Here is a 72,089-nt window from a genome sequence, read left to right as displayed (position 1 = left end):
CCTGCTGTAACCTCTGACAGCCCTCCACACTATCCACAACACCTCCAACCTTTGTGTCATGAGGAAACTTACTAACCCATCGCACCACTTCCTCATCCAGGTCATTTATAAAAATCACGAAGAGTAAGGGTCCCAGAACAGATCCCTGAGGCACAACATTGGTCACCGACCTCCAAGCAGAATATGACCCGTCTATAACCACACTTTGCCTTCTATGGGCAATCCAGTTCTGGATCCACAAAGCAATGTCCCCTTGGACCCCATGCCTCCTTACTTTCTCAACAAGTCCTGCATGCTTTCTCAGTAAACCTTGTAAAATGCCTTGCTACATCTACTGCTCTGCCTTCATCATTGTGTTTAGTCACATCCTCAAAAAATTCTATCAGGCTTGTAAGGCACGACCTGCCCTTGACAAAGCCATGCTGACTATTCCTAATCATATTATACCTCTCCAAATGTTCATAAATCCTGCCTCTCAGGATCTTCTCCATCAGCTTACCAACCACTGAAGTAAGACTCGCTGGTCTATAATCTCCTGGGCTATCTCTACTCCCTTTCTTGAATAATGGAACAACATCCGCAACCTTCCAATTCTTTGGAACGTCTCCTGTCCCCATTGATGATGCAAAGATCATCACCAGAGGCTCAGCAATCTCCTCCCTCACCTCCCACAGTAGCCTGGGGTACATTTCATCTGGTCCTGGCGACTTATCCAAGTTGATGCTTTCCAAAAGCTCCAGCACATCCTCTTTCTTAATATCTACATGCTCAAGCTTTTCAGTCTGCTGCAAGTCGTCATTACAATCACCAAGATCCTTTTCCATAGTGAATACAGAAGTAAAGTATTCATTAGGTACCTCCACTATTTCCTCCGGTTCCATACACACTTTTCCACTGTCACACTTGATAGGTCCTATTCTTCCATGTCTTATGCTCTTGCTCTTCACATACTTCTTTCATATATTCTTTCTTATATATATATAATGAGATCTGCACGCAGTTCTTCAAGCACAACCTAACCAGTGTTATTTTTAAAAGTTTCAACAAAACTCTTTATTCAGTTTACAGGGGAATGGGAACTAAAGTGCCAGAACAGTTAGTGGCAAAGTTGTGGAGACATGTTGTTAGGCCTCCGGCAAAGTCAGGAATCAAATGGTTGAGCATGGTGCAACTATTGTGTGCTATCTACGAGATGCACTGCAACAACACACCAAAGTTCCCAAGGCAGCCCCTTCCAGACCCACGACCACCACCATCTAGAATGATGAGAACAGCAGGTACCTGGGAGCACCACCACTTGGAAATCCCCCTCTCAGTCACTCACCATCCTGACTTGGAAACATATCACCGGTCCTTCATTGCTGCTGGGTCAAGGTCATGGAATTCCCTCCCTAACAGCACCGTGGGTGTGCCTACACCTCAGGGACTGCAGTAGCTCAGGAAGGCAGCTCAGCACCACCTTCTGAAGGGCAACTAGGGATGGTTTAGTTAGCGGTGTCTACATCTGGTAAATGAATTTAAAAGAAGTATCGTAGGAAAGGCAGATGAGCTCGGGGCATGGATCAACTCCAGGAATTATGACATTGTAGCCATTAGTGAGACTTGCTTACAGGAGGAGCAGGACTGGCAGCTCAATATTCTGGGGTTCCATTTTTTTTAGATGTGACAGAGTGGGAGGGATTAAAGGAGGACAGGTGGCATTACCAGTCTGGGAAAATTTCACAGCAGTGTTCAGACAGGGCAGACTGAAGCACTCTTCTAGTGAGGTGTTATGGGCGAACTTGAGAAATAAGAAAGGTATGACCACATTAATGGGGCTATATGAGACCACCCAAAAGTCCTAGGGATTTAGAGGAACAAGTTACAAACTGATGCAAGAAACATAAGTCTTTTTTTATTGAAGGTGATATTAACATTCCACATATTGACTGAAACTTTCATACTGTAAAAGAACTAGCTGGGATAGAGTTTGTCAGATGTGTTCAAGAAAGATTTCTTAATCAGTATGTAGAAGTTCCTATGAGAGAGCATGCAGTGCAGGATCTGTTATTAGCAGTGAGTCAGGGCAAGTGACAGAAGCTTGTGTAGGGCAACACGTTGCATTTAGTGATCATAATGCCATTAGTTTCCAAGTAAATATTCAAAAAGCTAGGTCTGGTCTGTAGGTTGAGATCATAAATTGGAGAAAGGCCAATAGTTTCAGAAAAGATATGGCATGTGGATTGGGACAGGCTGTTTTCTGGCAAAGGTGTACTTGGTAAGCAGGAGGCCTTCAGAAGTGAAATTTTGAGAGTACAAAGCTTTTATGTAACTGTTAGAATAAAAGGTAAAGGTAACAGGGAACCTTGAACTCAAGAGATATCCAGACCCTGGTTAAGAAAAAAGGGAAGCGCATTGCATGTATGGGCAGGTTAGAAAAACTGAGGTGCCCTTGGAGTATAAGAGATGGAAGAGAATGCTTAAAATAGGAATGAGGAGAGGCTTAAGAAAGTCATGAAGTTGCTCTAGCAGACAAGGTAGGGAAAATCATAAGGAATTCTACAATATGTTAAGAGCAAAAGGATTGCAAGGGACAAAATTGGTCCTCTGGAAGATCGGAATGGTAATCCATGAGTGGAGCCAAAACATATGAGGGAGATCTTAGAAGCACTTTTAGCATCTTTATTTACTCAGGAGATGGACAGAGAGTTTATAGAAGTGAGGCAAAGTTTCATCAACTTCATGGACCCTGCACAGATTACAGAGGAGGAGGTGTTTGCTGTCCTGAGGCAAATCAGTGTGGATAAATCCCCAGGGCCTTACAAAGTCCCTCCGACTCTACTGGAGGCAAATGCAGAAGTTGTTAGGGCCCTAGCAGAGATATTTCAAACAACTTTAGCAAAAGGAGAGGTCCCAAAGGGTTGGTGGTTAGCCAAAATTGTTCCACTACTTAAGAAAAGCTTCAAAAGTAAACCAGGATGGTATAGACTGGTGCGTCTGACATCAGTTGTGCGAATGTTATAGGAAGGTTATCTAAGAGACCAGTTATCTAAGTATTTGGATAACATAGAGAGATAATCAGCATGGCTTCGTGCGTGGTCGGTCATGTCTAACCAATCTTACAGAGCTTTTCAAGGAAGATCCCAGGAAAGTTGATGAAGACAAGGCAGTGGATGTTGTCAACCTGTATGAGAGGTTCAAAGCACAAAAGCACATTTATTATCAAACAATGTATTAATTATATAGTTTGAAATTTGATTATAGGCAGTCATAAAGCAAGGAACTCAAATAAGTGAATTCAAAAGTTAAAAAAAAACAGAAAAACAAACAAAATCCACTGTGCAGTGAAAGAGTAGGTAACAGAAATACATTAAGCAAACAGTAGAAACAAGTCAACAGTGTTCCGAGCCAGACTGAGTCCCAGAACCCCTCCTGGAGCATCTGAAATAGGCTCAGGGCCAAGCCTTGGTCCCCAGCTTTCATACGAGTGGGGCAGGTACACACAGCACCCCGATCAGTCCACAGCCTCGTTACAGCAGAGAAAGGAATGGACGTTCACAGGAGAGCGAGCTAAATCTGCCCAACCCTCGCTCAGGCTTCCCGTCTACCTGGGCCGGCATTCCCATTGTCTGAGCACCCGTGTGGTGCCATGTTCCAGGGCCTGGGCCACCCAGCCCAAAGCCATTCACGATCCCATCAGATCAGCCCAGCGCTTGGAGAAATCCAACCTTGCTCCCAGGTTAGCTGAATGGGCATCGAGACTGTTCCGCATCAACTCCTCTCCAAATCGCTCACTCCTTGTTCGGTACCAATACAACACACCGACTGCAAACCTGGAAGCCTGTGCCTCGCAATGTCTCAGCGCAGCTCGCAGGTCATAAAGACAGCTTTTGGCACATTGGCCCTTGTAAGTCAAAGTACTGAGTACAGGTGATGGGGTGTTATGTTGAAGTTTTATAAGACATTGGTGAAGAATAATTTTGAGTATTGTGTTCAGTTTTGGTCATCTACCTACAGGAAAGTTTGAAGGAACACAGAGAAAATTTACAAGGATGTTGCCGGGTCTGGAGGACCTGAGTTATAAGGAAAGATTGAATAGGTTAGGACTTTATTCCTTGTAAATTAGAAGACTGAGGGGAGATTTGATAGAGGTGTACAAAATTATGAGGGGTATAGAAAGGGTAAATAGCACATTACAGGACCTTCGGCCCACTATGTTGTGCCGACCCTCAAACCCGGCCTCCCATATAACCCCCCACCTTAAATTGTTCCATATACCTGTCTAGTAGTCTCTTAAACTTCACTAGTGTATCTGCCTCCACCACTGACTCAGGCAGTGCATTCCACGCACCAACCACTCTCTGAGCAAAAAACCTTCCTCTAATATCCCCCTTGAACTTCCCTCCCCTTACCTTAAAGCCATGTCCTCTTGTACTGAGCAGTGGTGCCCTGGGGAAGAGGTGCTGACTGTCCACTCTGTCTATACCTCTAAATATCTTGTACACCTCTATCATGACTCCTCTCATCCTCCTTCTCTCCAAAGAATAAAGCCCTAGATCCTTTAATCTCTGATCATAATCCATATTCTCTCAACCAGGCAGCATCCTGGTAAATCTCCTCTGTACCCTTTCCAATGCTTCCACATCCTTCCTACAGTGAGGCAACCAGAACTGGACACAGTACTCCAAGTGTAGCCTAACTAGAGTTGTATAGAGCTGCATCATTACATCACGTCTCTTAAACTCTATCCCTCGATTTATGAAAGCTAACACCCCACAAGCTTTCTTAACTACCCTATCTAACCGTGAGGCAAGCAGGCTTTTCAACTGAGGTTGAGGGGAACGACAACCAGAGGTCATGGGTCAAGGGTGAAAGGTTAATGACATCCATAGTTGGATGCATCAGCAAGGGAGATGAGGCTGAGTACAGGGCTACGGTGGGAAACTTTGTCACATGGTGCGAGCAGAATCATCTGCAGCTTAATGTGAAAAAGACTAAGGAGCTGGTGGTGGACCTGAGGATGGCTAAGGCACCAGTGACCCCTATTTCCATCCAAGGGGTCAGTGTGGACATGGTGGAGGATTACAAATACCTGGGGTTACAAATTGACAATAAACTGTACTGGTTAAAGAACACTGAGGCTGTCTACAAGAAGGGTCAGAGCCGTCTCTATTTCCTGAGGAGACTGAGGTCTGCCGGACGATGCTGAGGATGTTCTACGAGGCTGTGGTGGCCAGTGCTATCATGTTTGCTGTTGTGTGCTAGGGCAGCAGGCTGAGGGTAGCAGACACCAACAGAATCAACAAACTCACTCGTAAGGCCAGTGATGTTGTGGGGGTGGAACTGGACTCTCTGACGGTGGTGTCTGAAAAGAGGATGCTGTCCAAGTTGCATGCCATCTTGGACAACGTCTCCCATCCACTCCATAATGTACTGGTTAGGCACAGGAGTCCATTCAGCCAGAGGCTCATTCCACCGAGATGCAACACTGAGCGTCATAGGAAGTCATTCCTACCTGTGGCCATCAAACTTTACAACTCCTCCCTCGGAGTGTCAGACACCCTGAGCCAATAGGCTGGACCTGGACTAATTTCCACTTGGCATGAATAACTTCTTATTATTTTATTATTTATGGTTTTATATTGCTATATTTCTACACTATTCTTGGTTGGTGCGACTGTAACAAAACTCAATTTCTCTCGGGATCAATAAAGTATGTCTGTCTGTTAAGGGGAACATGAGGGGAAAATTCTTCACTCAGAGGGTCATGAGAGGTGTGGAATGAGCCAGTAAACATGATGCATGTGAGCTCTATTTCAACATTTAAGTGAAGTTTGGATAGGTATCTAGGTGTGGAGGGCTATAGTTCCCAGAATGGAGCCACAGCCCTCCACACTAATATACCTTATCAGAGGTGCTACCCTCCCTGGATACCCCGTACAGCAGGGCATGGGGGTAGAACCTGTGGTGAAGGGACTTACATCCATTCTGGGGCAGTCACCCACCCTTGGTCCCCACTGGACACCCACCCTTTTGTCCCCACTGGACACGCAGCTTTCACTTGTGGCTCCAAGTAATGGAAAGTGCTACAGAAATTAGTTGATACAACCCAGTCCATCCGGGGTAAAGCCATTGAGCATATCTGCACAAAATATTGTCGCAGGAAAGCAGCATCCATCATCAGGGACCCCCACCAACTAGGTCATGCTGTCCTCTCACTGCTGCCATCAGGGGGAGCCTCAGAACCTACACCACCAGGTTCAGGAGCAGTTATTACCCCTCAACCATCAGGCTCTTGAACCAGAGGGGAAAACTCCACTCAACTTCAGCTGCCCCATCATCAAAATGTTCTTGCAACCCAAGGACTCTTCAGCCCATGTTCTCGATATTTATTGTTTATTTGTCTTTGCACAGTTTGTGGATTTTGCACACCGTTTGAATGCTCGAATTGGTGTGGTCTTTCATTGATTCTATTAAGGTTATTATTCTGTTATGATTTGGTTGAGTATGCCCACAAAATACAAATCTCAGGGTTGTATGGTATATGGTGACATATATATACTTTGATAATAAACTTACTTTGAACTTTGAAGTAACAGTTTGCATTCAACAGTGGCCACAAAATTGTGCAGAAGCAGGCTAGACACGGAAAGGGTGGCAGGAGGCCTCTTGCCCCGGTGAGATAGGGACATGCCAGTCCTAGTATGTGAGGTCAGTTCCTGCAGAGCAGACGGACGAGATCCAATGGCCAGGAAGGTAGTTCTGCAATGCTTCATGGAGGCACAGACGTCATGGCCATCCACTGCAGCCAAGGAAGACCCCAGTCGCGACAAGAGCTCATGCCGCTGGACCAGGACTTCTGAGGTTGAGAGAGTGAAGCTTCCCTAGTGTGACAGCTTTTCTGCTTTAAAAACTGGTCCACATAGGTTGCTCTCTCATGGTTGGATACGACAGAAAACCATCATTATGTTACCATGTACGAGGACCTGAGTTAAATAGGTTAGGACTTTACCCAAGAACATAGGAGAATGAGGGGAGATTTGATAGAGGTAATCAAAATTATGAGGGGTATAGATAAGGTAAATGCTGGCAGGCCTGAGCATGCTGCAGTTGTTACCAACTTCATTAAAACCCGCGTGGATGAGTGTGTTCCTACAAAGATTTACTGTACATTCCCAAATCAAAAACCATGGATGAACCAGGGGGTACATTGTCTGCTGAAGGCTAGATCTGTGGCTTTCAAGTCTGGCAACCCGGCCCTGTACCAAAAAAACAGGTATGATCTGCAGAGGGCTATTTCAAGGGCAAGGTTTGAGGAGACATCGGATGCACGGCACCTCTGGCAGGGTTTGCAAGACATTACTTCCTACAAAGTGAAACCCAACAGCATGAGTGGCAGCATTGCCTGAAAACTGTGAGCATTACATCTACCTGTAATAGTTCTGATGTGAGATGGCAGGAGAAGCTTGGTGTCCGTGACAGTGCATCGTAGCAAAGCTTTGGCTTTTGCTTGACAATTCTGTATCTATCACTTCTTGCTGAATGAACAACTTCCTGCTCAGTAGGAGTCTGTATTCTATTGCTCCTCTTGAAAGACTTCATTTCCTCAGATTGAACTATAACTAAATTACCTTCAGAATTTTCTTTCAAGTTTCAATGGTATAAGATTAAATGTAAACAAGCCAGAGCAATGAGGCCTTAATAAAGAAAATTATAATTTGCAGGTACAAGATATAGCCTTTGAAAGAGCAACTGAACAAAATATAATTTAGGTAAAGACCACTGATCTGATGTTATCTGTTGCCTTCATTGTGAGATTGTTTAATAAAACCCGTTCCACAACACTGGATTCAGGAGCAGTTATTACCCTACAATCATCATGCTCCTGAACCAGCATGGATAACTTCACTCACCTCAACTATGAACTGATTCCACAACCCATGGATTCAGCTGCCTGACCCACTGAGTTCCTCCAGCATTTTGTGTGTGTTACTCAACATCTGGTTCCTACGGTTGTCATAGCCAGGGGTTAGTAATGGGGATAAGCTCTCACTACCTATAAAGTGCTCCAAATGGTGTGTGTCTAACAGCTTCTGTCAACCAAGTCCAACTCTTGGCCTTCACGTGTGGCTTAGCTACTAGGCCTGGCGGAACTGTTTCTACTGACAAGAGAAGAGGCAAAGGCACACCACTGGCGCCTTAGTGTTAGTGCTTTGGGCCGGTGGGGCTTGTCAGCCTTGGATGGCAGCCTTCTGAGGAGAAGGGAAACTCTGGCAACCTCTGTGACAACACTGGTGCCAAGTGTATCAGCGCTTGCCCTTCCCTTGGACTACATCAGTGACGTGGAGAGGGGGAACCCGCTGCATGGGCAACAGCCGGTTCTTCAAATCTTCCCACCCAGGATGGGCCCTGAGAGGATACAGTCCACCGGAGGCACAAACCCATCATCCCCCGGGATCGACAGCTGCCTACTGCTCAACATCTCATGTTCTTCGTAATATATATATATTTATATATTATAGAGAGGGAGAGGGAGAGAGCTAGGGAGCCTAAGACTTTTGCACAGTGCTGCAGTAATTTTAGGTATTGTACTGTACATAAAAAACACATTTCATGACATATGTGAGTGATGGTAAACGTGATTCTGATCTGGGTCTCTATCATGGACAGAGAGTGGGAAGGGGGTAGGGAGAGAGGAATCATGGTTGGGAAAAGGGGAAGGGAGAGGGGAGGGAGCAGGAAGTACCAGAGAGACATTCTGTAATTGTCTGGAATCAAATGACCTTGCTTGGTATCTCAGCGTTGGGTGTGCCACTCCGTGCCCATCACTCCATTTCTGCCACCTACCCACACCCGTCCCGTGGCACTCCTCCCTCACCATTCCCAACATCCTTTGCTCCCGCCAGGTTCACAGACTTGCCCTCCACTCCACATTGACAAATACAGTTCTGCGCACAGGTCTTAGGCACCCCGGCTTTATACAGTATACGTGCTGAGGACTTTTGCACAGTACTGTATTTATTTATTATTATTTTTGTTTGTATTTGCAGAGTTTGTCTTCTGCATATTGGTTATTTCTCAGTCTTTGTGTAGCTTTACATTGATTCGATTGTGTTTCTTTTTTCTACTGGGAATGCCTGCAAGAAAATGAATCTCAGGGCTGCATATAGTGACATATGTGTACCATGGTAATAAAATTACTTTGAACTTTAAATCCCTTTGAGCCATCAGTCTGGATCACAGGGTGAACAAGCAATCTCCATGCAGACAGCACCTGTCACTAGAGTACGAGATGCTACCTGCTTCACCCTGGACAGAAAGTTTCCATATAAAAGTTAAAATACATTCGCTATGAAAGTATGTTTTCATTATGCAACCTCAAGAATCATCCTACAGGCAGCCACGAAACAAAGAGACATGAAAAATGCATATTTTTTTAAAACCGAACACCCAATGTGCACGATAAAGCACATGCCCATAAAAAAGGAAAATCTTTGATCATCAATGTGCAGGGAGTAAAAAACACATTATGCACACAGCAACTGCAAGTAAATACCATTTCTGAAGTGAAGTCTGCAAAGGGGGTCCAACAGTTCAGCACAGAACCGTGTAAACGTCCTGGAGCAGCGATCTGAACCAGCCCATCCCTCACCTCAGGCCGAGGAATCCGAATCTTTTCAAACTGGCCCTGTGCTCAAGTCTCTGTCCAAACATCCAGTTCATTCACCTGGATACCGCTGCCCCGATTTGGCCGGTAACAGCCCTTTCCAATTCGGCACAGTGTTTAAGCCTCGTTCCAAGCATCAGATTCAGTCCGAACACCCAGGTGCTCAGATCTCACTGCCTTGATTCAGCCTTCGGCCTGGCACTTAAATTGACCAACCTTGGGCCTTCCCAGCCTTGTCCCGGTTCTGCCATATCGAATTGCCACCAAGTCCAAAAGGAAGTTGCAGACTGTTAGTTACAATGATAATTTTCCCGGAAAAGTGTGATTAACAAATTATTTGGATGTTTTCCTGTTTCGTAGCTGCCAGCCAGAAGTCGCTGAGGTTCACCTGTGCCATCTTAAACCGGAAGCCTTTCAATATAACAGACACTCAGTGACTCCTTAATTTGGTACCTCCTGCACCTAACAAATTGGCCACTGAGTGTGTGTTCACAGTCTTCTGTTGCTTTAGCCCATTCACTTCCAGGTTCAACATGTTGCACATTCCAAGATTCTCTTCTGCACATCGCACATGGTTATTGGAGTTACTGTCACCTTGCAGTCAGCTCCAACCAGTCTAACCATTCTCCTCTGTCCTCTTACATTTACAAGGTATTCTTGCCCGCAGAACTTCTGTTCACTGGATGTTTTTATTTTGGACCATTCTCTGTAAACTCTACAGACTGTTGTGTGTGAAAATCCCGGGAAATCAGCAGCTTCTGAGATACTCAGACCACCCCGCCTGGCACTAACAATCATTCCAAGGTCAAAGTCACTTGGATCACATTTCTTCCCCATTTTGATATTTAGGCTGAACAACAACTGAACCTCCTGTCCATGTCTGCATGCTTTTATGCATTGAGTTGCTGCCACAGGATTGGCTGATTAGATATTTGTATGAATGAGCAGGTGTGCAGGTGTACCTAATAAAGTGGCATAGAAAAACATAGAAATATAGAAACATAGAAAACCTACAGCACAATACAGGCCCTTCGGCCCACAAAGTTGTGCTGGACATGTCCCTACCTTAGAAATTACTAGGCTTACCTATAGCCCTCCATTTTTCTAAGCTCCATCTACCTATCTAAAAGCCTTTTAAAAGACCCGATCATATCTGCCTCCACAACCGTTGCCGGCAGCCCATTCCACGCACTCACCACTCTCTTAGTAAAAAAACTTACCCCAGACATCTCCTCTGTACCTATTCCCAAGCACCTTAAACCCGTGTCCTCTTGTGGTGACCATTTCATCCCTGGGAAAAAGCCTCTGACTATCCACATGATCAATGCCTCTCATCATCTTATACACCTCTATCAAGTCACCTCTCATCCTCCTTTGCTCCAAAGAGAAAAGGCCGAGTTCACTTAATCTATTCTCATAAGGCATGCTCCCCAATCCAGGCAGCATCCTTGTAAATCTCCTCTGCATCCTTTCTATGGTTTCCACATCCTTCCTGAAGTGAGGCAACCAGAAATGAGCACAGTACTCTAAGTGGATCTGACCAGGGTCCCATATAGCTGCAACATTACCTCTCAGTTCCTAAATTCAATTCCATGATTGATGAAGGCCAATACATCATACGCCTTCTTAACCACAGAGTCAACCTGCGCAGCTGCTTTGAGCGTCCTATGGACTCAGACCCCAAGATCCCTCTGATCCTCTGATGGGAAGGTGAAGAGAAGGATGAGGAGTGGAGGTGATGGGAAGGTGAGGAGAAGGATGAGGTGGAGGTGACGGGAAGGTGAGGAGAAGGAGGAGGAGTGGAAGTGATGGGAAGGTGAGGAGGAGGAGTGGAGGTGACGGGAAGGTGAGGAGAAGGATGAGGTGGAGGTGATGGGAAGGTGAGGAGAAGGATGAGGTGGAGGTGTTGGGAAGGTGAGGAGAAGGAGGAGGAGTGGAGGTGTTGGGAAGGTGAGGAGGAGGAGTGGAGGTGACGGGAAGGTGAGGAGAAGGAGGAGGAGTGGAGTTGATGAAAAAGTGAGGACTATGGTAAGAAGGACTGGTGTATGTTGAAAGTTTCAAATTAAATTGGTTATCAAAGTACATATATGTCACCATATGCAACCCTGAGATTCATTTTCCTGCTAGCGTTCACAATGAAGTAGAGAAATGCAACAACATCAGTCTTTTGTCTCCAGTTTCTATAAGAACCCTCCTCTTTTTTGTTATATTGCTAGCCTCTCATTCATCAGTGCTTGACCCACAAACTAAATCTGATTCCATCACGATCTTGTTGAAACTCTATTAACAATTCACACAATGTCTCCACTGTCTGAAGTTCAGCTTTATTGTCATCTGACTGTACATATATATAACATATATATTGTACATGTATACAAACAAACAAAACACTGTTCCTGATGTGCATTTAATATTTCAATAATATTTGAGTAATCTTGTAAATATCTAGTTTGATTACACGTTCTTGTTTGTTTGAATAATTCATTACGGGTTATATATATATATAAAAATGTGAACTGCATAAGTCATCAGACTATCACGCCTTGCTTAAAGTAAACACAAAATTAGACCCGCATTCCCAGACTCACGTGTCTTCCTTTAAATTAGTTTAATATTTTGAAGTTACAAAACATAGCAGTTTCTCTGAACCACAGTGCATTCAGAAAGCACATATCACATACAGCACGTTAAGGAAAATATTACCATCAATAAGTTAATAAACTATGATTCAAGATGTATGTAGTGCACAGCCCAGGGAAACAGCAAACAGCTCGCTGTCGAAGTGACAAGCCCTTGGTGGTGGCAGGGTGTACATTAGTCTCACAGACTGAGGGAAGAAGCTGTTACAGCCTGGCAGTCCAGTCCGTATGCTCCTGTACCTCCTTCCTGACGGCAGTGGGTCAAAGAGATTGTGGGATGTATGGTAGGGATTTTCAACAATGCTTCCTTTACACGTTGTTAGTTTTCCAAGCTCAGGGTATTTAACTCTCATTATATATCAGTCACTGGCAGTTGTGTATTTAGCCTGCCTCATGCTCCAGGCATATCTCTCCTATTAAGCATTCTTTAAAGCCAGCATTGATTTGCCAAAGACAGGAATGTTATGCTTCCTGCCCTGCTGGGTTTCCACCACAGCGTTTTTACTTGGTCAGCAGGGAATTGTGAACGCCAGTATACCAAGGTTTATTTTTCTGACCTATTCCTGCAGAACAGCCATTGGCTTGCACAAACTTTGAACAGAATTAGAAAATTTGCCTCCCCATCACTTCCTCTGTAAAATGAGACACAGATGTAAATGTTACTTCTGTTAGCTGGCTGTTGCTGGTTCTTTTTTGAATTTACTCAAGAATTTTGTGCTAAAACAGCAGATCTGTATTGTGCATTCTGACCCCAAGGTAGACGCTGTGAGTATACACTCATCATATTTATAATTCCTGTTAAATTTTTAAGGAAGAAAAAACTTACAAGATTTTTAAGAGCAACATACACAGAATGCTGCCGGAACTCACCAGGTCAGGCAGCATCTATGGGAAGGAATAAACAGTTGATGTTTTGGGCCAAGAAGTGTCCTGTTGAAGGGTCTCAGCCTGAAACATCAACTGTTTTATATATGGGGTTTTATATATGACTGTAATCACCTGGTGCTCACTGTTTATGTCCATTTTCTGCTTTTTGGTAAACTTAACTGTTTCTGTTTCCTTTTCCAAAGATAAGTGCTGCATTATTTTTAAAAATTCAAACTTCTCTCTTTCTTTATGATGAAAAGATATGCTGCACTTCAACAGACAAATTGACAGTAGGACTGTTATTGGTATCTCAATTTGACTCTCTATCAATTGGAACTTATAGAATTAATTTGCTTGTCTAATCAACTTTAAAGTGACACAGGCAAAGATTCCAAATCTAGAGACTTCGATCTTCGAGTCAGCTCCTGCTCCCGATTTAGTTATTAATTAGTTTAGTTCCAATTTTCCTAGCTATGATGTTTTGCAAGTCATCTGATGCACATGATTTTCAATCAACATTTAAAGAGTTTACCAGCGTCAGTAATACTACAATTAACTACCTGTCTCATTTTGCATTTCTTTGAACACAATTTGTTAATATATTGATCAATTTAGACAAACAGCTCTCTTAATTTCAACTGGTTCCTTCTTGTACAGAATCTGGATTTAAGGTACTCCGAAGAAATAATAAACACGGACTTGAATTACTGGTTCTATTTGTCTTCAGTTAATTTTCCCTCATCTTGCTACTGCAGGAAGGAGGTACAGGAGCCTTAGGTTGCATACCACCAGGTTCAGGAACAGTTATTACCCTTTAACCAACAGGCTTGAGAACCAGGATGGATAACTTCACTCTCCACAACTCCTAACCAATTCCGCAACCTAAGACACTCACTTCCAAGTACTGTATAACTCATGTTCTCAATATTATTTATTATTATTAGTTTTTCATTTTGATTTGCACAGTTTGTCTTCTTTTGCATAATGGCTGTCTGTCCTGGTGTGTAGTTTTTCATTGATTCTATTCAGCATCTTTGTTTCACAAACTGGAGTAAGCTACTGGTGTGAGCCACCACATCAGGGGATTTGGAGGCTGTGAAAGAAAGAGGGTAAAACATTCGACAAATAAAAATTTACAAGGATGTTGTCGGGTCTTGAAGACCTGAGTTCTAGGGAAAGGTTGAATAGGTTAGGACCTTATTCCCTGGAATGTAGGAGCATGAAGGGAGATTTGATAAAGATATACAAAATTATGAAGGATATAGACAGGTAAATGCAATCAGGCTTTTTTTTCACTGCAGTTCAGTGAGACTCAAACTAGGGGGGAAAAGTGAAATGTTTAAGGGGTGGTGGTGGTGGCATCCGTCAGTCTCGAGAGACCATGGATCTGCGCCTGGAGTTTCCAGGGCGCAGGCCTGGGGAGGGTTGTATGGGAGACCGGCAGCTGCCCAAGCTGCAGGCCTTCCCCTCTCCACGCCACCGATGTTGTCCAAGGGAAGGGCACTAGGACCCATGCAGCTTGGCACCGGTGTCGTCGCAGAGCAACATGTTGTTAAGTGCCTTGCTCAAGGACACAAACACGCTGCCTCAGCTGAGGCTCGAACCAGTGACCTTCAGGTTACTAGTCTGATGCCTTGCCCACTAGGCCACGTGCCAACACATGACTATTGAGATGACTATTTTAACAGGAATCACATGCTGTAAAAATCTGAAGACATCTAGAAACTGAGTAGAGTTGCCTGCCGTGAGACTGTATGGAAAAGCAAGCTGGAAGGTTGTTCATGGCCTGTGAGAACCTCAAAGACTGTCTCAGTGGTTTCCAGTTTGACACAGAGACTGATCACAAATGTTTTATCTGCTTGTTGGTTTCGATAACCCAGGTGTACAATGCAAAGGATAAAGCATCAGAAGCTACTGTACATTACAGGATCATGAAATGTTTGTCGATTATTTCTCCTGGTTCGGGGAAGGTTCGGTTTGCCATGGGCACTTTGTTGTGAGTTTGGCTTTTATGATTGTTACACTTGAATGGTTAAAAGCTAGAACACATTCAAAATTATACACCTTCCCTACGGCACAATGAACTAGACTGTGAGTGAGAAGGTATTTATCAGAAATTCCTGTCTTAACAGAAAAATAAACCTTTTTTGTTTTAAGCTGTTTAATGCTGTTACAAACAGTGAAAAGTGATCTCGTTGCTTGTAATCTTTCAGCCTGATTTTGGTAAGTATGTGTGTGCATGACGGCAACGTGCTGAGCATTGTGGACATGCTATGTTTGACCCGGAACGTGTGCTGACACATAGTTATTTATTTGTTGAGTTCCAGCCTTTCGAGCCACGTTTTAATCTGAGCCTAGTCGTGGGAAAATTTACAATGACCAATTAAATGACTGTTTGCAGGAGTACCCAGAGGAAGCCCAGGCAATCATGGGGAGAAGATGGTGATGGAAGAAGAAACCAAAGTGTTTCTCACTATTAATATTGTACTCACAAGGTGGTTTATCAGTCTAATAGGCTTATTTTTGGAGTAGCATCTGAACATACACTCTGGTAGAAAGCCATGAATCAAGTACTGTAAGACAGCCCAGGCACTGATGTTACATCATTGTAACTGGTGAGGAACAAGGAACATCTACAAAATTTCAAGACAGATTGGGTTCAGAGCACAGTAGGCTGGCTCACAAATACAGAAAGCTAGGGGACAGTATGAGAGAGAGGATAGGCAGGTGATAGAGAACGGACGCGCTCAGACTGAAGGTTTGAGATGTGTCTGTTTTAATACAAGGAGTGTTGTGAAAAAAGCAGATGCATTTAGAGCATGAATCAGTACTTGGGGATATGATGTGACGGCCATTACAGAAACTTGGATGGCTCAGGGAAAAGAATGGTTACTTCAAGTGCCGGGTTTTAGATGTTTCAGAAAGGACAGGGAGGGAGACAGAAGAGGTGGGGGCGTGGCACTGTTGATCAGAGATAGTGTCACGGCTGCAGAAAAGGTGGACGCCATGGAAGGATTGTCTACGGAGTCTCTGTGGGTGGAGATTAGGAACAGGAAGGGGTGAATAACTTTACTGGGTGTTTTTCATAAGCTGCCCAATAGTAAAAGGGATATCAGGAGCAGATAGGGAAACAGATCCTGGAAAGGTGTAATAATAACAGTGTTGTCGTGATGGGAGATTTTAAATTCCCAAATATTGATTGGCATCTCCCGAGAGCAAGGGGTTTAGGTGGGGTGGAATTTGTTAGGTGTTCAGAAATGTTTCTTAACACAATATGTAGATAAGCCTACAAGAGGAGAGGCTGTACTTGATTTGGTATTGGGAAATGAACCTGGTCAGGCGTCAGATCTCTCAGTGGGAGAGCATTTTGGAGATAGTGATCATAATTCTATCTCCTTTACAATAGCATCGGAGAAAGACAGGAACAGAGAAGTTAGAAAAGCATCTAATTGGAGTAAGGGGAATTATGAGGTTATCAGGCAGGAAATTGGAAGTTTAAATTGGAAACAGATGTTCTCAGGGAAAAGTACGGAAGAAATGTGGCAAATGGTATATTTGTGTAGAGTTCTGCATAGGTACATTCCAATCAGTCAGTGAAATAATGGTAGGGTACAGGAACCGTGCTGTACAAAGGCTGTAATAAATCTAGTTAAGAAGAAAAGAAAAGCTTACAAAAGGTTCAGAGAGCTAGATAATGTTAGAGATCCAGAAGATTATAAAGCTACTAGGAAGGAGCTTAAGAAGGAAATTAGGAGAGCCAGAAGGGGCTGTGAGAAGGCCTTGGCGGACAGAATTAAGGAAAACCCCAAGGCATTCTACAAGTATGTGAAGAGCAGGAGGACAAGACGTGAATGAATAGGACCTATCAAGTGTGACAGTAGGAAAGTGTGTATGGAACTGGAGGAGATAGGAGAGGTACTTAATGAGTACTTTACTTCAGTATTCAGTATGGAAAAGGATCTTGGTGATAGTAGTGATGACTTGCAGCAGACTGAAAAATCTGAGCATGTAGATATTAAGAAAAAGGATGTGCTGGAGCTTTTGAAAGCATCAAGTTGGATAAGTCGCCGGAACCAGATGAGATGTACCCCAGGCTACTGTGGGAGGCGAGGGGTTCCAGAGGATTGGAGGGTTGCAGATGTTGTTCCTTTATTCAAAAAAGGGAGAGGTATAATATGATTAGGAATAGTCAGCATGGCTTTGTTAAGGGCAGGTTGTGCCTTACGAGCCTGATTGAATTTTTTGAGGACATTACTAAACACATTGATGTAGGAAGAGCAGTAGATGTTGCGTATATGGATTTCAGCAAGGTATTTGATAAGGTACCCCATGCAAGGCTTATTGAGAAAGTAAGGAGGCATGGGATCCTAGGGGATATTGCTTTGTGGATCCAGAATTGGCTTGCCCACAGAAGGCAAAGAGTGGTTGTAGATGGATCATATTCTGCATGGAGGTCGGTGACCAGTGGTGTGCCTCAGGGATCTGTTCTTGGACCCTTACTCTTCGTGATTTTTATAAATGACCTGGATGAGGAAATGAAGGGTTGGGTTAGTAAGTTTGCTGATGACACAGGTTGGAGGTGTTCTGGATAGTGTGGAGGGCTGTCAGAGGTTACAGCGGGACATTGATAGGTTGCAAAACTAGGCTGAGAAGTGACAGATAGAGTTTAACCCAGATAAGTGTGAGGTAGTTCATTTTGGTAGGTCAAATATGATGACGGAATATAGTATTAATGGTAAGACTCTTGGCAGTGTGGAGGATCAGAGGGATCTTGGGGTCTGAGTCCATAGGACACTCAAAGCAGCTGCGCAGGTTGACTCTGTGGTTAAGAAGGCATATAGTGTTTTGGCCTTCATCAATTGTGGAATTGAATTTAGGAGCCGAGATGTAATGTTGCAATTATATTGGACCCTGGTCAGACCCCACTTGGAGTACTGTGCTCAGTTCTGGTTGCCTCACTACAGGAAGGATGTAGAAACCATAGAAAGGGTGCAGAGGAGATTTACAAGGATGTTGCCTGGATTGGGGAGCATGCCTTATGAGAATAGGTTGAGTGAACTCGGCCTTTTCTCCTTGGAGCGATGAAGGATGAGAGGTGACCTGATGGAGGTGTATAAGATGATGAGAAGCATTGATCATGTGGATAGTCAGAGGCTTTTTCCCAGGGCTGAAATGGTTGCCACAAGAGGACACAGGTTTAAGGTGCTGGGGAGTATGTACAGAGGAGATGTCAGGGTAAGTTTTTTACTCAGAGGGTGGTGAGCACGTGGAATGGGCTGCCAGCATTGGTGCTGGAGGCGGATACGATAGGGTCTTTTAAGAGACTTTTGGATAGGTACATGGAGCTTAGAAACATAGAGGGCTATGGGTAACCCTAGTAATTTCTAAGGTAGGGACATGTTCAGCACAACTTTGTGGGCCGAAGGGCCTGTATTGTGCTGTAGTTTTTCTATGTTTCTATGGTTCTATAGGTTAACTTGCATGTTGAACCAGTGGTGAGGAACGCAGAAGTCCTGGAATACAAGAGCAATGATGTGACGCTGAGGCTTTAAAAGGCACCGATGAGGCTTCACATTGAGTAGAAACATAAGAAAGATTGAAAAACTACAGCACAATACAGGCCCTTCTGCCCACAATGTTGTGCCGATCGTGTACTTAAGAAATTACCTAGGGTTACCCATAGCCCTCTATTTTCCTAAGCTCCGTGTACCTATCCAGGAGATTCTTTAAAGACCCTATTGTATCCACATCCACTGCCGCCACCAGCAGCCCATTCAATGCACTCACCACTCTCTGCTTAAAAAACTTACCCTGACATCTCCTCTGTACCTACTTCCAAGTGTGCCTCTCCAAATGTTCATAAATCCTGCCTCTCAGGATCTCCTCCATCAACTTACCAACCACTGAAGTAAGACTCACTGGTCTATAATTTCCTGAGCTATCTCTACTCCATTTCTTGAATAAGGGAACAACATCTGCAGCCCTCCAATCCTCCGGAACCTCCCCCATCCCCATTGATCATATATAGATCATTGCCAGAGGCTCAGCCGTTTCCTCCCTTACCTCCCACAGTAGCCTGGGGTACCTCTCTTGGGGTTTTCTTTAATCCTGCTTGCCAAGACCTTCTCGTAGTCCCTTCTGGCTCTTCTAATTTCATTCTTAAGCTCCTTCCTGCTAGTCTTACAATCTTCTAGATCTCTATCATTACCTAGTTTTTTGAACCTTTTGTAAAGTTTTCTTCTTGACTAGATTTTGAAAAGCCTTTGTACACCATGATTCCTGTACCCTGCCATCCTTTCCCTGTCTCATTGGAACGTACCTACTCAGAACCCCATACAAATATCCCCTGAACATATGGCACATTTCTGCCATACATTCTGAGAAAGTCTCTTTTCAATTTATGCTTCCAAGTTCCTGCCTGATAACTTCATGTTTCCCCTTACTCCAATTAAATGTTTCCCTAACTTGTCTGTTCCCATCCCTCTCCAATGCTGTGGTAAAGGAGATAGTATTTTGATCACTATTTCCAAAATGCACCCCCATTCAGAGACCTGACACCTGACCAGGTTCATTTCCCAATACCAGATCAAGTACAGCCTCTCCTCTTGTAGGCTTATCTACATATTGTGTCAGGAAACCTTCCTGAACACACCTAACAAACTCCACCCCATCTAAACCCCTTGCCTAGGGAGATGCCAATCGATATTTGGGAACTTAAAATCTCCCACCACAACAATACTGTTATTATTACTCCTTTCCAGAATCTGTCTCCCTATCTGCTCCTCGATGTCCCTGTTTGTGTCTGAAACCTGAAACCTGGTGAAGCCCATCCCTCTCCAGGTTTTTTTTTACAAGGTTGAGTTGCTAGCTCGACACTCAACCCAGGCATGGATGGAGAGCGTGCAAGGGAGCCGGCCAGATTCGAACTCGGGACCTCTCGCCCCGAAGTCCAGTGCTGATGCCACTATGCCGCCAGCCGGTTAACGCCCATTAGAGTTATTGACCCCTTCCTTTTCCTAACTTCCACCCACAGAGATTCAGTAGACAACCACCCCCCATGATTTCCTCCTTTTTTGCAGCCGTGACACTATCTCTGATCAACAGTATCCTGCACCACCTCTTTTGCCACCCTCCCTGTCCTTACTGAAACATCTAAAGCCTAGCACTTGAAGTAACCATTCCTGCCCCTGCACCATCCAAGTCTCTGTAATGGCCACAACATCATAGCTCCAAGTATTGATCCACGCACTATGCTAATCTGCTTTATTCATGATATTCCTTGCATTAAAATAGACACATCGGACTGCGCGTATCCCTTCCCTATCACCTGCCTATCCTCCGTTTTGCACTGTCTACAAGCTTTCTCTATTTGTGAGACAAACTCCCTTTCCTCCATCACTTCAGTTCGGTTCCCACCCCCCAGCAATTCTAGTTTAAACTCTCCCCAACAGCCTTAGTGAACCTTTCCACCAGGATATTGGTCTGCCTGGGATTCAAGTGCAACCCGTCCTTTTAGTACAGGTCACACCTGCCCCAGAAGAGGTCCCAATGATCCAGAAATCTGAGTCCCTGCCCCCTGCTCCAATCCCACAGCCATGCATTTCTCCTCCACCTCATTCTATTCCTATTCTCACTGCCGCATGGCACAGGAAATATTCCCGTAGACCTTTGAGGTCCTGCTTCTCAACTTCTTCACTCTCTCCATGGCAGAGTCATTGATGTGCAATGGAGAGTGGTTGATCTCTGCCTTCCTGATGTCCACAATCATCTCTTTTGTCTTGTTCACATTGAGAGTCAGCTCATGGTTCTCACAGCATTTGATCAGCCTCTCAACATCCTTTCTGTGTGCAAAATTCATCATTGCTGCTGATGAGGCCAGCAGCATCTTTCTTTTTCAACATTTTTATTGATTTCTTACATAGTACCATCAGCAATCTTTTGAAGGGAAGCTGGGAATGAAAAATAAAATACAAAATGCTGGAAATTTTCAGATGTATAAGTTGTTATGTGACTAACATTGAGAAACAGAATTTACCCTTCAAGTTTTTAACTTGCTGAGTAATTCCCACATTTTCTGTTTTTGTTAAAGAGAAATAATTAAAACTAAATACATTCAAATTCAAGCACTCTTAGAAGCCCAAGAAACAAACAAGAGAAGTTGGTAATAGGTATCGGCTGTGCACTGGCTGAAATTTGGTAGTGTAGTGGTTAGAGCGACACTATAACACCTTATAACATAACCATATAACGATTACAGCACAGAAACAGGCTATCTCAGCCCTTTCAGTCCATGCCGAACGCTTACTCTCACCTAGTCCCACCCACCTGCACTCAGCCCATAACCCTCCATTCCTTTCCTGTCCATATACCAATCCATTTTTTAAAAATGACAATATCGAACCTGCCTCTACCACTTCTACTGGAAGCTCGTTCCACACAGCTACCACTCTCTGAGTAAAGAAGTTCCCCCTGGTGTTACCCCTAAACTTTTGCCCCTTAACTCTCAACTCATGTCCTCTTGTTTGAATCTCCTCTACTCTCAATGGAAAAAGCCTATCCATATCAACTCTATCTATCCCCCTCATAATTTTAAATACCTCGATAGTCCCCCCTTAACCTTCTATGCTCCAAAGAACAAAGACCTAACTTGTTCAACCTTTCTCTGTAACTTAGGTGCTTAAACCCAGGTAACATTCTAGTAAATCTATTTTGTAGAATTCGTGGCCTTGTGGTGTCGAAGTTCAGAGTTCAATACCTGTATCTTCAGTGGTTGTGCACTGAAAGATATTGGTATTCATCAGCAGCCTCTCTGCATTGGCATCTGATGAATTAAGATAATGGTCCTCTTAATTTCTGATTATTGCCTGACATGCAAGCTAAATTTATCAAAGTGGCATTGTGTTCTATTAAGTCATGAATTAACATTAATTGAATTTGAAAATCATAAGTTTCCAAACACTTGGGAATTGTACTTTCATGCTGTGTTGTAGATCAATGTATTCATATTTATTTAGAGATAGGAACAGGCCCTTCCAGCCCAATGAGTCACACCGCCCAGTGACCCATCTGTTTATCTCTTACCTGATCTTGGGGTCATTTACAATTAACCTATGAGTTGGTGCAACTTTGCTCTGTGGGAGGAATCCAGAGCATTCAGGTGTTTTTGGGGAGGATGTACAAATTCTTCACAGACTGTGCTGGAATTGAACTCTGAACTCTGTCGCCCTGAGTTGTAGTAGCATCACACTAACCATTATGCTACTGTAGCGGTTAATGCATAATTTTGATATTTGCACAGAAAATGGTACCTACATTTCCAAAGTCTGTAAAGCCTATATATTTTTATCAGAGTTATATTCTCTGGTCACTATGTTAACAGAAATTGTGAGCAGGTTTGAATTTGCTAGAAGTACTGATGAGGAAGTAAATATCCTCTGAAATACAAGAGATTCTGCAGATGCTGGAAAACTGAGCCACACGCACAAGATGCTGGAGGAACTCAGCAGGTCAGGCAGCATCTGTGGAGGGGAATAAAGGGTCAGCGTTCAGGCTGAGACCCTCCGTCAGGAAAGATGAAGGGTCACAGTCCGAAATGTCCAGGACGTATACAACATCAGGAATGGTCACTGAAAGAGTCTTTCTGGATATTTAACAGCTACAAAGGCATGTTTAAATATTGTAAGGTTATTTGGATAAATTTTATGCACAGATGTTTTCCACAGAATCACAAGTTATGAGAAACTACAAATGGAACATTTAATTTTAAAGATCCATTAAAGCTATGAAGATAAAAGGCAAACTACCATCTGATTCAACTAAAATTTATACCACAGCAAATTCGAATTACTCTGATAAAAGATTCCCGAGTTTCTGTAAAATCTGTTTAACTTGCTTTGACGTAAGTGGAGTAGAGATATAAGTTGAAAGCTGATCTGTTATCAGCATGGGCTTGCATGCAATATATAGCCCAGCAGCAGGGGACTATCAGTGAACCTCCTCGAATCAAGGTAATGCCCTCCAAGTCCAATAACTGGAACTCCTCGGTTATACTTGTACATTTCCTGAGGTGGTAAGTGGACTCAGACTGATAATGAGTTGTAAATCATTGCTTTTTACCTACAATTTTTGTTTAATGGAGGGGACGCTATTATAGCTTGAGGCATCAGAGTACATTTTGGGCATTCTCTACAAGAAATTTTGCATGTTTTTCCTGTGTACATGTGCGTTTCCTCTGGTTTTCTCCCACAGTCAAAGTTGGCAGCAGGTTAATAAGACCATAAGATATAGGAGCAGAATTAGACCATTTGGCCCATCAAGTTTGCTCCAATATTTCATCATGACTGATCTATTTTCCTTCTCAGCCCCCATCTCCTGCCTTCTCTCCTGTACATACAGTTGCACACAGCTCAGATAGTTACAATCCAGCACATAGAGTCACAAAATAAAATTAGCACAAGTCCGGAGTGGCAGGGCCTGAAGACCGACAGGTTGACATAAAGTACAAGGGGAGTGTTTGTGTAAAACAGTATAACATTACTGGCACTATTATAATGGAACAAGTAATCGTATAAAGATATGAAACAGTGGCAATAGAGGATGAAAAGTGACCGGTGCAGGATGAGAGTGTGATGGTGAATTGGGGAAAGTGACAGGGCATTCAGACAGGGTGTATTTGTGTGCTGGGTGGCCGCAGGGTGCTAAAATTGCTAACAGCCTGGAGGGAGAAGCTGTTAGCTAGCCAGACAGTTCTTGTATTAATGCTGTAGTATAAATACATGGTCCAGTAGCTGAAGTTCTGCAGGGTCAGTTAGCCCATGAGTAGCTGAATTAATTAATGTGAGAGAGGGCTCTGTTGGTCAGGGCCGACCCTGAATGTTGTTTTCCAGCTGTTCTGATGTGCAGACCTGGGCAGTACAATGCAGAGAGGACCCTGTTGCCCAGGTAGCTGGCTCCCCCTCGCCACACAGCTGATGAACCCAAGGGAACGGCAAAGACCGGAACAGTTTGGCACCAGCACAGGAGTTACCAGTCAGCATTGAACTCAATGTAGGACTCCAGCTCCAGATTTTTCCTCAGAGTTTACTCCCCATGAGTGAGTATAGTTGCAAGTTATCAGCGGTTTGAGATCAGCTTTCCTTCGCCTAGATGAGCTGCCAACCACAGCTGACGAGTCCCGTCTGCCCGAAGCGACCAGTTTTAAGGAACCAGTAGCCCACCTTTTCCCTTCTCCTCTCAGTAGAAACTGTTCTGCTGGGCTTAGTAGGAAGGCCATGCTTGAAGGCTGGGAGCTGGACTTGGCTGTCAGAGGCCATTTGAAACCCACGCCATGGGAAGCATTTAATTGGGAGCTTATCCCCTGCCCAGCTATAGCCAAGAAATTAATGAGATTATTCTGTTGTTTTTCTATGACAAAGTATCAACTATCATTAGATGTACCAAAAGCAGAAACGATCTTAATGTAACAAATACTCTGCTAGTGGAAAATGTGGTTGCAAGATTCATCTTCTTAGTGCCTTTACTCCTGGTGCTGTCTTCCAAACAAGACCAAATTCTGGTTAATCTGATCATAAACACAAGAGATTCTACAGATTCTGGAAATCTAGAGTAATACAAACTAAAGCGCGTTCTTGGGTCGCCGCATGGAAAATCGGCTCTTTATTCTTTTCTTTAGATGCTGCCTGACCTGTTGAGTTCCTTCAACATTTTGTGTGTGTTACTCAGGTTAAGGTGAGATATCTCCTCCTATAATCTTTGTCGATTTACACAAAACTGTTTGACCAAAGTCAGATTTTGGAAGTTTGAAATGCATGATGGACTTACTCATGATTTCCGCACACACACTATATTGCCCTATGAGGGCAGATGAAGTCCTGGTCTGAATATAACCTAACGGCATTGAAAATAATGTCACAATTTGCTTCATAAATGGTGTTCAAACTGCGATGCAGTTATCCCGCATAATGAGTTTCTTTAAATCTGATGTGCCAAATGTGCAAAAGTGAGTTCAATTTGTGATCAACACTCTCAGATACTGTACATTTAGTAGTCACAACTAAAGACTAATTCCCCCCAAGACTGGCAAGGTTAAACTCCTCTTAAATACCATCTCATAATTGTTAGATATCCTGAGGTAGGTGAGGTCAATAATTAATCTATTTGTATCTTGGATGAACATTCATGCATCTACTTACAAGACAAAGAAAACAATTTATCTTATAATATTGAGACATATATATAAACACTATAAAATATATAATTTTTATTCAGTGGGTGGTGAATCTGAGGAATTCATTGCCACTGTCAGTTCTGGAGGCCAAGTCATTGGATTAAGACCATAGACCATAAGAAAGCAGAGCTTGATAGGTTCTTGATAAGTCAGGGTGACAAATATTATCGGGAGACGGCAGGAGATTGGGGTTGAGAGGGATAATAAATCGACCATAATGGAATGACTTAGCAGACTTGATGGGTTGAATGGAATAATTCTGCTCCTGTGTTTTGTGGTGTTGTAAGATTAGAATTTTTATAGAAATATAAGAAGTGCTTATTAAAAGTTATAGAAATGACATCAACCATGTCTGTTTGAGACTTTACAAAATGGCTTGTGCACTTGTTTGTTTATTCTGTGCTGTGTTGTATGACGTGAGCGATCATGGCCTTTCCATCTCCATGATTGTTCTTGCTAAATTTTTCTAAAGGGTTTGCCATTGCCTTCTTCTGGGCAGTGCCTCTACAAGATGGGTGACCGCAGCCATTATCAATACTCTTCAGATTGTCTGCCTGGCATCAGTAGTCGCATAACCAGGAATTATGATATGCACCAGCTTCTCATACGACCATCCACCACGGGTTCCTATGGCTTCACATTAACCGAGTCGGGGGGCGGGGGGGATAAGCAGGTGCTTCAAATTGCCTAAGGGTGACCTGCAGTCTAGCGGAGGGAAAGGATGCCTTACACCTTCCTTGGTAGAGACAAATTTCTACCCCGCCACACATTAAACATGTAAAGGGATATATCTGAAGGGTCCCAACACAAAATGCTGACTTTTTATTCCTCTCCATAGATGCTGTCTGAACTGCTGAGTTCCTCCAGCATTTTGTGTATAATGCTCTGGATTTCCAGCATCTGCAGAGTCTCTTTTATTTATTACTAAGGAAGAATAGTCAGAGATTTCAGGAAGTGTTGAATAAAATTTCTAAGCTTACAGATACAACTAGCATAAAATCCACTCTGATGTGCATATTAATTCCTTATTGATCTTAGCTTTGCATCTTAATTTTCTTAGGCCTGTAACTCACTGCTAACTACCACTGCAAACTCCCCAAGCTAAACATATCTCTATTCTAAGCATTCAGGTTCTTCCAAAGGAAGACAACAATATATATTGATTAAGACCACAAGACATAGGAGCAGAATTAGGCCATGTGGCTTATCAAGTCTTCTCTGCCATTCAATCAGAGCTGACCTTTCTCTTTCCCTCCTCAGTCTTCTCCCCGTAACCTTTAATACCATGTCTAATCAAGACTCTATCAATTTCTGCCTTACATACACCCAACGACCTGGCCTCCACAGCTGCATGTGGTAACAGATTCCACAAACTCAACACCCTCTGGCTAAAGAAATTTCTCCACATCTTTGTTTTAAATGGACACCTCTCTATCTTGAGGCTGTGTCCTCTTGTCCTAGACTCTCCCACCGTGGGAAACATCCTTTTGACATCTTCTCTGTCTAGGCCTTTCAACATCTGAAAGGTTTCAATGATGTCCCTCTCATCCCTCTAAGTTCCAGTGAGTACAGATCCAGAATGTCAAATGTTCCTCGTATAATAACCCTTTCATCCCTGGAATCATCCTTGTGAACCTCATCTGAACCTTCTCCAATGCCAGCACGTCTTTTCTTTAATCTGCTCACAATCGTCAAGAATTGGTCTCACCAGTGGCTTATAAAGCCTCAGCATCACATCCCTGCCCTTGTATTCCTGACCTCCTGAGATGAATGCTAACATGGCATTTGCCTTCCTCACCACCCTTAGAAATATTAAGGCCCTGGTTACTAGTAAAAAGAAGGTGCATAGCAGGTATAGGCAGGTAGGAACAAATGAGGTGCTTATGGAGTTTAGAAAATGAAAGAGAACACTTAAGGAGAAAATCAGGAGGGCTAAAAGAAGGCCTGAGGTCGCTCTAGCAGACAAGGTAGAAGGAGAACCCTAAGGGATTCTACAATTGTGTTAAGAGCAAAAGGATTGCAAGGGACAAAATTGGTCCTCAAAAAGACCAGAGTGGTAATCCATATATGGAGCCAAAACAGATGGGGGAGATCTTAATGCATTCTTTGCATTTGGTTTTACTCAGGAAATGGATACAGAATCTATAGAAAAGGGAAAAAGTGGCATTAACTTCATGGACCTTGTACAAATTACAAAGCCAAGGTGTTTGCCATCCTGTACAAGAACAGAGGGGCATTGCCTCAAGATTCGGGGGAGTAGATTTAGGATGGAGATGAGGAGGAACTGCTTTTCCCAGAGAATGGTGAATCTGTGGAATTCTCTGCCCAATGAAGCAGTGGAGGCTACCTCAGTAAATATATTTAAGCCAGGTTGGATAAGTTTTTGCATAGAAGGGGAATTAAGAGTTATGGGGAAAAGGCAGGTAGGTGGAGATGAGTCCGTGGCCAGATCAGCCATGATCTTATTGAATGGTGGACCAGGCTCAGCGGGCCAGATGGCCTACTCCGCCTCCTAATTCTTATGTTCTTATGTTCTGAGGCAAATCAGAGTGGATATATCCCTAGACCTGAGAAGGTGTTCCCTCAGACCCTACGGGAGGCAAGTGCAGAAATTGCCTGGGCCCTGGCAGAGACATTTAAATCAAACTTAGCGACCAGGGAGGTACCAGAGGTTTGGAGGATAACCAATGCAGCTCAGCTGTTTAAATGAAACAAGGAGCATTCCACTGCCATATCTGCCATCCTGCCTGCACTGTACAATGGACAGCCAAGACCAAGTCAGCAATAAGCAATGAAAAAACCTACCCTTCTCACCTGTTCCTTTGGCCTCAGCCTCTTCTTGTTGAAGCCTCTTGAGCCAAAGTTCCCTGTCTGACTCTAGCCCCCCACTCCAACAATAGCCCCTCCACTAGACCCTCTGTCTTTATGGTTTAAAAATTGAGAAAACCCACCTGCAAGGAGAAAGAACTTATCGTGCTTGGTGGTGGTCTGCCTGCTCCCCACTGCCTCTGACACGTCCTGTGCCTGCACGCTGTGGTGAAGTTATTGGAAGGTACTCTAAGGGACCAGATATATAAGTATTTGGGTGGACATGGACTCATTAAGGATAGTTGGCATGGCTTGGTATGTGGTAGATCATGTCTAACCAATCATTTAGAGTTTTTTGAGGAAGTTATCTGGAGAGTGGATGAAGGCAAGGTGGTGGATGATGCGTACATGGACTTTAGTAAGAAATTTGACAAGGTCCTGCATGGGAGTTTGGTCAAGAAGGTTCAGTCGCTCGGCATTCAGGATGAGGTAGTAAAATGGATTGGACATTGGCTTTGTGGGAGAAGTCAGAGAGCGGTTCATAGATGGTTACATTTCTGACTGGAGGCCAGTGACTAGTTGTGTACCATAGGGAACAGTGCTGGGTCCTTTCTTGTTTATCATCTATATCAAAGATCTGGATGAATATGTGGTTAACTGAATCATTAAGTTTGCAGATGATTGGGGGTGTAGTGGACAGTGAAGAAGGCTGTCATGGTTTGCAGAGGGATCTGTATCAGCTGGAAAACTGGTCTGAAAAATAGCAGATGGAATTTAATGCAGATAAATGTGAGGTTTGGCACTTCGATAGGACCAACCAGGGTAAGTCTTATACAGTGAACTGTAGTAAAACAGAGGGATCTGGGAATACAGGTACATAATTCATTGAAGGTGGTGTCTTAGGTAGATAGGTTTGTAAAGAAAGCTTTTGGCACATTGGCCTACGTAAATCAATGTACTGAGTACAGGACATGGGATGTTATGTTGAAATTGTTAAAGATGTTGGTGAGGCCTAATTTGGAGTATTGTGTGCAGTTCTCATCACTTACCAACAGGAAAGGGTGCTGAGGAAATTTCCAAGAATGTTCCTGCATCTGGAGGACCTGAGTTATAAGGAAAGATTGAATTGTAAGTTAGAAATGGATTCTTTAGAACATTGAAGGCAGAATTGATAGAGGTAGACAAAATTATGAGGGGTATAGGTAGGGTAGATGCATGCAAGGTTTTTTTCCACTGAGGTTGAGTGGGACTACAACCAGAGGTCATGGGTTAAGGGTGAAAGGTGAAAAGTTTAACGGGATATGAGGGGAAACTTCACGCAGAGGGTCGTGAGAGTGTTGAGCAAGCTGTTAGCACGTGGTGCATGTGAGTTCGATTTCAGCACTTAAGAGAAGTTTGGATAGGTACATGGATGGTAGAGGTATGGTGGGCTATAGTCCTGGTGCAGGTAATGGCAGTTTAAATGGTCTTGGATTGACTAGTAGGGCTGAAGGCCCTGTTTCTGTGCTGTACCTCTCGGTGTCTCTAAAATCTGTAAAGAAGTAACTGGATTAATTTTAGTTAAATTATGCTTATTTAAAAGTTAATAAATGTCCAGTTAATGTCCTGACTGGCTGCATCACAGTCTGGTACAGGAACAGCAATGTCTTTGAGCGGAAAATCCTACAAAAGGTAGTGGATTCAGCCCAGTACGTCACAGGTAAAATCCTCCAATCATTGAGAACATCTTCATGAAACATTGCAGGTAGAAAAGCAGCATCCATTGTCAAAGAACCTCACCAAGCACGCCAAGCTCTTTTCTCATCAGGTAGAAGGTACAGGTGCCTCAGGACTCACACCACCAGATTCAAGAACAGTTACTACTCCTCAACCATCAGACTCTTGAACATTTAAGGATGCTGTTACATTGTTATTTCATGTCGTTATTTATTACTATTTATTTATTATCTGCATTTGCACAGTTTATTTAGTTTACAGACCCTGATGTTTACAGTTACTATTCTATAGATTTACTAAGTATGCCCACAGAAAAGGAATCTCAGGGTTGTATGTGGTGACATGTATGTACCCTGATAATAAATTTTACTTCGAACTTACTTTGAACTTTTGAACTTAATGTTAGTGTTCACTTCTCTTCTTTAGTTTCAAAACACATCAGTTTACTTCACCGATAAACATTTATACTGTATCTAAATACTAAATAGTCTCTTATTTTCTTTTCCATTCTAGAAGTGAGCATTTAAAAACAAAATGGGGGATGACTTTGATTGTCATTCTTGCAAGGATTCCCTCCGTGGCAAGAAATATATCTTGCAAGAGAGCAAGCAGTATTGTATCAAGTGCTATGACAATCTCTACTCCAGTACATGTGAAGACTGCAAGAAACTAATTGGGAGTGATTGCAAGGTAAACAAATTCTCGGGGAAATAACATTTTAAATGTGCTCCAACTAAACTCAAAAAAGTGTGAAGTAATTCACTTTGGAAGGTGAAGCAGAATACAGGGTTAATGTCAGGTTTCTTAGCAGTGTGGAGGGTCACAGGGAAGTTGGGGCCCACATTCATAGATCCCTCAAAGTTGCTGTGTAAATTGATAAGAAAGTTAAGAAGGCATGTGGTGTGTTGGCCTTCATTATTCAGGAGTCATGAGGTAATGTTGCAGCTCTATAAAACCCTGATGACCCCACTTGGAGTACTACATTCAGTTCTGGTCACCTCAATGTAGGAAGGATGTAGAAGCTTTAGAAGAGGTGCAGAGCAGATTGACCAGGATGTTGCCTGAATTAGAGAGTATGCCATGAGGTGTACAAGATGATCCAAAGTGGACAACCTTAGATTGTTTTCCCAGGGCAGCAATGGCTGATATGAGTGGGCGTAACTTTAAGGTGGTCAGAGGTAGGTGTTGTTTTACACAGGGAGGACTGTGTGTATGGAATGCCACGCCAATGGTACTGGTAGATGCAGATACATTAGGAACATTTAAAAAACTCTTACAAATCTTAATGTGGTGAACTGGATCAGCAAACTTGTGGATAACACTAAGATTGGGAGTATGGTGGACAACGAGGAAGGCTATTGAAGCTTACAGAGGAATCTGGACCAGCTGAAAAAAAAGCGCTAAAAATGACCGATGAGATTTAATGCAAACAGATTTTGCACTTTGGACCAACCAGCACAGGCCTTACACAGTGAGTGTTGGTGAATGGAGGATAGCAGTGGAGTAGAGGGATCTGGGATACAGATCCATAATTCCTTGAAAGTGATATCACAGGTAGATAGTGTTGGAAAGAAAGCTTTTGGTACATTGGCCTTTATAAATCAAAGTACTGACTACAGGAGTTAGGATGTTATGTGGAAGTTGTATAAGACATTGGTGAGGGCTAACTTGGAGTATTGTGCGCAGTTTTGGTCACCTAGCTACAGGAAAGATGTAAGTAAGGTTGAAAGCGTGCAAAGAAAATATACAAGGATGTCTCCGAGACTTGAGGGCCTGAGTTACAGGGAAATGTTGAATAGGTTAGGACATTATTCCCTGGAGTGTAGAATAGTGAGAGGAGATTTAATAAAGGTATACAAAATCATGAGAAGATAAATGCATGCAGGCCTTTTCCACTGAGATTGAATGAGACTAAAACTATAGGTTCATGGGTTAAGAGGGAAAGATGAAATGCTTAACTGGAACATGGGGGAAAACTTCTTCACTCAGATTGTGAGAGTGCAGAATGAGCTGCTAGAACAAGTGGTACATGTGAGCTCGATTTCAACATTTAAGAGAAATTTGGATGTGTACATGAATGGGAGGGGTGTGGAGGGCTATGGACCCACAGCAGGTTGATCAAAGTAGGCTGAATAATGTTTCGGAATAGACTAGATGGGTCAAAGGAGCAACATTTAGCACCAGATGGAGGTGATGGGGCAGGGGCAGGCAAGGAGATAACATGATGGGGGAAAAGAGGATAGGAAATGGTGAAGTGGGGACATTACTGGAAGTTTAAGAAATTAACATTCATGCCATCAGGTTGGAGGCTACCAAAACAGAATATAAGGTGTTGTTCCTTCAATGTAAGTGTGGCCTTATCACAACGGTGGAGGAAGCCGTGGTTGGGCATATCGGAATGGGAATGGGAAATGGAATTAAAATGAGTGGCCACTGGGAAATCTCGCTTGTTCTGGCAGATGGAGCATAGATGCTTGGTGAAGTGGTCTCCCAATTTACGTCAGGTATCACCGATATACAGGATGCTGCCCGATCTGAGCTCCTCCAGCATTTTGTGTGTGTTGCTCGGATTTCCAGCATCTGCAGACTTTCCCTTATTTGTGGATGGGCTAAAGGGTCCACTTTTCTGCTGTAGTGTTCTCTGACTATGAATGCTGAGGCTTTATAAGTCACTGGTGAAGCCTCACTTGGAGTATTGTGAGCAGTTTTGGGCCCCTTAGGATGTGCTGCCATTGGAGAGGGTTCACAGGAGATTCACAAAAATTATTCAAGGATTGAAAGACTTATGATTTGAGGAGCATTTGATGGCTCTGTGGCTGTACTCACTGAAATTCAGATGAATGAGGGGTGACTGTGGTAAGTTATGTATATCTGTCCGGACATGCCCCTCTGCTGACTGCTCCTGTGGCTCCTCCCACAGACCCCTGTATAAAGGCGATTGGGGCACTGCTCCTCCCTCAGTCTCCGAGATGCCGTGCTCCCTTTTGCTGCTAATAAAAGCCTATCGTTTACCTCCCGTCTCTGAGAGTTATCGATGGTGCATCAGTGACCTCATCGAAACCTATCAAATGTTGAAAGGCTTCGACAGAGTGGATGTGGAGAGGATGTATCCTATGGTGGAAGAGATGCAGAGTAAGCTCTTCAGCCATAGAGTCATGAATCTGTAGAATGTGTTGCCACAGGAGTCTGTGGAGGCCTACTCACTGGGTATATTTAAGGCAAAGGTTGATAGATTAGTCAGGGCATGAAGGGACATGGGGGAAAGGCAGGAGACTGGGTCTGAGAGGGAAATGGATTAGCCATCGTGAAATGGAGGAGCAGACTTGATGGGCCAAATGCCTAATTCTGCTCCTATATCTGATGGACTGTAATGTGCATGGATAATAGAACAAATGTAGGGCTATGTGGGAGAGACGGGTTAGATACTCACACATAACACACAAAATAACAGTACCATGTATGAATTAACAAAAAATAAAGTATTGGTTAATATTTCAACTGTCTCATAATAGCAGCATATGTTTTTTGGACTTACTGTATCTCATTGCTTTATCCAAGGATTTGTCCTATAAGGATCTTCACTGGCATGAACAGTGCTTCAAGTGTGCTAGGTGTGGACATTCCCTTGTGGAGAAACCATTTTCTACCAAGGAGGATAACCTCCTATGCATAGAATGCTATTCTGACGAGTACTCTCCAAAATGCTTCACCTGCAAAAAGACCATCATGCCTGGTAAGATTCAATAAGAAGGATTTTCTAGCTACACTGTCAACATTGCACAGCATGGTAGCACAGCTTTGCAGCACCAGTGGTACGGATACAATTCCTTTCCCTTCTTCTCCTGACTTTTAGTGGCGGCTGGCAGTCCAACTTAAAGACTTTACGCTGCCAGCTGGACCAGTGTGGTGTAGAGAGTTGGGAAATAAAACCCCTACAAGTTCCTTATTAAAATGAAAACTAAATTACCCCCAAAAGCCCAATAGATTGTAATTAGTGAAAACAATACTGTGAATTAAATTAATGTCACTCCCATAACTCAATAAAGTTTTTGAATGAAAAGTACCAGCCCCCAGAGATAGTAGAGAGGCCTGGATTTGCTTTCTTTCTTATATGCTTCATGGTGCAATAAAATGTATTCAGCTGTTTCATAATGATAACAAAACTGACACCCAGAGTGATGCTTTCCAATAAAATATCAGGAATAATAAAGCGAAGTATGCCCAATTCTAAGTTGAGTCAATATAATTCCTTCCCTTCTTGTCTTACCCCCTTCTCCTATCAACTCAACTGTTTGATGTATTCTATAAAGTTGTCTCCCCTTATGCCCATTATCCCACAAGTCTTGCCATAACCCCATAATTGTTAATCCTTAGCTTCTGATTTGCTATGTGGAATGTCTAAATCCACAGCTGCTCATGGGTTTGCTGGATTCTGCAATGTCCCACTGGAGCTTTCTCAGCAATCCACTTTCGTTTTTTCCCAAAGACTTTAGTTGATTGTAGGTTACGTGATTTAATGAAATCCTAGGATCTGATATGTCTGAGAGCCTATTCGTTCATCTACATGTAAAGAAAAATTATCATGATAGGTTTACTGATTGGATAATTTAACGGGGAGTTTTGGTATGACTGTTTTTGTGCCTGAATTCCAGGTCATGATAAAGAAATGTCTTAGAAGTGTATTTCTCAGCTAAACATTCAACCCATTCATTCTCTTCAAAACCTCCACACTATCCACAACACCCCCGACTTTTGTGTTATCAGCAAATTTACTAACCCGTCCCTTCACTTCTTCATCCAGATCATTTATAAAAATCATGAAGAGTAAGGGTCCCAGAACAGATCCCTGATGCACACCACTGGTCACTGACCTCCATGCAGAATATGACCCGTCTACAACCATTCTTTGCCTTCTGTGGGCAAACCAGTTCTGGATCCACAAAGCAATGTCCCCTTGGATCCCATGCCTCCTTACTTTCTCAATAAGCCTTGCATGGGGTACCTTATCAAATACCTTGCTGAAATCCATATACACTACATTCACTGCTCTTCCTTCATCAATGTGTTTAGTCACACTCTCAAAAAATTCAGGCTTGTAAGGCACGACCTGCTCTTGACAAAGCCATGCTGACTATTCCTAATCATATTATGCCTCTCTAAATGTTCACAAGTCATGCTTTTCAGGATCTATTCCATTAACTTACCAACCACTGAAGAAAGATCTAGAATTTCCTGGGCTGTCCCTACTCGCCTTCTTGAATAATGGAACAACATCTACAAACCTCCAATCCTCTGGGACCTCTCCCATCCCCATTAATGATGCAAAGATGATTGACAGAGGCTCAGCAGTCTCCTCCCTCGCCTCCCACAGTAGCCTGGGGTACTGTCTGGTCCAGTCCCGGAGACTTATCCAACTTGATGCTTTCCAAAAGCTCCAGCACATCCTCTTTCTTAATGTCTATATCCTCAAGCTTTTCAATCTGCTGTAAGTCATCTGCTGTAGGTCCTTTTTCCTGGTAAATACTAAAGCAAAGTATTCATTAAGTATCTTTGCTATCTCCTCCAGGTCCATACACACTTTTTCCACTGTCACACTTGATTGGTCCTATTCTCTCACATCTTATTCTCTTGCTCTTCACATATTTATAGAATGCCTTGGGGTTTTCTTTAATTCTGCTCATGATTCTGCTCCTTCTCATGACCTCTTCTGACTCTCCTAATTTCATTTTTAAGCTCCTTCCTGCTAGCCTTATAATCTTCTAGATCTCTATCATTACATAGTTTTTTGAACCTTTCATAAGCTTCTCTTTTCTTCTTGACTAGATTTTTTTTAAGTTTACAAAGTAGAGTGTTTTATTAAAATAAGTGGTAAAATGGAAAATTAAATCTGTTGAGCAATTGATAAAAAATCAGAATGAGGCCAGCGTTCATCTGGGCTCATTGTCTTACTTTAAACTAATTTGTGTTAAGTAAGCTAAAAAGTAGGACCACAAAGGTAATAATCTCTGGATTACTACCAGTGCCACGTGCTAGCCAGAGTAGAAATAGGAGGATATTTCAGATGAATACATGGCTTGAAAAATGGTGCAAGGGGGAGGGATTCAAATTTCTGGGGCATTGGAACCAGTTCTGGGGGAGGTGGGACCGGTATAAACAGGACGGTCTGCACCTGGGCTGGACTGGAACCAATGTCCTAGGGGGAGCGTTTGCTACTGCTATTCAGGAGGCTTTAAACTAATGTGGCAGGCGGATGGGAACATGTGCAGAGAGACAGAGGGGTGTAAAATGAGGGTAGAAGCAAAAGGTAGTAAGGTGAAAAGTAAAAGTGGCAGGCAGGCAAATCCAGGGCAAAAAGCAAAAAGAGCCACTTTTCAACATAATTGTATAAGGGCTAAGAGTGTTGAAAAAACAAGCCTGAAGGCTTTGTGTGTCAATGCGAGGAGCATTCGTAACAAGGTGGATCAATTGAATGTGCAGATAGTTATTCATGAATATGATATAGTTGGGATCACAGAGACATGGCTCCAGGGTGACCAAGGATGGGAGCTCAACATCCAGGGATATTCAATATTCAGGAGGCATAGACAGGAAAGAAAAGGAGGTGGGGTAGCATTGCTGGTTAGAGAGGAGATTAACGCAATAGAAAGGAAGGACATTAGCCTGGAGGATGTGGAATCGATATGGGTAGAGCTGCATAACACTAAGGGGCATAAAACGCTGGTGGGAGTTGTGTACAGGCCACCTAACAGTAGTAGTGAGGTTGGGGATGGCATTAAACAGGAAATTAGAAATGCGTGCAATAAAGGAACAGTAATTATAATGGGTGACTTCAATCTACATATAGAATGGGTGAACCAAATTGGTAAGGGTGCTGAGGAAGAGGATTTCTTGGAATGTATGCGGGATGGTTTTCTGAACCAACATGTCGAGGAACCAACTGGAGAGCAGGACATTCTAGATTGGGTATTGAGCAATGAGGAAGGGTTAGTTAGCAAACTTGTTGTGCGAGGCCCCTTGGGTAAGAGTGACCATAATATGGTGGAATTCTTCATTAAGATGGAGAGTGACATAGTTAATTCAGAAACGAAGGTTCTGAACTTAAAGAAGAGTAACTTTGAAGGCATGAGACGTGAATTAGCTAAGATAGACTGGCAAATGATACTTAAAGGGTTGACAGTGGATATGCAATGGCCAGCATTTAAAGATCGCATGGATGAACTACAACAATTGTTCATCCCAGTTTGGCAAAAGAATAAACCAGGGAAGGTAGTGCACCCATGGCTGACAAGGGAAATTAGGGATAGTATCATGTCCAAAGAAGAAACATATAAATTAGCAAAAAAAAGGGGCACTCCTGAGGACTGGGAGAAATTCAGAGACCAGCAGAGGAGGACAAAGGGCTTAATTAGGAAAGGGAAAAAAAGATTATGAGAGAAAGCTGGCAGGGAACATAAAAACTGACTGTAAAAGCTTTTATAGATATGTGAAAAGAAAAAGATTGGTCAAGACAAATGTAGGTCCTTTACAGTCAGAAACAGCTGAATTGTTCATAGGGAACAAAGACATGGCAGACCAATTGAATAACTACTTTGGTTCTGTCTTCACTAAGGAGGACATAAATAATCTTCCGGAAATAGTAAGGGACCGAGGGTCTAGTGAGATGGAGGAACTGAGGGAAATACATGTTAGTAGGGAAGTGGTGTTAGGTAAATTGAAGGGATTAAAGGCAGATAAATCCCCAGGGCCAGATGGTCTGCATCCCAGAGTGCTTAAGGAAGTAGCCCAAGAAATAGTGGATGCATTAGTGATAATTTTTCAAAACTCCTTAGATTCTGGATTAGTTCCTGAGGATTGGAGGGTGGCTAATGTAACCCCACTTTTTAAAAAAGGAGGGAGAGAAAAACTGGGGAATTATAGACCGGTGAGTCTGACATCAGTGGTGGGGAAAATGCTAGAGTCGGTTATCAAAGATGTGATAACAGCACATTTGGAAAGAGGTGAAATCATCGGACAAAGTCAGCATGGATTTGTGAAAGGAAAATCATGTCTGACGAATCTTATAGAATTTTTTGAAGATGTAACTAGTAGAGCGGATAGGGAAGAGCCAGTGGATTTAGATTTTCAAAAGGCTTTTGACAAGGTCCCACACAGGAGATTAGTGTGCAAACTTAATGCACATGGTATTGGGGATATGGTATTGATGTGGACAGAGAATTGGCTGGCAGACAGGAAGCAAAGAGTGGGAGTAAACGGGACCTTTTCAGAATGGCAGGCAGTGACTAGTGGGGTACCACAAGGCTCAGTGCTGGGACCCCAGTTGTTTACAATAAATATTAATGATTTAGACGAGGGAATTAAATACAACATCTCCAAGTTTGCGGATGACACGAAGCTGGGCAGCAGTGTTAGCTGTGAGGAGGATGCTAACAGGATGCAGGGTGATTTGGATAGGTTAGGTGAGTGGGCAAATTCATGGCAGATGCAATTTAATGTGGATAAATGTGAGATTATCCACTTTGGTTGCAAGAACAGGAAAACAGATTATTATCTGAACAGTGTCCGATTAGGAAAAGGGGAGATGCAACGAGACCTGTGTGTCATTGTACACCAGTCATTGAAGGTGGGCATGCAGGTACAGCAGGCGGTGAAAAAGGCAAATGGTATGTTGGCATTCATAGAAAAAGGATTTGAGTACAGGAGCAGGGAGGTTCTTCTGCAGTTGTTCAAGGCCTTGGTGAGACTGCACCTAGAGTAATGTGTGCAGCTTTGGTCCCCTAATCTGAGGGGAGACATTCTTGCCATAGAGGGAGTACAGAGAAGGTTCACTAGATTGATTCCTGGGATGGCAGGACTTTCATTTGAAGAAAGACTGGATCAACTAGGCTTATACTCACTGGAATTTAGAAGATTGAGGGGGGATTTTATTGAAACGTATAAAATTCTAAAGGGATTGGACAGGCTAGATGCAGGAATATTGCTTCCGATGTTGGGGAAGTTCAGAACGCGGGGTCACAGTTTAAGGATAAAGGGGAAGCCTTTTAGGACCGAGATGAGGAAAAACTTCTTCACACAGAGAGTGGTGAATCTGTGGAATTCTCTGCCACAGGAAACAGTTGAGGCTGGTTCATTGGCTATATTTAAGAGGAAGTTAGATATGGCCCTTGTGGCTGAAGGGATCAGTGGGTATGGAGAGAAAGCAGGTACAGGGTTCTGAGTTGGATGATCAGCCATGATCATACTGAATGGTGGTGCAGGCTCAAAGGGCCGAATGGCCTACTCCTGCACCTATTTTCTATGTTTCTATAAAATACTCTTGACTGCATAAGAAATGAGGTACATCCAAATCTAATTAGTAATTTTTCACCACATATTTACCAAAAAAAAGTCGAGTTTATATAACAATTATAGTAAGAAAAATTATTTATATCTTATGTTGACCAGATTTTCAACAACCTTTGTACACCATAGTTCCTGTACCCTACCATCCTTTCCCTACCTCATTGGAACATACCTATGCAGAATGGCATGCAAGTATCTCCACGCAAATACTTGTGCTTTAAAAACTGATAAATGGTTCGTAAGACATTTCTTTATTACCTGTAACTCGGGCACAAGAACAGCCACACCAACATTCCCAGTTAAATTATCTTTTGATCCATCAGTAAAAATGGTTAACATATCATAATAATTTTCCTTAACATATTGATGGACCTGTGGACTCTCAAGTGTATCAGGATCCTTGGATTTTATTAAATTCTGCAACCGAAAATCCAAGGTGGTGTTACCAAGGCAGCTACAATGGGATATATAGCATAATCTAGCAAACCCATATTCCTAATGTGGTACAAACTCAGCTAGCCAAATCTAAAAACAGTCTTCTTGTGATGTTCCCAGCAGTACTCCAACACACCTTTAACAGGATGATTTCTTTGCCCCCTCAAACTAATCCAGTGTGTTAAGTTCAACTTGCTCAAGTGGAAGGGTAATTGTCCTACTTCAACCAGTAAAGCCAAAACTGGGACGACTTTATTGCACCACAACACAGTCTTAAAGCCTGTGCTTGTATCACGTCCAAACACTTCAAAGTTGATGATGAAGCTGATCCATAAGCCACACAGTCATAATCAAGCATGAGCTAATTAAACAAACATAAATGGTCAATAAAGATTTTCATGAAACCCCCTAAGGATATCCACTTAGATATCTGAGAATATTTAATGCTCCTTTGCATTTACCAATGATTTTACTGATATGGTGCTTCCAGGTCAGCTTATTATCCAGCCACATGCTGAGAAATCTTACCGCTGACATTGCTTCAAGAGTTTAACCATGGAATTTCAAATCAAGTGCAAGTCTATTAATCCTCTTTGTAAAACACATACAGTGGCGTGTAAAAGTTTGGGCACCCCTGGTCAAAATTTCTGCTACTGTAAATAGCTAAGCGAGTAAAAGATGACCTGATTTCTAAAAGGCCTAAAGTTAAAGATGACACATTGCTTTAATATTTTAAGCAAAATGACTTTTTTATTTCCATCTTTTACAGTTTTGAAATAATAAGAAAGGAAAAGGGCCTGAAGCAAAAATTTGGGCACCATGCATGGTCAGCACTTAGTAACACCCCCTTTGGCAAATATCACAGCTTGTAAACGCTTTCTGTAACCAGCTAAGAGTCTTTCAATTCTTGTTTGGGGGATTTTCGTCCATTCTTCCTTGCAAAAGGCTTCTAGTTCTGTGAGATTCCTAGGCCGTCTTGCATACACTGCTCTTTTGAGGTCTATCCACAGAATTTCGATGATGTTTAGGTCAGGGGATTGTGAGGGCCATGACAAAACCTTCAACTTGCACCTCTTGAGGTAGTCCATTGTGGATTTTGAGGTGCGTTTAGGATCATTATCCTGTGCAGAAGCCATCCTCTTTTCATCTTCAGCTTTTTTTTTACAGACGGTGTGATGTTTATTTCCAGAATTTGCTGGTATTTAATTGAATTCATTCTTCCCTCTACCAGTGAAATGTTCCCCGTGCCACTGGCTGCAACACAAGCCCAAAGCATGATTGAACCACCCTGTGCTTAACAGTTGATTGTGTTCTTTTCATGAAATTCTGCAACCTTTTTTCTCCAAACATACCTTTGCTCATTGCGGCTAAAAAGTTCTATTTTAACTTCATCAGTCCACAGGACTTGTTTCCAAAATGCATCAGGCTTGTTTAGATATTCCTTTGCAAACTTCTGATGCTGAATTTTGTGGTGAGGTCACAGAATAGGTTTTCTTCTGATGACTCTTCCATGAAGGTCATATTTGTGCAGGTGTCGCTGCACAGTAGAACAGTGCACCACCACTCCAGAGTCTGCTAAATCTTCCTGAAGGTCTTTTGCAGTCAAACAGGGGTTTTGATTTGTCTTTCTAGCAATACTACAAGTAGTTCTCTTGGAAAGTTTTCTTGGTCTTCCAGACCTTAACTTAACCTCTACCATTCCTGTTAACTGCAGTTTCTTAACTACATTACAAACTGAGGAATCGGCTACCTGAAAACACTTTGCTATCTTTTTATAGCCTTCTCCTGCTTTGTGGGCATCATTTATTTTAATTTTCAGAGTGCTAGGCAGTTGCTTCGAGGAGCCCATGGCTGCTGATTATTGGTACAAGGTTTGAGGAGTCAGGGTATTCATAAAGCTTTGAAATTTGCATCATCTGGCCTTTGCTAATGAAGACTGTGAACAAGCCATCGCCTTAACGAGCTAATTAAGGTCTGAGACCTTGGTAAAAGTTATCTGAGAGCTCAAATCTCTTGGGTTGCCCAAACTTTAGCATGGCGCTCCTTTCCCTTTTTTACACTCTAAAATTGTACAAAACAAAAATAATACACTAATCTTGCTTAAAATGTTGAAAAGAACATTTCGTCTTTAACTTTATGACTTTTGGAGATCAGTTCATCTTCTATTCACTTAACTATTCACAGTAACAGAAATTTTGACCAGGGGTGCGCAAACTTCTGCATGTCAGTGTAACTTGTGTTTTAGTTACTGAAAGCTTAAATCTCTGATTATTTACCTGCTGTTCAAACTTAATAATTGCTAATTGCATCTTATATACAATAAAATTGAAATTTCTGCTTCTAATTCATAAAGCTCCATCATCTGCATTCAGTGAATTACACACCTCAGTACCAAATCTCAGAGAAAATATCGTTAATTATAATATTTGTAATAAAAGGTTACAACCACTGCTTTGTGGAGTCCCAGATATACAGTACCTTGCCCACCCTCACCTGCAGATCATCTGAACAAAAATCGCAGAAAGAAATTACACAATTTTCACCTCACTCCTAATATCCATAATTTAATCAGAAGACCTTCCTTCCATAACATATCATATGCCTTTTCAATATCAAAAATACTGCTATTACAACTTCTTATTTCCCTGTGCTTTCCTGATATCGTCTTCCCAAGCATAAAACTGAATCCAAAGTCCACTCAGATAAAATGCCATATCACCTCTTTTCCAAAATATAATTCAACTGCTCTATTACCATACGTTCCTTAAGTTTACACAATAAGGTATTAATGATATTGGTTTATAACTAGAAAGATTTGATGGTGGTTTCCCAGGTTTTAGAATAGGCACTACTAATGCCATTTTCCATATAACCATATAACAATTACAGCACAGAAACAGGCCATCTCGGCCCTTCTAGTCCATGCCGAACGCTTACTCTCACCTAGTCCCGCTGGCCCGCACTCAGCCCATAATCCTCCATTCGTTTCCTGTCCATATACCTATCAAATTTTACTTTAAATGACAATACTGAACCTGCCTCTACCACTTCTACTGGAAGCTCGTTCCACACAGCTACCACTCTCAGAGTAAAGAAATTCCCCCTCGCGTTACCCTTAAACTTTTGTCCCCTAGCTCTCAACTCATGTCCTCTTGTTTGAATCTCCCCTACTCTCAATGGAAAAAGCCTATCCGCGTCAACTCTATCTAACCCCTCATAATTTTAAATACCTCTATCAAGTCCCCCCTCGACCTTCCACACTCCAAAGAAGAAAGGCATAACTTGTTCAACCTTTCTCTGTAACTTAGGTGCTGAAACCCAGGTAACATTCTAGTAAATCTCCTCTGTACTCTCTCTATTTTGTTGACAGCTTTCCTCATCCATGAGGAAGAGAGACGGCCTAACCTTCCATTATGATTCAAAAATGTTAATATTATCTCAAGAGAATTGTCAGTCATATAACTAATCATACAATAACATATATCATCCTTTCCTGGAGATGTCTGACCTGCATTAATAATAGGCTTAAATGCACAGAAAGAAAACTCTGCATTAGTGATACTATCATTGCTACAGCTGACTGCCAACACCTCAGGGCATTCACTTAGAAACATTGTTTAACTTCATTTAAAATGCTGCCAATGACTGAGCCAGTAACTCCACCTTCTCTTATCGCAGTCACCATCATATTACCTTCATTAATCAAAACCGGAATGTTATTAACTCTACAAATCTCCCCATTTTCTTAATCATTCCCCAAATATCTCCAACTTTAATATTTCTTCTAATACTATCACAATATACACTGCCTATAAAAATTATTCACCCTCACCTGGAAGTTTTGTTTTATTGTTTTACAATATTGAATCACAATGGATTTAATCTGGCTTCTTTTTTAACACTGTGAAAACAGATCTCTACAAAGTGATCGAAACTAATTACAAAAATAAAACACAAAATTATTGATTGCATAAGTATTCCCCCCCTTTAATATGACACACCAAATCATCACTGCTGCTGCCAATTGGTTTAGAAGTCACATAATCAGTTAAATGGAGATCACCTGTGTGCAATTGATTGTAGTAAAAATACACCTGAATCTGGAAAGTTCAACTGCTGGTGAGTCAGTAACCTGGCAAAAACTACATGATGGAGACAAAAGTGCACTCTCAGCAGCTCTGCGAAAAGGTTATTGAAAAATACAAGTCAGGAGATAGATACAAGATAATTTCCAAGTCAGCTAGTATCCCTTGGAATACAGTTGACAATCATCAAGAAGTGGAAAGAATATGGCACAGCTGTAAATCTGCCTGGAGAAGGTTGCCCTCAGAGACTGAGTGACTGTGCAAGAAGGGGACTAGCGAGGGAGACCACCAGGAGATGTATGACAAATTTGGAGGAGTTACAACCTTCATTGGCTGAGATGGGATAGACTCTGTGTAAAACAACTGTTGCCCGGGTGCTTCACCAGTCACAGCTTTACGGGACAGTGGCAAAGAGAAAGCCACTGTTGAAGAAATCTCATGTGAAATCTCGGCTAGAGTTTGCCAGAAGGCATGTGGGAGAATCTGAAGTCAGCTGGAAAAAGGTTCTATGGTCTAATGAACCAAAATTGAGCTTTTAGGCTATCAGACTAAATGTTCTGTTTGGTGTAAGCAGAACACCACACATCATCAAAAACACAATAGACAATAGGTGCAGAAGTAGACCATTCGGCCCCTCGAGTCTGCCCCACCATTCTGAGATCATGGCTGATCATTCACTATCAATACTCAGTCCCTGCCTTGTCCCCATATTCCTTGATTTCCCCTATCCATCAGGTATCTATCTAGCTCCTTCTTGAAAGCATCCAGAGAATTGGCCTCCACCATCTTCCGAGGCAGTGCATTCCACACCTCCACAACTCTCTGGGAGAAGAAGTTTTTCCTCAACTCTGTTTTAAATGACTGACCTATTATTCTCAATCCATGCCCTCTGGTACTGGACTCTCCCAACATCTGGAACATATTTCCTGCCTCAATCCTATCAAATCCTTTAATTATCTTAAACGTTTCAATCAGATCCCCTCTCAATCTCCTCAATTCCAGCGTGTACAAGCCCAATCTCTCCAATCTCTCTGCGTAAGACAGCCTTGCCATCCCAGGAATCAAACTAGTGAATCTACGCTGCACTTCCTCAATTGCCAGAATGTCCTTCCTTAAACCTGTAAACCAAAACTGTACACAATATTCCAGGTGAGGTCTCACCAGGGCCCTGTACAAATGCAAAAGGACATCCTTGCTCTTGTACTCAATTCCCCTTGTAATAAAGGCCAACATTCCATTTGCCCTCTTAACTGCCAGTTGCACTTGCTCATTCACCTTCATTGACTGATGAACTAGGACTCCTAGGTCTCTTTGCATTTCTCCCTTACCTAACTCTACACCGTTCAGACAATACTCTGCCCTCTTGTTCCTGCTTCCAAAGTGGATAACTTCACATTTATTAACATTGAATGACATCTGCCAAGTATCTGCCCACTCACCCAGCCTATCCAAGTCTCCCTGTATTCTCCTAACGTCCTCTTCGCATGTCACACTGCCACCCAGTTTAGTATCATCAGCAAACTTGCTGATATAGTTTTCAATGCCCTCATCTAAATCATTGACATAAATCGTAAAGAGCTGCGGTCCCAATACAGAGCCCTGTGGTACCCCACTAGTCACCTCCAGCCAGTCCGAGAAACACCCATTCACTGCTACCCTTTGCTTTCTATCTGCCAACCAGTTTTCTATCCATGTTGTAACCCTGCCCCCAATGCCATGAGCTCTGATTTTACTCACCAATCTCCTATGTGGCACCTTATCGAATACCTTCTGAAAATCTAGGTACACAACATCCACTGGCTTACCCTCGTCTAACATCCTTGTTACACCCTCAAAAAACTCCAACAGATTAGTCAAGCATGATTTGCCCTTGGTAAATCCATGCTGGCTCGGCCTAATCCTATTACTGCCATCAAGATATGCCATTATTTCGTCCTTAATAATGGACTCAAGCATCTTCCCCATGACTGACGTTAGGCTAACAGGGTGATAGTTCTCCATTTTCTCCTTCCCTCCCTTCTTGAAAAGTGGGATAACATTAGCCACTCTCCAATCTTCAGGAACTGATCCTGAATCTAAGGAACATTGGAAAATGATTACCGATGCATCCGCAATTTCCTGAGCCACCTCTTTTAGAACCCTCGGATGCAGACCATCTGGACGCGGGGATTTATTAGCATTCAGTCCTATCAGTCTACTCATCACAGTTTCTTTCCTAATGTCAATCTGTCTCAATTCCTCTGATATCTTATGACCCTGGCCCATCCATACATCTGGGAGATTGCTTGTGTCCTCCCTGGTGAAGACAGATCTAAAGTATGCATTAAATTCTGTTGCCATTTCCCTGTTTCCCATAACAATTTCTCCCAATTCATTCTTCAAGGGGCCAACATTGTTCTTAACTATCTTCTTTCTCTTCACATAGCTAAAAAAGCTTTTGCTCTCCCCTTTTATATTCCTGGCTAGACTGAGCTCATACCTGATTTTTTCTCTCCGTATTGCTTTTTTAGTTAAGATCTGCTGTTCCTTAAAACTTTCCCAATCATCTGTATTCCCACTCATCTTAGCCCTGTCATACTTCTTTTTCTTTAATGCTATACAATCTCTGACTTCCTTTGTCAACCACTGTGGCCCCTTCCCCCTCTTTGAATCCTTCCTTCTCATTGAAATGAATTGCTTTTGCATCTTTTGTATTATCCCCAAGAATATCTGCCACTGCTGATCCACTGTCTTTCCTGCCAGGGCATCCGCCCATTTAACTTTGGCCAGCTCTTCCCTCATGGCTCCGTAGTCTCCTTTATTTAATTGCAACACTGACACCTCTGATCTGCCCCTATCCCTCTCAAATTGTAGATAAAAACTTATCATGTTATGATCACTACTTCCTAATGGCTCCTTTACTTCAAGATCACTTATCAATTCCTGTTCATTACACATCATCAAGTCCAAAATAGCCTCATTCCTGGTTGGCTCAAGCACAAGCTGTTCCAAAAATACATCCCTTAGACACTCCACAAACTCCCTATCCTGGGGTCCAGCACCTACCTGATTCTCCCAGTTCACCTGCATGTTGAAATCTCCCATAACGACTGCATTGCCTTTAGCACATGCCAATGTTAACTCCCTAATCAACTTGTACCCAATGTCCACGCTACTGTTTGGGGGCCTGTACACAACACCCATTAGGGTCTTTTTACCCTTACTGTTCCTCAGCTCAATCCACACAGACTCTACTTCCCCTGTTCCTAAGTCACCCCTTGCTAAGGACTGAATCTCATTCCTCACCAACTGGGCCACATCACCCCCTCTTCCCATATTTCTGTCTCTACGATAGCACGTATACCCTGGTACACTCAATTCCCAGGCCTGATCCCCTTGCAGCCATGTCTCCGTTATCCCAACAATATCATAGTTCCCCATTTTCATCTGAGCTTCAAGCTCACCTGTCTTATTTCTGACACTACGCGCATTCAAGTATAGAATTCTTAGCCCATTCCTCCTCTCTTTGCTTAAAACACTGTCTATTGTACCTAACCCAGCTCCTTGAACTTCCATCGGGCTAATTGCACCTTGAATTTTGATGACCTTCTCAAGATCACCCAAACCTTCTACACATTTAACCCCATGCTCCTTCTGACCAACCCTCTGTACATGTAACTTTTCCAACTCATGTTCTGTCTCACCTTTCTCCTTTACACAATTAATATTTGGGAAACGTGTATTCCCCACCTGTCCCTTATCCTTCATCATATCATCTTCTCTCGTATTCTGGATCCCTGCCCCCTGCATATCTAGTTTAAACACCCCCGAGCAGCACTGGCAAACATTCCTGCAAGAATGTTAGTACCCCTCCAGTTCAGATGTAGACCGTCCCTTCGAAACAGATCCCAATGTCCCTGGAACAAAGACCAATTATCCAAAAACCTGAACCCTTCCTTCCTGCACCATGCTCTCAGCCTCGTATTAATGTGCATAATCATTCTATTCTTCGCCTCACTCACACGTGGCACAGGTAGCAATCCTGAGATTGTCACCCTGGAGGTCCTGCCTTTCAGCTTCACTCCTAACTCCCTGAACTCTCTAAGCAGGACCCCCTCACTCACCTCACCTACATCGTTGGTCCCTACATGGACCACTACATCTGGGTTCATGCCCTCGTTCTCAAGAATAGCCTACACTATCCCTACTGTGAAGATTGTGGTGGCTGCATCATGCTGTGGGGATGCTTCACTGCAGCAGGCCCTGGAAGGGTAGTGAAGGGAGAGGGTAAAATGAATTCATCAAATACAGGGAAATCCTGGAGGAAAACCTGATGCTGTCTGCAAGAAGAAGAAGATTGTTCTGGTACAAATTTACGTAATTTGAAGTTAATAACTCACCTCCTTCTACCTTAGGCCATGAACTTATCAATCACCTGATGAGCTATTAACTTCAAACTTTCTGCATAATCACTCAAAGAGCTGACCTGCATGTGCATGTAACGAGGGCTGTATAACTCATCTCCTTCTACCTTGGGCCACAAACTTATCAATCACCCCTGCTGTGGACTTTCTGGAGGTCCAAGATCCATATGCTTCACAACTGAAGGACTAAGTGTGTAAATGTAGGAGGGGACTATGTTGAAAAATAAATGTGCTAGGTTTTCTGAAATTGTCTCCTTCTATCTTAGGCCACGAACTTATCAATCACCCCTCGTATGTTTCTTTTTCTGTTTTCCAGTTCTAGATTCAATTTCATTCCAACCTCTCCCTGCAAACCTGCACTCTCCTGAACCCTCCATTTCCGATTCCTTTACCAGATCCTCTACGCTACCTGAACCTACACTGCATGCCAACATCTCCCCACCCCAGTGCCAGCAACCACCACTCCGAGCCGAGCCCAGGCAACTCTTCTCTTAAAGACTGCTCCTCTGCCTCTCCCGTGTTCAAATCCTGCCACTGGGATGTCTTGGAAAGGTGCCTTTTCATGAGGACTCGTGTTCGGTGCTGACTTTGAGGAAGAGTTCATTTTAGGGGATAGGGTAAAGTGCTGGCTCCTAGAAAATGATTAGTTATCGACTGTTTTGTCATTGGAATCTTATTGTGAGAAGTATATTTGTGAAGATTTGTGATTGTGAAAAAGGATGTGAATTCCTGTGTTTTGTTTTTATGTAATTGTTCAGGCTCATGGTAACATCTCCCTCGCGCTCCATTTTCTCCTAGAGTAAGGAGATCCTCACTTAAAGAGTCAATTTGGTGCAAGTAGGGAAGGGAGAGAGGGGGTGGTGAGGCGAGATGTGTTGGAGCTGTACTCCTAAAGGTCTGATGGTATATATCTGCACCTTTTCTAAAAGTTTCCACCTCTGGCACTCAATAAACACCTTTGCACTGAATGGGCTATTGTGGCCTGCCGTCTGACTTTTTAAGTCCATACCCTCATAAAGGCACGTGATCCTGACCAAAACCCAACAGTGTGACAGGTGGCATTCTGGGGTTTACTCCCACATATGAAAGTCGTACAGGATTAGTAAGTTGTGGGCCTGCAGTGTTGGTGCTGGAAGCACGTGGTACCTGTGGGCAGCCCCCAGCACTATCCGCAGACTCTGTTGGTCGTTGAAGCAATCAGTGCATTTCACTGCTGGCTTTGATGTACATGTGACAAATAATGCTATTCTTTAGTCTAAGAATTTCAATTGAATTGAACAGAATTGATGCAAAAAACAGAAAACAATGAGTTATGGTGAGAGGATCATTTTCACACCCAGAAGCTGTTAAAACTGGGGTTCTGCAGGAATCAGTTTTGCAACCACTGCTGTTTTTAATTTATATTAGTGATGGAAGTATTTCAACTAGTAAAGTTTGCCGATGACGCAAAATTAGGGGATGGGCTGATAACATTCAGGCAGCAGAATCAACACAAATCTAAACAAAATCCAGATGTAGGCAGATAAATGACAGATGAAATGTAATGTAAGTAAATGTAGGGAGTAGAAATGTAAAAAAAAGGAAGTAGAAATATTTGATGTAAATATGCAGTGGAGGTCTTGAGTTAGAAAGTGCACTGTATGAGAAGGATTTGGGCGTCCCAGTAGACTCATCACTATCAACATCTAAACAATGCACAGAAGCGATTAGGGAGGCCAATAGAATAATGCGCTCAATGGAATTCAAGTCTAGAGGCGTTCTTGTTAAGCTGGATAATGCGCTTATGAGGCCACACCTTGAGTACTCTGTACCATTTTGTGTGAGGGCTGTGAAGATACTGGAGAGTCCAGAGAAGGGCGACAAGACTCATTTCAGGTCTACAGGGAATGATCTGTGAAGAAAGATTGAAAGAATTAAATCTTTTTAGCCTAAGTAGATGTAGAATGAGAGGAGACATGATAAAAGTGTTCAAAATCATTAAGAATATAAGTAAGTTGGATACCAGCTGCTACTTCAAAATTAATCCATCATCAGGGACGTGGGGCCAGAAGTGGAATCTGGTTAAGGGGAGATTTCAGACTAACATCAGGAAGCATTTCTTTAAACAGTGAGTTGTGGACACCTGGAACAAACTACCTAGTTGTGTAGTTCAGAGCAGTACCTTAGAGACTTGCAAATCTAAACTCGATAGCTACTTCAGCACAACATGTGAAATGGAATTTGGCAAGTTTTGTTGGACCTGTTCTCACCAAAAACTTTCTAATGTTCTATTGTTTAATTAAAATTGTCCTTGTGTGACCTGAACCAAATCAGCATTTTTAAAATCATTGTGCTTGCTAGACAACCAGAAGACCAGCTACCCTCATTCTCTGTGCAGCTGAACATGTCTCCTATTAAGCATTTTGTTTTAATTCCATTCCACTTACTGGTGTTGCCATGGAAACCTGCAGTACTTGTCTTTCTGTGGAATATGTTGAGCACTCATGGTCCTTTCCTTGAAGCAGTCTGTCATTACCGTGACATTGCCCTCAGTCAGAGATCTTCTCTTAGCCAAGCTGCAAATTACCACTTCTCCCTTAGCTTTTTAAACCTCTCAATGGTCAGGGACCGGAGCACATGACAGAATTGCTTTCATTTTACAAACTTGCTCAGGCTCTCAGTTCTCTTTCTGTCACTCTCTTAAAATTAAACAATCTCCCTCAAAAGGAAATTGGAAGGTCAGCTTTTCTGAACTACACTCTGAACCTGTGGGACTCAATACTGAAAACTCTGAGATGCAAGCACAGTTGACACTTTTAAGTGCCAGCTCAAAGCTTGTTTAATATTCCTTGTGACATATTTTTGTCTTTTATTTCCATGTTTGCACTTTATCCCATTGAACGGCATCAGCTGTATGAAAAGTGCTCTATAAATAAGTTATTACTATTTATAAATTTGCCCTCCATCTATCCTACAACAGTTAAACATTTAGAGGATTTGTTAGTCACATCTCCTCCCAGGGAGCTACATCTGTGTGAACTGCATCCAGCTGCAGCTCCTTGAACACCATGTCAGGGATCTGGAGCAGCAGCTGGATGACATTTAGCTTGTACGGGAGAGTGAGGAGATAATCGATCAGAGTTACAGGGAAGTACTCACCCCGAGGTTGCAGAAGGCGAGTAGCTGGGTGTCTGTCAGGAGAAATGTTTATAGGTGGTTACCACAGAGCACCCCTGTGGCCATTCCCCTCAAAAACAAGTATACCATTTTGGATACTGGTGTGGGGGGGATGACCTTCGGGGGAATGCCACGGAGACCGGGTTACTGGCACTGGGCATGGGTCCGTGGTGCAGAAGGGAAAGAGGGAGAAGAGAGGAGCAGTAGTGATAGGGGACTCAATAGTGAGGGGAACAGACAGGAGATTTTGTGGATGCCAATGGGACACCCGAATGGTATTTTGCCTCCCAGGTGCCGGGGTCAGGGATGTCTCCTCCTCAGCATTTTGGAGGGGACAGAGAGCAGCCAGATGTCTTAGCACATATTAGTACCAATGACAAAGGAAGGAAAAACAAAGAGGTCCTGGGAGGAGAATTTTAAGAGCTAGGCAGAAAACTGAGAAGCAGGACCTCCACGGTGGCAATTTCTCTGTTGCTGCCTGTGCCACGTACCAGCGAGGGTAAAAGTACCATGATCTGACAGATAACTATGTGGCTGAGAAGATACTGCAGGGGGCAAGGCTTCAGGTTCCTGGATCACTTCGATCTCTTCTAGGGGAGGTATGGCCTGTTCAAAAGGGACAGGTTACACTTGAACCTGAGGGGGGCAATGTTCTCACAGACAGGTTTGTTGGAGCTGTTGGGAAGGGTTTAATCTAATTTGGCAGCAGGATGGGAACTGGAATGAAGGGTGTCAGGATAGTAAACAATCAAAGATAACACGCAGGCAGACTATCAGGAAGGGCAGGTAAACGATAGGACAAAATAGCAGCCAGCAGGGTGAGTATCAGTGCATTAGTGATGCAGAATCAAAAAGGATAGCAAATACAGTACTCAAAGTGTAATATCTACATGCATGGAGTATAAGAAATAAGGTAGATGATCTTGTTGTGCTATTACAGATTGTTGGGTATGATCTGGATGATGAGGTGGTAAATTGGATTAATAAGTATGCAGATGATACTAAGGTAGGTGGCATTGTGCATAATGAAGTAGGTTTTCAAAGCTTGCAGAGAGATTTAGGCCAGTTAGAAGAGCGGGATGAACGATGGCAGATGGAGTTTAATGCTGATAAGTGTGAGGTGCTACATTTTGGTAGGAATGATCCAAATAGGACGTACATGGCAAATGGTAGGGCATTGAGGAATGCAGTAGAACAGAGTAATCTAGAAATAATGGTGCATAGTTCTCTGAAGGTGGAATCTCATGTGGATAGGGCGGTGAAGAAAGCTTTTGGTATGCTGGCCTTTATAAATCAGAGCATTGAGTATAGGAGTTGGGATGTAATGTTAAAATTGTACAAGGCATTTGGAGTATTGTGTACAGTTCTGGTCACCAAATTATAGGAAAGATGTCAACAAAATAGAGAGAGTACAGAGAATATTTACTAGAATGTTACCTAGGTTTCAGCATCTAAGTTACAGAGAAAGGTTGAACAAGTTAGGTCTTTATTCTTTGGAGCGTAGAAGGTTGAGGGGGGACTTGATAGAGGTATTTAAAATTATGAGGGGGATAGATAGAGTTGACGTGGATAGGCTTTTTCCATCGAAAGTAGGGAGATTCAAACAAGAGAACATGAGTTGAGAGTTAGGGGGCAAAAGTTTAAGGGCAACACGAGAGGGAATTTCTTTACTCAGAGAGTGGTAGATGTGTGGAACGAGCTTCCAGTAGAAGTGGTAGAGGTAGGTTCGGTATTGTCATTTAAAGCTAAATTGGATAGGTATATGGACAGGAAAGGAATGGAGGGTTATGGGCTGAGTGCAGGTCAGTGGGACTAGGTAAGAGTAAGCATTCGGCACAGACTAGAAGGGCCGAGATGGCCTGTTTCCGTGATGTAATTGTTATATGGTTATACACACGTTTGTATGTCGTGACATCACTGAATCATAGCTGACAGATGATTGTAGTTGGGAGCTGAATGATCAGGGTTACACATTGTATTGGAGGGATAGGAAGGTAGGCAGAAGGGTTGATGTGGCTTGGCTGGTAAAGAATGGCATCAAATCAGTTAAACAATGTGACAGAGGATCAGAAGATGTTGAATCCTTGTGGGTTGAGTTAAGAAAACGCAAGGGTAAAAGGACTCTGATGGGAATTATGTACAGGCATTCCAACAGCAGCTGGGATGTGGACCACAGATTACAACAGGAAACAGATAGGGCTGTCAAAAGGGCAACATTATGAGATTTCAACATGCAGTTTGATTGGGAAAATCAGGCTGGTAATAGATCTCAAGAGACTGAGTTTGTTGAATGACGACAAGATGGCTTTTTAGAACAGTTTGGCATTAAGCCTACTAGGGATCAGGTATACTGCATTGGGTGTCATGTAATGAACTGGAGGTGATAAAGGAGCTTAAGGCAAAAGACCCCTTAGGAGCCAGTGATCACAACATGATTGAGTTCAACCTGAAATTTGATAGGGGGTTAGTGGTTGATATACCAAAATCTGATAGCAGTATTTCAGTGGAGGAAATAGTTCAGGAACAGGAAGGGAGCAGTTACTCTACTGGGGGTTTTCTATAGGCCCCCTGGTAGCAGCAGAGATACCCAGGAGCAGATTGGGAGGCAGATTTTGGAAAGGTGCAAAAATAACAGGGGTGACTTTAACTTCCCTAATATTGATTGGCACTTGATAAATTCTATGGGTTTAGACAGGGCAGAGTTTGTTAAGTGTGTCCAGGCTGGATTCCTGTCACAGTATGTTGACAGGCCGACTATGGGGAATGCCATACTAGATCTAGTATTAGGTAATGAACTGGGTCAGGTCACAGATCTGTCAGTGGGTGAGCATCTGGGGGACAGTGATCACTGCTCCTTGACCTTTAGCATTATCATGGAAAAGGATAGAATCAGAGAGGACAGGAAAATTTTTAATTGGGGAAGGGCAAATTATGAGGCTATAAGGCTAGAACTTGTGGGTGTGAATTGGGATGATGATTTGCAGGGAAATGTACTATGGACATGTGGTCGATGTTTAGGGATATCTTGCAGGATGTTAGGGATAAATTTGTCCCAGTGAGGAAGATAAAGAATGGTAGGGTGAAGGAACCATGGGTGACAAGTGAAGTGGAAAATCTAGTCATGTGGAAGAAGACAGCATACACGACGTTTAGGAAGCAAGGATCAGATGGGTCTATTGAGGAATATAGGGTAGCAAGAAAGGAGCTTAAGCAGGGGCTGAGAAGAGCAAGAAGGGGTCATGAGAAGGTCTTGGTGAGTAGGGTAAAGGAAAACCCCAAGGCATTCTTCAATTATGTGAAGAACAGAAGGATGACAGGAGTGAAGGTAGGACCGATTAGAGATAAAAGTGGGAAGATGTGCCTGGAGGCTGTGGAAGTGAGCGAGATCCTCAATGAATACTTCTCTTCGGTATTCACCACTGAGATGGAACTTGATGACGGTGAGGACAATATGAGTTAGGTTGATGTTCTGGAGCACGTTGATATTAAGGGAGAGGAGGTGTTGGAGTTGTTAAAATACATTAGGACGGATAAGTCCCCAGGGCCTGATGGAATATTCCCCAGGCTGCTCCACAAGGCAAGGGAAGAGATTGCTGAACCTCTGGCTAGGATCTTTATGTCCTCATTGTCCACAGGAATGGTACCGGAGGATTGGAGGGAGGCGAATGTGGTCCCCTTGTTCAAAAAAGGTAGTAGGGATAGTCCAGGTAATTATAGACCAGTGAGCCTTACATCTGTGATGGGAAAGCTGTTGGAAAAGATTCTTAGAGATAGGATCTATGGGCATTTAGAGAATCATGGTATCAGCAGGGACAGTCATCGTGGCTTTGTGAAGGGCAGATCGTGCCTAACAAGCCTGATAGAGTTCTTTGAGGAGGTGACTAGGCATATAGATAAGGGTAGTGCAGTGGATGTGATCTACATGGATTTTAGTACGGCATTTGACAAGGTTCCACATGGTAGGCTTATTCAGAAAGTCAGAAGGCATGGGATCCAGGGAAGTTTGGCCAGGTGGATTCAGAATTGGCTTGCCTGCAGAAGGCAGAGGGTCATGGTGGAGGGCGTACATTCAGATTGGAGGGTTGTGACTAGTGGTGTCCCACAAGGATCTGTTCTGGGACCTCTACTTTTTGTGATTTTTATTAACGACCTGGATGTGGGGGTAGAAGGGTGGGTTGGCAAGTTTGCAGACAACACAAAGGTTGGTGGTGTTGTGGATAGTGTAGAGGATTGTCAAAGATTGCAGAGAGACATTGATAGGATGCAGAAGTGCAGAAGTGGGCTGAGAAGTGGCAGATGGAGTTCAACCCGGAGAAGTGTGAGGTGGTACACTTTGGAAGGACAAACTCCAAGGCAGAGTATAAAGTAAATGGCAGGATACTTGGTAGTGTGGAGGAGCAGAGGGGTCTGGGGGTACATGTCCACAGATCCCTGAAAGTTGCCTCACAGGTAGATAGGGTAGTTAAGAAAGCTTATGGGGTGTTAGATTTCATAAGTCGAGGGATAGAGTTTAAGAGTCGCGAAGAAATGATGCAGCTGTATAAAACTCTAGTTAGGCCACATTTGGAGTACTGTGTCCAGTTCTGGTCACCTCACTGGAAAGGGTACAGAGGAGATTTACCAGGATGCTGCCTGGTTTAGAGAGTATGGATTATGATCAGAGATTAAGGGAGCTAGGGCTTTACTCTTTGGAGAGAAGGAGGATGAGAGGAGACATGATAGAGGTGTACAAGATATTAAGAGGAATAGACAGAGTGGATAGCCAGCACCTCTTCCCCAGGGCACCACTGCTCAGTACAAGAGGACATGGCTTTAAGGTAAGGGAAGGGAAGTTCAAGGGGGATACTAGAGGAAGGTTTTTCACTCAGAGAGTGGTTGGTGCGTGGAATGCACTGCCTGAGTCAGTGGTGGAGGCAGCTACACTAGTGAAGTTTAAGAGACTACTAGACAGGTATATGGAGGAATTTAAGGTGGGGAGTTATATGGGAGGCAGGGTTTGAGGATCAGCACAACATTGTGGGCTGAAGGGCCTGTAATGTGCTGTACTATGTTCTATGTTCTATGAAAGGAAATTACAATGGTATGAGAGAGAAGTTGGTCAAAGTAAATTAGAAGGAGAGGCTGGCAGGGATGACAGCAGAACAACAATTGTATGAGTTTCTAGGAAAAATGAGGGAGGTGCATGATAGATGTATTCAAAAAATGAAGAAATACTCAAATGGCAAACTCGTATAACCATGACTGTCAAGGGAAGTCAAAGCTAATGTCATAGCAAAAAAGAGTGCATAAAACAATACAAAAATTAGCAGGAAAATAGAGAATTGGGAAGCTTTGTAAAACCTGCAGAGAGCAACTAAAAGAATCATTAGGAGGGAAACAATGAAATATGAAAGCAAGCTAGCAAACAATATCAAAGCTTTTCCAAGTGTGTAAAAAAAAGAGATGAGAGTGGACATAGGACCACTAGAAAATGTGGCTGGAGAAATAATAAGGGGACAAGGAGATGGCTCTTGAACTAAATGAGTATTTTGCATCAGTCTTCACTGTGGAAGACACTAGCGGTATGCCACGTGTTGAAGGGTGTGCGGGAAGAGAAATCAATGCAGTTACTATTGCAAGGGAGAAGGTGCTCAAAAAACTGAAAGACCTATGGATACATAAATCACCCTGACCAAGTGAACTGCAGCCTGGGGTTCTGAAAGAGGTAGCAGTAGAGATTGTGGAGGCACTTGAAATGATCTTTCAAAAAATTTGGAGTCTGGCATGATGCCAGAGGACTGGAAATTGCTAAAGTCGCTCCACTCTTTAAGAAAGGAGGAAAGCAGCAGAAAGGAAATTACAGACCAGTTAGTCTGACCTCAGTGGTTGGGAAGATGTTGGAGTCAATTGTTAAGGATGAAGTTGTGGAGTACTTGGTGACACAGGACAAAGTCAGCATAGTTTCTTTAAGGGAAAATCTTCCCTTTTGAACCTGTTAGAATTCTTTGCGGAGATTACAAGTAGGATAGATAAAGGGGATGCAGTGGATATTTTATATCTGGACTTTCAGAAAGCCTTTGACAAGGTACCAAACATGAGGCTGTTTACCAAGTAAAAAGCCCATGGTATTACAGGGAAGTTACTAGCATGGGTAGAGCATTGGCTGATTGGTAGGTGGCAGTGACTGTGAATAAAAGGATCTTTTTCCACCTAAGTTGTGTTCCTTAGGGGTCGGTGTGGGATCGATTCTTTTTGTGCTGTATATAAATGATTTAGATGATGAGATAGATGCCTTTGTTGCCAAGTATGCAGATGATACAAAGATTTGTGGAGGGGCAGATAGTGTTGGGGAAATAGGCAGGCTGCAGAAGAATTTAGACAGACAAGCAGAAAGGGCAAGAAAGCAGCAGATTAAATGCAATGTTGGAAAATGTATGGCGATGCACTTTGGTAGAAGAAATAAATGTGCAGAAGATCTTCTAAATAAGTAGAAAATCCAAAACCCAGAGATGCAAAGGGACTTGGGAGTCCTTGGGCAGAACACCCTAAAGGTCACTTGTAGGTTGAGTCAGTGGTGAGGAAGGTAATTGCAATGTTAGCATTCATTTCAAGAGGTCCAGATCGCTGAGATGCTGAGACTTTATAAGACACTGGTGAGGCCTGACCTTGAGTGTTGTGGACAGACTTCAACTCCTCATCTAAGATAAGATGTGCTGGCATCGGAGTGAGGCCCTGAGGCAATTCACTAGGATGATCTCGGGAATGAAAGGATTATCATACGAGGAACGTTTGATAGCTCTGGGTCTGTATTTGATGCAACTTAGAAGGATGGGGGGGGGGGAACATCTCATTGAAATCTTTTAAAATGTTGAAAGGACTAGACAGAATAAAAGTGGAAAGGATGTTCCCCATGGTGGCGGGGGTGGGGGTGGTAGGGTCTAGGACAAAAGGGCACAGCCCCAGGGTAGAGAAGCATCTATTTAAAACATGCAGAGAAATTTCTTCAGCATTTGTGAATTTGTGGAATTTGTTACCACAGGCAGCTGTGGAGGCCAGGTGGCTGGGTATATTTAAGGCAGGAACTGATAGGTTCTTGATTGGACAGGGCTTCAAAGGTTATGGGAAGAAGGTCAGAAGAAGGCCAGGGATTTGGGCTGAGGAGGGGGAAAAAGGATCAGCCATGAATGAATGGTGGAGCTGACATAATGGGCCAAATGGCCTAATTCTGCTGCTCTGTCTTATGGTCTTATATACAGTACATTGAAACACCCAGTGAAATGTGTTGTTTGCATTAACAACAAACACAGTTTATGGATGTGCTGAGGGCAGCCCGTAACTGTCACCATGCTGGCAACACCAACATAGCATATTCATTATGTTCAACAGAACAACATACAGATCACATACAAGAAGACACTTCCACTTCCTACTCCACTACCTCCCGCTAGGGGCACCAACCCTCGTCCTCGGGGTCTGCTGACCGCGGGGATCGCTGATCTTCACCCTCAGTATTGCCAGCCTGACCTCTATCCTCGGGTCACTGGATTCTGACAGCTGGACATGGAGTCCGGCATCGGGCCACTATCATACCGCTGGACCTCCAAATGAATAATCTGCATTTCATTTTCAAACAAGGGAAAACACACACAAGATGTTCTCAGGTCAGGCAGCATCTGTGGAGGGGAATGAACAATCAAGGTAAAACCATATTTAATGGACATCCATTGTTGCCCTGAGATGGTGGTTATATTGCCACCTCATTGAAGTTTCTTCAGTTTGATATCTGCTTCTGCCAAAAAATATCCTGATCAAAACAGAATCAATTTCTGCTTCTAACATCACCCTGAAGCTACAAGAGTCATAGAGTACTATAGCACTGAAATAGACCCTTCAGTCCATCTAGTCCATACCAAAATGTTATTCTACCTAGTTCTATTGATCTGCACCTGGATCATATCCCTTCATGCCCTTATGAGAATAGGTTGACTGAATTCGGCTTTTTCTCCTGGGAGTGACGGGGGATGACAGGTGACCTGATAGAGGTGTATAAGATGATGAGAGGCATTGATCGTGTGGATAATCAGAGGCATTTTCCCAGGGCTGAACTGGCTAGCACGAGAGGGCACAGTTTTAAAGTGCTTGGAAGAGGGTACAGAAGAGATGTCAGGGGTAAGTTTTTTACGCAGAGGGTGGTGAGTGGGTGGAATGGGCTGCTGGCGACAGTGGTGGAGGTGGATACAATAGGGTCTTTTAAGAGAATCCTGGACAGGTACATGAAGCTTAGAAAAATAGAGGGCTATGGGTAAAGCCTAGGTAGGGACATGTTCGGTACAGCTTCGTGGGCTGACGGACCTGTATTGTGCTGTATGTTTTCTATGTTTCTATTACTCTTCCCATGCAAGTACCTAGCCAAATTTCTCTTGAATGTTGAACCCACTCTGTCCACTGACAGCTCGTTCCACACTCTCACAACCCTCTGATGAAGAAGTTTCCCCCCTCAACTTCCCCTTAAATATGTCATCTTTCACCCTTAACTTAGTGGTTAGGACAACACCATTACAGCTTAGGGTGTTGGAGTTCAATCCCGGCAGCCTCTTATGTCCGCCTCACAGTATATGGGGGTTTTCTCCACATGCTCCAGTTCCTTCCCACAGTCCAAAGATGTACCAGGTAGGTTAATTGGTCATAGCCTATTGTCCTGTGATTAGGTTAGAGCTAAACCAGCGTTACTAGCTAGTGCAGCTCACAGAGCCAGATATTCTGCCCTGTATCTCTAAATAAATAGAAAGGTAGGGCACAATGGAGACCCACATCCTCTGGTTGTAGTTTCAACCAGCCTCAGTGAAAAAGCCTGCTTGGATTTATCCTACCTGTACCCCTCATTAAATACATGTGTTAGTAAGGAAGAGAGACCTCTAGATGATTATTAGATTATTATGATCTCATATTGTAATGCAATATTCAGATTTTATCATAAGCCTTTGTAAATTTGCTGTCATTTGTAGTACTGATGTGTATTGCTTCAAATAGATTGCCTACTGTCAGGTGCCATGGTAACATAGCAGTTAGCATGATGCTATTACAGTTTGAAGCATCGGAGGTTGGAGTTCAATTCTGATGCTCTCTGTAAGAAGTTTGTATGTACTGTCCTGTGAGCATGTGAGTTTCCTCTGGGTGCTCCGGTTTCCTTTCATAGCCTAAAGATGTTCTGGTTAGTAGATTAACTGATCATTGTAAATTGTCCTATGACTAGGCTAGTGTTAAATTGGTGGGTGGTCAGCTGGTTGGGCCGGAAGGGCCAGTTCTGCACTGTATCTCTAAGTAAAAATAAAATAGATATTAAATAATTTTCAATTCCTCAGATCAGAAGTATGCTCTTGCTCCTCATGACTAATAGAAACTCAATTGTTAAGTTATCTCCCTTCACCCTGATATTACACATGTGTGAAACGATGAATCAGTGAATCACAAGTGGGCAGTGTTCCTCATTAACTTTCGGCTCATCGATGCATTGTACACATATTCATTCATGTTACGCCATGCTTATCAGAGCAAGCTTTGAATTCACCTTGTGTACAGACATTCCTGTGCCTGCAACACTTTATGGGCATATAATCAATCTAATTAACTATCTGACGTATTTATATTTATTGTGTTTTTATGATTGCATTCTTTATCTTATTACATTTTTTTGTGCTGCATCCTATCCAGAGTAAAAATTATTTTGTTCTCCTTTATGCTTGTGTACTAGAAATTACATTAAACAATCTTGAATTTTGAATTCAACGCTCTGTAAGTTGCTCCCGATTCCAGCATCTGCAGTCTGAAAGTGCTGTGCGTTCTGAATTCTGTTTTAATGACAGGGTCTCGTAAAGTGGAATACAAGGGAAACATCTGGCATGAAACATGCTTTGTCTGTGAACGCTGCCGGCAGCCAATAGGAACCAGGACTTTTATCACGAAGGAAAATAATAGCTACTGCGTATCCTGCTACGAGAAGCAGTTTGCTCACTCCTGCTCATCCTGCAAGAAGGTACACAGTTCTGTAAACTGTGGTCATTACTTTCTTTTTAATCTGAGGATGTCATTGAACAGAGATGTGGAGAATTTTCTTTAGCCAGAGGGCGGTGAATCTGTGGAATTCATTGCCACAGACAACCACAGAGGCCAAGTCTTCAGGTATATTGAAAGAGAAGATTCACAGGTTCTTGATTAGTATGGATGTCAAGGCCAGAAAGTGGGAGAATGGGGTTGAGAGAGATAATAAATCACCCATCATAGACGGGTGGAACAGACTCGATGGGCTGATTGACCTACTGTACCTTATGGCGGACTGTTTATTCCCCACTATACATACTGCCTGATGTACTGAGTTACTCTAGAATTTTGTTTGTGTTGTCCAAGATTTTCAGCATCTGCAGAATCTCTTGTGTTCACTATTTAAGGGAGGAAAGGCAGAGGGATCATTAACATTCATTAGGTTTCATAAAAAATGTCTTCATTTAATATGACATTCAAAAATAAACTTCTGATTATGCACAGTTCCATCAGAATAGCATTTGGGGGAGGCTATCTTCTTCCAACTTACACTCTGGACTAAGCTTGAGCAAAATGTCCTGCAACCCAGAGAGGAACAAATTGCCGATTGTTGCTATGGATACACCATGTCACTGGAGCAGATCCCACCATGCCATGGAAGCAGGTCTTTAAAAATAAAAGGATGACTTATGAAAACTTCCCATAAAGTATTAACACATTCTAAACTCACTCACAACTTTTTTAGGTACAGGAGTGTGGTCTTTGGCTGCTATTGCCAATCTACTTCAAAGTTCAACATGTTGTGCATTCAGAGATGCTCTTCTGCACACCACTGTTATAATGGTGGTTATTTGGGTTATTGTTCCTTCCATAGAACATAACAGCACAGAAACAGGCCTTTTAGCCCTTCTTGGCTGTGCCGAACCATTTTTCTGCCTAGTCCCACTGAACTGCACCTGGGCCATATCCCTCCAAACCCCTCTCATCCAGGTACCTGCCCAAGTTTTTCTTAAATGTCAAAAGTGAGCCTGCATTCGCCACTTCATCTGGCAGCTCATTCCACACTCTCACCGCTCTCTGCGTGAAGAAGCCCCCCCAATGTTCCCTTTAAACTTTTCCCCCTTCACCCTTAACCCATGTCTTCTGGTTTTTTTCTCCCCTAGCCTCAGTGGAAAAAGCCTGCTTGCATTCACTCTATCTATACCCATCATAATTTTATACACCTCTATCAAATCCTGTCAGCTTGAATGTCTGGCCATTCTCCTCTGACCTCTCTCATTAACAAGGTGTTTTCACCCACAGAACTGCCGTTCCCTGGATATAAAATAACCCCATCTGGCACAAACGATCATTCCACAGTCAAAGTTGCCTAGATCCCATTTCTTCCCCATTCTGATGTTTTGTCTGAACCTCTTGACCATGTCTGCACACCTCTATGCATTGAGTTGCTGCCGTATGATTGACTGATTAGAAATTTGCATTAATGAGCAGGTGTACAGTGTATGTAATGCAGTGGCCACTGATTTCAGCTTTGTGTTCATGTGTGTCCTTCAGCCAATACTGACTGGAGGTGTGAGTTACCGTGACCGCCCATGGCACAGGGAATGTTTGTTGTGTACTGGATGCAAAATGCAGCTGACAGGGCATCACTTCATCTCGAGGGATGACTTCCCTTATTGCCTGGATTGTTTCACCACGCTCTACACCAAGAAGTGTGTTGTCTGTTCCCAAGCAATTACTGGTGAGTAAGAGTGTGATTCTATGAAATTAAAATATGTACAAAATTATTATATTGAGTATGTAAGCAAAAACTGCTACGTGACGACATGGTGGTCCCTCAGAACTGGACTAAAATAACACCGTAAGACATAGAGGCCATTCAGCCCATTGAGTTATTTCTGTCATTCCATCATGATTGAATTATTATCCCTCTCAACCCCTTTCTCCAGCCTTTTCCCTTTAACCTTCGATGCCCTGATTAATCAAAAATCTATCAACATCCCCTTTAAATATACCCAATGAATTGGTCTGCATAACCACCTGTGGCAATGAATTCCACAGATTCACCACCCTCTGGCTAAAGAAATTCCTTCTCATCTCTACTCTAAAAGGATAATTTTGTATTTTGAAGTTGTGCCTTCTGGCTCTAGACACCCCCCTCCCCTCGCCCCTCCAACTACAGGAAACATCTTCTCCATATCAGAATCGGGTTTATTATCACCGGCATGTGATGTGAAATTTGTTAACTTAGCAGCAGCAGTTCAATGCCATACATAATCTAGCAGAGAAAAAATAATAATTAAAATAAAACATAATAATAAATAAGCAAGTAAATCAATTACGTCTATTAAATAGATTCTTAAAAATATGCAAAAACAGAAATACTGTATATTTTTTTAAAAAAGTGAGTTAGTGTCCAAAGCTTCAAAGTCCGTTTAGGAATTGGATGACAGAGGGGAAGAAGCTGTTCCTGAATCGCTGAGTGTGTGTCCTCAAGCTTCTGTATCTTCTACCTGAGGGTAACAGTAAGAAAAGGGCATGCCCTGGGTGCTGGAGGTCCTTAATAATGAACGCTGCCTTTCTGAGACACCGCTCCCTAAAGATGTCCTGGGTACTTTGTAGGCTAGTGCCCAAGATGGAGTTACAACTCTCTGCAGCTTCTTTCAATCCTGTGCAGTACCCCCTCCATGCCAGACAGTGATGCAGCCTGTCTCTCCACAGTACAACTATAGAAGTTTTTGAATGTATTTGCTGACATGCCAAATCTCTTCAAACTCCTACTAAAGTATAGCTGCTGTCTTGCCTTCTTTATAAATACATCAATATGTTGGGACCAGGTTAGATTCTTAGAGATCTTGACACCAAAAAACCTGAAACTGCTCACGCTCTCCACTTCTGATCCCTCTATGAGGATTGGTATGTGTTCCTTCATCTTACCCTTCCTGAAGTCCACAATCAGCTCTTTCGTCTTACTGACGATAAGTGCCAGGTTGTTGCTGTGGCACCATTCCACTAGTTGGCATATCTCACTCCTGTACACCCTCTCGTCACCACCTGAGATTCTACCAACAATGGTTGTATCGTCAGCAAATTTATAGATGGTATCTGAACTATGCCGAGCCACACAGTCATGTGTATATAGAGAGTAGAGCAGTGGGCTGAGCACACACCCCTGAGGTGTGTCACTCTATCTCAGTCCTTCAATATTTGATAGGTATCAATAAGATCACGCTCATTTTTTTAAACTCCAGTGTGCACAGACCCAGAGCCATCAAACATTCCTTACACATTAACTCTTTCATTCTCATTCTTGTGAAATTCCTCTGGACCCTCTTCAATGTCAGCACTTATCAGATAAGGGGCACAAAACTACTCATAGGATCAGAGAACACTATAGAACAGAAACAGAACCTTCAGCCCATCTAGTCCATGCCAATCCATTTAAACTGCCTAGTGCCATCAGCCTGCATCTGGACCATAGCCCTCCATACTTCTCCTATCCATGTACCTATTCAAACTTCGTTTTAATGTTGAAATTGAACCCGCATCCACCACTTGTGCTGGCAGTTCATTCCACACTCTCATCACCTTCAGTGAAGAAGTTTCCCCTCATGTTCCTCTAAAACATTTCACCTTTCACCCTTAACCCATGACCTCGGGTTGTAGTCCCACCCAACCTCAGTGGAAAAACCTTCCTTGTATTCATCCTATCTATACCGCTCATAATTTTGTATTTCTCTATCAAATCTTCCATCTGTCTTCTACTTTCTAGGGAATAAATTTCTCACCTATTCTGTCTTTTTATATTACTCAGATCCTCCAGTTCTGGCAACATCTTTGTAAATTTTCTCTGTACTCTTTCAAACTCATTTACAGCTTTTCTGTATGTAGGTAACCAAAACTGCACACAATACTCCAAATTAGGCCTCACCAATGTCTTGTTCAACTTCTGTGTGACATCCCGTCTCTTGTACTCAGTACTTTGATTTATGAAGGCCAACGTGCCAAAGCTTCCTCAACAACCCTATCTACCTGTGATGCCACTTTCACGGAATTACAGACCTACATTCCCAGATGCCTTTGTCCTACTGTCCTACTGCTCACTGTGTAAGACCTACTCTGGTTGTTCCTCCTAAAGTGCAACACTTCACACTTGTCTGCATTAAATTCCATCTGCCATTTTCCAGCTGATGCAGATCCCTCTGCAAGACACTACACTCCCAGATAATTATCTGCAAATTTGCTGATCCACATTATCATCCAGATCCAGATATAGATGACAAAGAACAAAGAACCCAATATTGATCCCTGAAGCGCACCATTAATCACAAGCCTCCAATCAGAGAGACAACCCTCTACTCCCATTCTCTGACTTCTCCCACAAAGCCAACATCTAATCCAATTTGCTACCTAACCTTGAATGCCAAGTGACTGAGCCTTCTTGACCATCCTCCCATACAGGACCTTGTCAAATGCCATCAATGCCACCTTGTCAAATGTCAAGCTCCATGTTGATAATATCTACTGTCTTGCCTACATCATCTTTCCTGGTAATATCCTCAAAAAATCTATAAGATTAGTTTGAAATGACCTACCATGCTCAAAGCTATGCTGACTATCCTGAATCAATCCCTGTTTATCCAAATACACATACGTCCAGTCCCTTAGAATGCCTTCTTATTGATGTCAGGCTCTGGCCTATCATTGTCTAGTTTATATTTAGAGCCTTAAACAGTACTTATGGAGAATTAGTTATCCTCCAGTCCTCTGCTACTTCACCTGGCACTATGGATGAATTAAACACAGTATCTCTGCCAGGGCCCCTGCAATTTCTGCACTTACCTCCCACAGGATCCGAAGGAACACCTCCTCAAACTCTGGGGATTTGGCTCAAGAAACCAAAGACCTCTTCCTCTGTAATCTGTATATGGTCCATGACCTACAAGAGAAAACCTGCAGATGTGTGTGTGTTGCATGGTCCGGGACCTTGCTGTTGCTTCGCCTCGCTTCTATAGACTCTGTATCCATCTCCTGAGTAAATGCAGATGCAAAAGTCCATATGAGATCTCTCCCATCTCTCTTGGCTCCATGCATAGATTACTATTCTGGTCTTCCACAGGACCAATTTGTCCCTTGTAACCTTTTGCTCTGAACACATCTGTAGAATCCCTTGGGATTCTGCTTCGCCTTGTCTGCTCGAGCATCCCCATGTTTTCTGTTAGCCTTCCTGATTTATTTCTTCAGTGTTCTCTTGCATTTTTATACTCCATAAGCACCTCATTTGTTCCTATCTGCATATACCTACTATGCACCTCTTTTTTTTTCTTAACCAGGGGTTCAATATCTCTCGAAAAGCAAGGTTCACTAAAACTACTATCCCTGCCTTTTATTCTGATGGGCACATACAAGCTTTGTACTCTATAAATTTCATTTTTAAAGGCCTCCCACTTACCAAGTACACCTTTGCCAGAAAAGCAACCTGCCCAGTCCACCCTTGCCAGGTTCTTAATGCTATCATCAAAATTGGCCTTTCTCCAGTTTGCAATCTCAACCCACAGAACAGATTTTCCATATTTACTTTGAAACTAATGCCATTGTGGTCAATGGATGCAAAGTGTTTCCCTACACAAGCTTCTGTCACCTGCCCTGTCTCATTCCTTAACAGTAGATCCAGTTTTGCACACTCTCTCATTCGGACTTCTACATGCCGATTAAGGAAGCTTTCCTGAACACATTTGACAAACTCTATCCCATCTAGTCCCAGTCAATATGTAGAAAATTAAAATTAGCTACTATAACAACCTATGTCTCTTACAACAGTCTACCTGCGATCTCTCAACAAATTTGTTTCTCTAAATCCCATGGACCATTGGGTGGCCTACAATATAGCCCCATTAATGTGTTCATACCTTTCTCATTACAAACAGGAGAACATTAGCAGATGCTGTGTGTGTGAAACCTTTCTTATTTCTCGGTTCTACCTATAAGCCCTCAGTTTCTCCAGTCTGTCCTGACTGAGCACTGCCATGATATTTTACTTACTTTTACTTTACTTTTAACTTTTACTTTGCTTTATTGTCACCAAACAATTGATACTAGAACATAAATCATCACAACGATATTTGATTCTGCACTTCGCGCTCCCTGGAGTACAAAACAAAGCAAATATAATAAAAATTTAAATTATAAATCATAATTAGAGAATAGAAAAGGGAAAGTAAGGTAGTGCAAGTCAGGTCCAGATATTTGGAAGGTACGGCCCAGATCCAGGTCAGGATCCGTTCTGCAGTCTTATCACAGTTGGAAAGTAGCTGTTCCCAAATCTGGCCTTACGAATCTTCATGCTCCTGAACCTTCTCCCGGAGGGAAGAGGGACAAAAAGTGTGTTGGCTGGGTGGGTCCTGTCCTTGATTATCCTGGCAACACTGTTCCGACAGTGTGTGGTGTAAAGTGAGTCCAAGGATGGAAGATTGGTTTGTGTGATGTGCTGGGCAATGTTTAATGTCTTCTGCAGCTTTTCCCGGACTAGCAATGCCACCACCCCCACCTCATTAATCCCTGCAGCTCTGTCACATCTAAAACAAAGGAACCCTGGAATATTGAGCTGCCAGTCCTGTTTCTCCTACAACCAAGTCTCACTAATGGCCACAACATCATAATTCCAGGTGTTGATCCACACCCTGAGCTCATCCAACTTTCCTACAATACTTCTTGCATTGAAATATACATTGCTCAAAACATTAGACGCATCATGCTCAACCTTTTGATTCCTGACTTTGTCTGAAGGCTTAACAATACCTATCTCCACAACCTCTCCACTAACTGTTCCGACATTTTTCCCATCTCCCGCAATGCTAGCTTAACTTCTCCACCCCTCCTCCCCCCTCCCCACCCTGGGCAGCATTAACAAACCTTCCCACTAGGATATCAGTTTCCCTCCAGTTCAGGTGCAAATTGTCCCTTCTATCCAGGTCCCACCTTCCCTAGAAGAGAGCCCAATGATCCAAAAATCTTATTCCCTCCCTTCCACATGAACTCCTTAGCCACGTATTAATCTGTATAATCTTCCTAGTTCTGGCCTCACTAGCATGTGAGACGGGTAGCAATCCTGAGATCACAGCCCTGGAGGTCCTGCCCTTCAACTTAGCACCAAACTCCCTGAACTTGCTATGTAGAACCTTGTTACTTGTCCTACCCATGTCACCGGTTTTGACATGAACCATGACTTCTGGCTGTTCACCCTCCCATTTAAGAATGCTGAGGACTCGATCTGGGATACCCCAGTCCCTGGTACACAGGAGGCAACATACCATATTGGAATCTCGTTTTCACCCACAAAACCTCAAGTTCATTCCCCTAACTAAAGGATCATCACAGCTCACCCCTTCTGCCCCTGACTAAGTCAGACTCAGTGCCAGAAACCTGATGTTTGCTGTGAAATTTGTTTCTGTGTGTCAGCGGTTCAGTGTAAAACATAAAACCATTACTGTAAGTTGCACAAAAATAACTACTGTAAAAGGGGAATAGTGAGGTAGTGTTCAGAAATCCTATAACAGAGGGGAAGAAGCTGTTTCTAAAATGTTCTAGCCCCTGCACTTTTTATTCTGGCTTCTTCCCCCTTCCTTTCCTGACCTGATAAAAGGTTTCGACTGTTTTTTCCTCTCCGTAGATGCTGCCTGTCCTGCTGAGTTCCTCCAGCATTTTGTGTGTGTTTATTAAACAAAAATCAGATTTGCAATCTCATGTTCATGCCAAAATGAAAATATATCCTGTGTTCTTGCCTTTGCAGGTCTTGGAACCTCAAAGTACATCTCATTTGAGGACCGTCAATGGCACAATGACTGCTTCAAATGCAAGAACTGTGCCAGTTCCTTGGTTTGCTCTGGATTTTTCTCGAAACATAGTGAAATCTTTTGTCCTGAATGTGGTCGAGACGTTTAGATTAAAGATTAAAATTGTGCCTGGCATTGTGGTATATTTCTAATGTTAAGCCTACACTTAGTGGCCACTTTATTAGATACAGATGTGGAACCCGATGTGGTCTTCTGCTGTAGCCCATCCTCTTCAACGTTCACTGTAAGTTCCAGTGTTATACTCAGTAGCCACTTTATTGGATACCTCCTGTGCCTAATAAACTAGCCACTGAGTGCACATTCATGGTCTTCTGCTGTAGTCAAGGTTGGACACGTTATGCATTCAGAGATGTGCTTCTGCCCACCACTGTTGTAACGTGTGGTTATTTGAGTTACTGTCGCCTTCCTGTCAGTTTGAACCAGTCTGGCCATTCTCCTATGACCTCTCTCATTAACAGGACATTTCTACCCACAGAACTGCCTCTCACTGGATATTTTTGTTTTTCACATCTTAATATGTAAACCCCAGAGACTGTTGTGTGTGAAAATCCCAGGACATCAGAAATTTCTCAGATACTCAGAAAAGCCCAAGCAGTACTAACAATCATTTCACACTGACTTAGATCACATTTCCTCCCACTCTGATGTTTAGTCTGAATACCAGCTGATCCTCCTGACCATGCCTGCATGCTCTTATGCATTGAATTGCTGCTGCATAATTTATGTCAGCAAGCAAGTGTACAGTGTTTCTAACAAACTGGCCACTGAGTGTATATATGCAGACATTTGAACAAAGTAAACACTCAGATACAACTTAGATTCTATAATAACCTTTGTTTAGTTGTAGCTCTCGTGTATTTATCGACATCAAAATAACCACTCTTCAGTGTATGCATTTACTTCCTACTGCTTCATTATAAAAGCTTTCAATCTAGTGGATATAATAGTAATCAAAGAACATTCTATTGAGCAAATAACATGGGGAAATTGGTACCATCACACCAGAAATGAATTAATAAGAAAATTAATAGGAGACCTAAAGGATCACAATTAGCATGAAAGTAATTGTGTAACAAGATGGATTGCAGCAACACTAGCTCCGAAGACTGAGATCACACTTGAACAATTTCAATACAATTGATTGAAATTGTCTGTGAAATCAATTTTGCAACTTAGATTAAATAAGCTTTCTTTGTCGCATGTACATGAAACATGCATCATTTACAATGGGGCAGCCAAAGTGCCAGCTTCTGGCACCAACGTCCACAATGTAATAACCCTAACTTGTACACTTTTGTAATGTAAAAGGTATCCAGAGCGAATCTCTCTGTGAAGAGTGTATTTCTATTAGGACCATAAGATATAGAAGCAGAATAAGGCCATTTGGCCCATTGAGTCTGCTCTGTCTTTTCATCATGGCTGATCCATTTCGCTCTCAGCCCTAATCTCCTCTCCTCTCCCCCATCTATTCATGCACTGACTAATCAAGAAACTATCAATCTCTGCCTTAAATACATCCAATGACTTGGCCTCCACAGCCACCAGTGGCAATGAATTCCACAGATTCACCACTCTCTGGCTAAGGCAATTCCTCCTCATCTCCTTTCGAAATGAACATCCTTCTATTCTGAGGTTGTGTTGTCTGGTCTTAGGCTCCCCTACCATCCTGTCCACATCCACTCTCTCGAGGCCTTTGAGTGTTCAATAGGTTTCAGTGAAATCCACCCCCCTCCATTCTTATGAATTCCAGTGAGTACAGGTCCAGAGCCATCAAAAGCTCCTAATATGATATGCCTTTCAATCCCAGAATCATTTTCATAAACACCCTTTGAACCCTCTCCAATGTCAGTATATCTTTTCTTAGATAAGGAGCCCAAACTGGTCACAATACTCAAGTGAGACCTCCCCAGCACATTATAAAGCCACAACATTACATTCTTGCTCTATATTCTAGTCCTCTTGAAATGAATGCTAACATTGCATTTGCCTTTCTCACCAGACTTAACTTGCAAATTAACTTTTAGGAAATCCTGCAGAAGGAATCCCAAGTCCCTTTGCACCTCAGTTTTATTGTATCTGCCCTTCATTTAGAAAATAGTCAACCCTTTCATTTCTTCTACCAAAGTGCATGGATATACACTTCCCAATACTATTCCATCTGTCACTTCTTTTCCCATTCTCTTAATTTATCTATCCTTCTGTAGCCTCTTTACTGCCTCCAAACTACCTGCCCCTCCACCTGTCTTTGTATCATCCACAAACTTGACCATAAAGCCTTTAATTCCATCATCCAGATCATTGACACATAATGTAAAAGCAAGTGGCTCCAGGACCGACCCCTGTGGAACACCACTAGTCAGCAGCAACCAAATAGAAAGAGCCCCGTTATTCCCACTCTTTGTCTCCTGCTAATCAGCCAATGCTCTACCCATGCTAGAATCATTTCGGTAATACCATAGGCTCTTAACTTGTTAAGCAGCCTCATGTGCAGCAACTTGTCACAGGCCTTCTGAAAATCCAAGCACAAAATATCCACCAATCCTCCTTCATCTTTCCTGCTTGTTATTTCTTCAAGGAGTTCCAATAGATTTGTCAGGCAAGATTTTCCCTTAAGGAAACCATGCCTATTGGTTCCTTCCTTTCTATCTATTGGGCGGGGGGAGGGGGAGGGGTCTATTAGAGTAGGTTTTTTTCTTGATTGGGCATTTATTTTGATGGATTTCTCTTTTGTAAGTGCGTCACTCCTTCTGGTAGTACCCGTGCCTTTTGGTTTAATCTGTACTTGCGTAACATTTCTTTTATATAATATTAAACTCAATTTTAAACATGGATGTTAATAAAATTAATATAATATCTTGGAATTGGAACGGTGTCAATCATCCCATTAAGCGTAAAAAGA

At 42.7% G+C, this 72,089-nt stretch overlaps 1 protein-coding gene across 1 annotated transcript; it reads left to right on the top strand.

Moving 5' to 3' along the window:
- The first annotated feature begins 14,034 nt into the window (after positions 1-14,034).
- Positions 14,035-69,278, top strand: LOC132400244 (four and a half LIM domains protein 2-like). Its single transcript, XM_059981222.1, has 6 exons — positions 14,035-14,053; positions 30,416-30,592; positions 33,461-33,635; positions 61,163-61,332; positions 62,892-63,078; positions 69,127-69,278. Exons 2-6 carry the CDS (start codon positions 30,437-30,439, stop codon positions 69,276-69,278), a joined length of 840 nt encoding a protein of 279 aa, XP_059837205.1. The 5' UTR covers positions 14,035-14,053; positions 30,416-30,436.
- The last annotated feature ends 2,811 nt before the right edge of the window (positions 69,279-72,089 follow it).

Source organism: Hypanus sabinus, chromosome 10 (assembly GCF_030144855.1).
Source record: "Hypanus sabinus isolate sHypSab1 chromosome 10, sHypSab1.hap1, whole genome shotgun sequence".
Taxonomy (NCBI): domain Eukaryota; kingdom Metazoa; phylum Chordata; class Chondrichthyes; order Myliobatiformes; family Dasyatidae; genus Hypanus; species Hypanus sabinus.
This window is presented reverse-complemented; position numbering and strand designations above follow the sequence as displayed.

Bases quoted from the DNA above. Each gene is read 5' to 3' on its own strand.
- LOC132400244 (XM_059981222.1), top strand. From the start codon at position 30,437: ATGGGGGATGACTTTGATTGTCATTCTTGCAAGGATTCCCTCCGTGGC. The intron at 30,593-33,460 runs GTAAACAAATTC...GCTTTATCCAAG, and splicing joins TAATTGGGAGTGATTGCAAG to GATTTGTCCTATAAGGATCT. The intron at 61,333-62,891 runs GTACACAGTTCT...TGTGTCCTTCAG, and splicing joins CCTGCTCATCCTGCAAGAAG to CCAATACTGACTGGAGGTGT.